The following is a 72089-nucleotide window of genomic DNA, read 5'->3' on the forward strand; positions in this document are numbered from 1 at the left end:
TGGATCTTATGACAGATTAATTTAAATGTTACAGAACATTTCCAGGGCTACAAAATTTGGATGATCAGTAAACCACAGCAGAGAGATACAAAAAACTCCAAGGTTACTGGTGATAATTATGCAGCTGTTCTTCTTCTTACCTTCTTGTCCATTCCACATGGGGGAATCTTCAAAAACAGTTAGGACAAAAGAGGAATGCATTTGGTGATAATCAGGATAGACTCTCTCGCTCAGTCTCACTCTCACTCTTGCTCTCTCTTGCTCTACATCTGTCTGTCTGTCTGTCTGTCTGTCTGTCTATCTATCTATCTATCTATCTATCTATCTAATTAATATGCCACCCATCTCACTATCCAGAGTAACTCTGGATGGCTTACAATGGCATAAAAGCATGAATAGCAGACCCTGGTGGGGTCCAGGATGAGGGCCTCTCTGCCATTACCCCACCCTATGGAATATCCTCCACCCCCCCAGAACTGAAGCAGGAACCCACTCTCCTGGCCTTACAGAAAGGAATGAAAACATGGTTTTGTGGTCTTTGTGGGGAGCCCATAGGAGCATGCAACCATGGGGCTGGTTAGCACTCTGAAAGCCTTCCCTTCGCCTGTCAATTAATTTTTAATAATTTTAATCACACGTGCCTCTTTTGTCAATTTTTAAAAAATTTATATATTGTTTTCATGTTTAATATTTTACTCTACAGTCCCAGAGTCCCTGTGTGAGGGATATGGATGATTCTAAAATGTGATAAATAATTATAAAAGCATAATAATTAAATGAAGATGAAAAACCAAGAGCACAAAGGTATTCTCTCTCTCTTACTCAGTCAACCAACTCCAGCACAGTGCACTCCCCACTGGGGACCCCAGCCGACAAATTAACACATTTTCCCACTGCTTCCTTCCTATTCTCACTGTGGCTGTGGCTTTTCTAAGTTTAAACATGTTATCCAAACAAAAAGTATCATTTCCCACTAGCAGTGACAGTACTCTAAGTACTACATGAAAAGGGTTCAAAGTGATACTTAAGGAACGGTAACCAGTCTGAATTTGGACAGTTCATTTAATCACAGACAAGCCACTAATTGTTGATAGAGAACCACCCATGAAAGTGGCAAGGAGATGGTGTGTCATTCACTGTTACAACTAGAATGGTTTAGCATACTGGAGAAGCTTCAGCTGTGGCATCAAAAAGAGCCTGGAGGTAAACAAAAAACCCAATCCTGATTTAAATATACAATAGCACTTTTATTGCAACAATTGTCTTACAAGTTAAAATGCGATTGGCAATTTTATGAGACTCAAAAGTTGTTCCCAACATAAGCAGGTCTTTATATATACACATTTGGTTATATGAATGTCTCACAAATTAAATCTAATTTTCCAATAAAAATGAATAATGTAAGGAAAAATATGAAAAGTGAAACACAGCAAACAAATTTTATCTACTAAATACTATATCCTGATTTTTTAAAACTGAAAAACAATGCCCTGTTTCAGTTCCAGAGTAAAAACTTTAAGATATGAGCAACAGTCAGCAAGAAAGCCCCACTGAGGGCTATCTTGCTAGCTACTACATTTGGAGCATCGTTACACAAATTCCAGTTGCAGCAATTGAATTTAAAGCTATTCAGTGATAAAATTTCTGAAACAAACTTGTTATTACAGGTAGAATGCTTCCAGCAGGAAGATATAATTCCACTACCTTAAAAAAAAGACAAGATTACAAATTAGATTGTATCCTACTTAATTTTTAAAAATATTTAAGAAAATAAGGTAGTCTGTTCAGTAATTTCATAGTTTTTTAATAAATTGTTAAATGGATATCCTACTTTTTTTGTATAAAATCACAAAAGAGTTTTTAAAAATTGTTTTAAAGATTTTGAATTGGCCTAAATCAGGGATAAGCAACCTTGGCTCTTTTATGACTCTTGGATTTCAACTCCCAGAATTCCTGAACCAGCATGGCTGACTCAGGAATTCTGGGAGTTGAAGTCCACGAGTCATAAAAGAGCCAAGGTTGCCTATCCCTGGCCTAAATCATTAATAAAAAAAATCAATCTTATTTCACTGGAGATTTTACCATATGGGTTCTATCACTCCTTTTTCCCAACATTTGACAACAGCTTTAGGCCAAATAAGACAGAAAAAACCCCTAAGAAACATTCAGTTTTTTTCCCACCAAAATAAAGGGGAAAAGTAAAATAAGCAATGATTTCTTAGCTACCCACTAACAATCTATAAGTCATAGTTTACATAATTAAGCATTTGGTTTAGTAAAACAAGTACTTACAAGTACAGATATAACTATATAGCATAATTCTAACAGTTTTAGAAAACAAAAAAGTTGAAAACAAAAAGTACCAGAAGAAGAGTAGCTATCGTCAGTTCAACTGAATTCATAAAATTGTGGGGGAGAGGGAAACTGCTTGAACACCGGGTTGGATTAGGAGACCTCCAAGGTCCGTTCTGTTGTTATTGTGCTACAGAGTAACTAAAAGCCTCTAATACAAGGGTGTCAAACTGCTGGCCCGCAGGTCAGATGCGTCATGGTGAAACCGCGCCAACCCCATTGCCAGCAATGGAAAAAAAGTCACGATACATCGCGACATGTCACATGGCATCAGGCTAGAAACAAGAGACTGTGAGTTCTAGTCCTACCTCAGGCACAAAGCCAGCTGTGTAATTTGGGGCCAATCATTCTTTTTCAGCCCTACAAAGGAGGCAATGGCAAACTACTTCCAAAAATCTTTGCCAGAAAACTGCAGGGATTTGTCCAGGCAGTCACCAGAAGTATATATATATATATTAAAAAAAAATCTCAGAGGCACACATGCAAACAGTTTGATTGTTAATCCCTCAAGGTGAAACTCTATATTTAAATTTTATCCTGACTTCATTTGTGCATATTAAGCTGCTCAGAATAATTGAAATCAATCTAAACACCATGTTAATAAATTTGTATATTTTGTCAGAAATTAAATATAAATTAGATAAAGTTATATACTCACCAGAATGTAGTATTATGCAAGTATCTTGGTCGGCTGTGCAGGTCATAGTTTTGTTACACGTAGCAGATTTACAATTGTAGCACTTTAAAGCACTTCCTAAATAATCAAGGAAGAAAAGAAACTAAACAAAATGTTCGTTTCTGAAACAGAATCCCTGTTAGAAAACAAATTATAAGTAGTCCTTTCTTACTATTTTTTTAGCCATTGTTCAAAGTTTTAACAATGTTAAAAAACAGCTTTGTGACCAATCCATGTATTTACAATTATCATATCATCATTCATAGTTTCACAACTAGCCCCTGACAAGAGGAGTTCAAGTTTCAAAAAATCTTGCCAAAGGCTTCCAGTTCTGGTTTACGGCACTGGCAGACGTGCGGTGAAATCGCTCTCCCCGCCGTCCAGTTTTCCTTCTCCAGGAGACCCTGGAAACGATCGAAAGTCGCCCTGGAGGAACTATCACTGTTGGGGAGGACTTCGCCAAATCGCAGAGGGGCAGCAGCCTCTCCGTTTGATCAGCGGCAACTCCTTAGGACCAAAGAAGAAAAGAGTGGCCATTAACATGGCCGCTCACTTAGTCGCACCAGCCGAAATCCCAAAGCACTAATAAGCCTGATGAGGCAACTGGAGGAGTTGGGTGAGACCTTACCTTTCCTTCTTTTTTCCCCAACTACTTTCCTGTAAAAATCCTTAAAATACCCTTTTGTCCCAGCTTAATTTCGCGGCTTCTGCAGGAACACAAAGCCAAGAAACAAACAAACAACAACAAAAAGAACAATAAGATCAAAAGACCACACACCTGGACTTGTAATATCTGGATACCTGGGCTCCCTAAAAGCTCTGTATTTCTATACAAACATATTGTTTTACTTTTTTGCTAAGCTGGAAAAAAAAGAGGAATATTCTTTTGTTTTTCCTCTCTTGAACCAGATACAAGCTCTATTCTGTATGTTACTGGGGACATCTTGTGGTGAAATGTAGTACAGCAAGTGAAAAAAAAAATTTTTTTCTGACTGGGAGACTCCTGAGACTAAAACTTGTCCTTGACAGCAATAAAAGATAAGAACTTGAAACAGCTGGGTGAATAAAATATCTCTTTACAGTGGAGGTTTTTAACTTTTATTAAAAACAGCCTCCACTAAAGGATTATTTGTAAACATTACAGAAATGGAGGAACACCACCCACAGCTTAATGTCAAACTTATATTCGAAAAAATCCTAGAGACCATTGAGCTAGTGAATTCTAGAATGAAAGACTTACATGCCACTTTAAAGCTACAAAACGCAACTTCAACCTCATTAGATGAATCTACATCCCAAAAAGCAATAGAAGGAACTAATAACAAAATGGATTTTAAAGAATGCCAGCTACAATCTACTCAGAACTCCGACACCCAAACTTTGACTTCACTTGAAGACTTTACAACTACAACAACAACAGAAACTCAACAAAGCAATGCTAAGATGGAATGTGCAGAGGACATACATACACAATATATTGAGATTCTAGACAACCTAGATGATCCCAAAACAACTACAACACTGAACATGACCTTTCATCTAAACCAGCCGAAACCAGAAGAAGAAGAAGACCAGTCTAAATGTATGATAAATGCATTAACTCAAATATGGAGACCTAAACCATTTGGCCAACAATTCAATAATTGTGAGGGGACTGCTTCCTTGATAGGCTGATAATTGGATGGTCTCCCCTGATTAAAATGATATATGCAGGAATGAAGGGAGAGCCACTTGATATCTAAAAGCTTTTTTTATGGAAGCCAGCTTGGCACAAAAGGAAGGCCAGAGTTAGACTTAAAATGGTTTTCTTTATGTGATATTTAATGGAAGAGCTTTAAATTCTACGTAATGAGATAAGGAGACTTTAAAAGATGTTATTTGATTTAATATTAGGATTTATATTTATAAGGGAAATAAATTAGTTATTTAAATAATTGTTTTGAATTATAAATGGAAGATGGATTTAGAGGATAAAGGTTATTTTATGAGTAAGCAATGATATTAGAATGAGAATTATAATATGACTGTGAAATAAACTAAGAATCTACTGGAATAAAAATAAGTGTATTTTAGACATGATATTATTTTGCATGAACTAAGGGAACCGTGGGTAATCTGAAACTTAAACATTATTGGACACTAAGCCAACAGGAATATTGTAATTGAAACCAAACAAAAGTCAAAAACAGGATCTGGAGACATATAATTTAAAAGTTGTTTATAAATGTTTTAAATGATTGAGTTATAACTAGCAATATATTAATTTGAATTTGGTATAATAACTAAGGGAAACAGAGAGGAAATTTTTGATGATGTAAACTGATATATGTATGGATAAGCATGTTATTGGACTATGTATTACCCAACCACCATGTTGCTTCCTTAAATATCTGAAGTCTTGTAAAAATGGAAAATTAATAAAACTTGTTTTTTAAAAAAATATTGCCAATGAAACTGCATAGACTTGTATATAGTTGCCAGGAGTCAAAACTGACTCAAAGACACACACAAAAAGAAAAACAACAAAAGAGTTCCCTTGAAACTGGATGTCTAGGATTGCCCCAACAATTTGCCTGGTTATAAAAGACAGTTTCATATAATTCCAATCAAGAATCTGTTATGGGAAGAATTCAGAGAAAGAAATATTTTGGGGCATATTAAAAAGGCAGAATATATTTCCCCAAAGGAATAATGGAGAAGATCTTTAAAATATCAGAAACTTCTCCACACACACATCCAGCCAGACAACTCAGCAGAAACCAGCTTTTAGAAATGCAGATGTAATAATCCATTCAGGAAGGTTGGAGCCTTCCAGCTAGAAACTGAAGAAATTAGGAAGACAAAGACTCTTAAAATCTAAATATCCCACTCAAATTGTAAGGACAGGAAACATAATAGGATTAACCTACCACGATCAGAATACCAGAAAAGCACACTCAGACTCAGGTCAAAGTACATGACACAGGAAATACAAAGCTGCAGACAGGAACAGGAAATACCTCAAGAGCACCAGAAGGTATAAAAACCCACTCCCTGCTACATGTGGTCACTCTTTTTTTTCCCAGAGCCATCTTTCTGTCTGGCTCTCCTCTTCAATAAACTACAACCTTCTTTCTAAAGCAGTCGCCATGTGGTTTATTCCCAGCTTGGACTGGACCCTGATGAGGATTTTTCCTTCAACACTATCATTCAGAGCAGTGGTTCTCAACCTGTGGGTCGGGACCCCATTTGGGGTCGAACGACCATTTCACGGGGGTCGCCAAACAACGCAGTCTGCCATTTTTTCCCCTTTTCCTTAGCTGTGCTACTCCCTTTTATTCTATTGGCTTTTGAAAGCCAATAGAATAGACTCTCTTGAATAGAGTCTAATTCTATTGGCTTTCAAAAGCCAATAGGAATTGTCCAGGCTGTCTCTGCTGAGCCCGCCAAAAGTCCCATTCTGCAAACGGTGCTACACCAGTTGAGTAGTCCTCGACTTACGACCGGTTGAGTAGCCCTCGACTTACGAGCGGTTGGGGGTCGCGGCATTAAAAAGGTTGAGAACCACTGATTCAGAGGGATATAATTTTTTCTATCATAAATTATATCATTTATATGATTCCAAAGCATCAAGCTAAAACTCAGCCAGCCCTTGGAATGATGAGCCACTTTCACCTCCCTCTTCTATTCTTCTGGTCCCTGCACTGTTATCATTCAGTTTCCATTTCCCGTTGGGTTCACTTTACTTACCTGAAGGGAGGAACAAAGCTAGAACAAAGGCAGCAATGACAGCAGTGAGCAAAAGGGATTTCATCTTCTTTGTGTCTCTAGTCAATCTATATATAAAAAAAAATTGATGTCCTATCAGATGTTCCAAAATAAACACAATAATCTAAACCAAGCAACAGGATTTGTATGCCAAGCCTCAATTTTCTATATTCCATGTCATTATGCCAGTCTTATATAAATATTTTATGAGTGTTAAGTAGGAATATATTTTTTTTCCGGGCAGGTGACAGAATATTCATGAAAGGTAACATCATTCAGACCGAAGTCAAGATCTGTTAAATTACTGGCCTCTGGCTGTGGAATTCTGGGAGTTGAAATCCACATGCCTTAAAATTGTCAAGTTTGGGAAACACTGCACTAAAATGAAATATCATTTCTACTAAACTTGAAAGCACTTTTAAATTGTATATCAAATAATTGGAATTTACCATAATACAAAGGAAATTAAACCCTCTACTCCATTTCACTGTTTCCTAAAGACACTCTTGCTGGAGAGCTCTCATTAGCTGTATTATTGAAATTGATTTTTCTGCACAATCACATGGGACTTTTGTCTCATAACACATCAGAATCTCAAATGAGTACAAGCATTTTGTGAGTCCAACAGTACAAATGTCAATGAAATTGCACAAACAGTCACATCATTCCTATTGGCAGTAAATAGCATAATGCAAAGTGCAAAAGAAGGAGTAAGAAAAAAAAAAAGAAACAAGAGAAAACAGCTAAAACTAGTTATCATCAACCCTATTAACTACCGGTATACATTTCCATACATTTCCATACATTTCTTTTTGCTACTACACCCATATATTGCTTCATACATTGCTCAAAACTTCTCACCTCTGTCTTGGTGGAAATACTAATTCCTTCCAGCCACAATATTGTCAATCCTCTTTATGCAAGTAGCTATCTAGTCTCTTCCAGTGATGGAGCACCCACAACTTCTGAAGGCAAGTCATTCCATGGCTAATTGTTCTCACTGTTAGAAAATTTCTCCTTAGTTCTAGGTTGCTTCTCTTCTTGATTAGTTTCCATCCATTGTTTCTTGTCTTACCTTTGGGTGCTTTGGAAAATAGGTTGACCTCTTCTTCCTTGTGGCAGCCCTTTTAATATTAGAACATTCATATTACCTCTAGTCCTTCTTTTCCCTAGACTAGGCATAGCCAATTCGAGCAACCTTTGCTCTTTATATGTTTTAGGCTCCAGTCCTCTTATCATCTTTGTTGCTCTTTTCTGCACTCTTTCCAGGGTCTCAATCTCTCTTTTACATCACGATGACCAAAAGTGGATGCAGTATTCCAAGTGTGGCCTTACCAAGGCATTATCAACTGGTATTAACACTTCAGGTGATCTTGATTCTATCTCTCTGTCAATGCAACCCAGAACTGTGTTGGCTTTTTTGGCAGCTGTAGCACTGCTGGCTCTTATTTAAGAGATTGCCCACTAGGATTCCAAGATCTCTCTGGCAGTTACTGCTATTTAGCTGTACTTGTGCATTTGGTTTTTCTTGCCTAAGTGTAAAACCTTACTTTTCTCTACATTGACTTTCATATTTTTAGATTGGGCCCAGTGTTCAAGTCTTTCAAGATCCACCTGGATCTTGGGCCTATCTTCTGGGGTGTTGGCTATTAATGCCCATTTAGTGTCATCTGCAAATTTGATGAGTTCCCCTTTCATTCCCTTATCTAAATCGTTGAATCGATGAAGCGTGTCAAATTGGAAGTGGTGAAAGGACTGAGAAAAGATTCTACCTCCACCTTGTCTGTATCTTTCCCCCTTCCTTAGCCATTCTTGTAATGTTTTAATGGCAATATTTATTATCTTAAGAATTGAAATCTAAAGTCATCTGATGAAGAGTTTAAATAAATACAAATTTTACTTTTGAGAAATCAAGGAAGAAAAGTGTATAAGCTGCATCTGATATCAGTTTTCTGGTTTTGCCCATAACTCATTCAATTTCGATTTTCCATTTTAAATATTTGCTATTAATTGAAAAGCATATTTTATTTGTATCCTGCCTTTATTATTTTTAAAAAATAACACAAGGCTGAGAACATACCTAAGACATTTTCCTCCTATTTTTCACTCAGCCACCCTATGAGGCAAATTGGGCTGAGAGTGAGTAGCCTAAAGTCATCCAGCCAGCTTTCCTGCTCAAAAATAAACTAGAAGTAACAGTCTCTGGGTTGTTAGCCTGTTGCCTTGACCAAACTGGCTAAATATATATATATATATATATATATATATATATATATATATATATATATATATATATATATATATATATATATATATATAGTGTGTGTGTGTGTGTGTGTGTGTGTGGTGGTGGTAGTGGTGGTGGTGGTGGTGGTGGTGGTGGTGGTGGTGGTGATAGGAATCCAAGATTCTTCTTTTGGCACCATCTTTGAGAGACCTTCTGGTGTAAATTAGGAGCCTTCAATCTTTATGTACCCTAAGGCTCCACCAAGTCTAAATCTGACACGGAGGGGCTATCTTTGTTCGTGGGAACTTGCCCGCTCCGGGCGACCAAGCGTCGTCCCGAAAAAGATGCGCTGCTCTAAAGAGCTGAATGCAGTTGTCAGGTTCGCCCCTCCATTAATATCCTTTTCGGAACCGAGTCCAAAATGCTTGTCCGCTTCTACCTTTCCGCGTAGCTTGAAGGCGGCCACCCGCTCCCCTAACTGACGGAAACGAGCTGGAATGAAAGAATGCTTACTCCGAGGAGAAAGATTTGGATTTCTGACCAAAATAAAGCAACAAAACAACCCTAATCCTATGAAAGCCGCTATATTTTATTTTATTTTATATTTTCTGTTTTATTTTCTGTTTTATTTGCCTCCTCCCTCCTTTGGCATTTCTTTTGTGCCTCTTGCTATCCAATCCGCCCTAAATCCAAGCTAAAACCGGAGAATCACTGCCTTCACACGACCTGCATGTGGGTGACTCTGGCTAGCACCCAGCGGGCGGATTTCAAGGGAGAATCTGAGAAACCAAATGAAAAGCAAACGCCGTGCAAGAGGCTTCATTTTCACCTGACAGAAAACAGCGAATACTTACAAGGGAGCCTTTAAACAGCCCAGATACTACCAGCTAAGACGATTCACCACCGCGTCACAAGGAAGACGAGGGAAAAAAAAAAAAAAAAAGACACAACTTCTCCAAAGTTCTCAGAGCGCGCCTGGCGCTTTCAATTCGGGGAAATTAATGTATATACCTGGGGAGAAGCGGAGCCAACCTATGCTACTTTTCATTGGCCAGTTACAGGTTTCCCGATCCCTAATTGGCTGCATGTTATCGAGATCGTTGGCTACCTAGAATAAAGAACTTGGCTTTCAGCTAAGATATTGAGCCCTATGCGGATATAAGTGAGATTGATTCCAAAGGCCGAGGTTAGTACGTAATGAGAGGAAGATTAGCGAGGAGAGTGGCATAGTTCAATACATTTTAACCCTTTTATTCCAGAGTACTTCTGTATGTCAGTTACAGTATAGGGATACAAAGGGGAGCCCAAGACGCTTGCTCGTTTGTGCGACCCTCTCGCAGGATACTTGGCGATCGCTAATTCATGATGACAGACGCGATATTGCCACTCGGGCCGCACCCCAGTACATAACTACGGTAAACTAGCTATTTAAGAGTAGCAGACTCCGGCTATATTTCGAAGGAGGCTTGTCTATGGGTGCTTCAGAGTCTGATCCGGAGCAGTATTAGAAAATCTAAAGAGAGGTGTGCCAATACACGAGCATTTTTCCCCCACGATACTTTTATTCTGCATACAAGATATGAGAATTAGACGTTAAAAATGTGAATTTCTAATGCTGCCTTAAGTAGGAACATTTTATAGAACAATAAATAACTATAAAAAATAAACGAATATAAAGAATAAATATAAATGGAACAAATAAATGGAAGATATGCTGCGTAAACCTTTCAAAGTATAAAAACTGTATTAAAGGAGAGTTTTTAAATTGCAAAAAAAAATATGTTCAGCATACTGTATTTCCATTTTCTGTCTTGGTTCCTCTTAATGCCTGGAAAACATAAACATCATTTAAAAGACCACATACAAACTGCGGGGGGAAAAAAGTGTGAACTTAATTAAACTTGACAAATAGCATATTTGGTATGAAAGAATTGGTACCATTCTACAAAACTGTAAGCAGTTATAACAATATTCCTTTTTCCCTTGGTGATTTGATAATTTTTAGCTTTTTACTGCCAATAAGCAAACGGCTTTTTAATTCTCTTGAATTGTGCCTGTTTTTACTTGGCACAATAATCCATGATTTAACCAGTGTTTTCCGAATTAATCCATTGGCAGAGTTGACCCAATGCCTTCTGAACCATAAGGTAACTAAACACATTGCAGCATATCAAGCTGTGCAAACAGAGCCAACAGGTATACCCTTTGGTATTTCATAGGTAAAGCTATTATTTTCTTATTCTTATAATTATTGTTTTATCATTGAGAATAATACAAAACAATGACACAAACAAAATGAAACAAAACAAAAGCATACATTCAACCCTAACAATAACAAAAAAAATAGTTTACAAAAGAAGAAGAAAAAGTGATCAATTAAATTTAACATGTAACATGTAATATTTAACATGCAGAATCTATCTTGTCTGGGTGCTGAAAGAAAAGAAAAAGCAGTAAATTCTCCTCCCCTTTTGCAAATATATATTTGTAAAATAAATATTTGCAAAAGGGGAGGAGAATTTATCCTCTTTCTTTTCTTTCAGCTCTCCTTTTACAAATATACATTTGTAAAGGGGAGCTGAAAGAAAAGAAAAAGCTGAAAATTCTCCTCCCCTTTTGCAAATATGTATTTGTAAAATGGAGGTAGTGACAGATTTTATTTTTCTGGGCTCCAAGATCACCTCAGATGGGGACTGCAGCCAAGAAATTAAAAGATGCTTGCTCCTGGGGAGGAAAGCTATGGCAAATCTAGACAGCATACTAAAAAGCAGAGACATCATCCTGCTAACAAAAGTGCGTATAGTCCAGGCCATGATTTTCCCAGTTGCAATGTATGGCTATGAAAGTTAGACCATAAGAAAGGCTGAGCGCCAAAGAATTGAGGCCTTTGAACTATGGTGCTGGAGAAGACTCCTGCGAGTCCCTTGGACTGCAAGGTGTTCAAACTGGAAGAGATCAACCCCGACTGCTGTTTAGAAGGCCAGATCCTGAAGTTGAAACTCAAATACTTTGGCCACCTAATGAGAAGGAAGGACTCACTGGAGAAGGGCCTAATGCTGGGAAAGATTGAGGGCAATAGAAGAAGGGGACAACAGAGAATGAGATGGCTGGATGGAATCACTGAAGCAGTAGGTGTGAACTTAAATGGACTCCAGAAGATGGCAGAGGACAGGAAGATCTGGAGGAATATTGTCCATGGGATTGCGATGGGTCGGACACGACTTCGCAATTAACAACAACAACAACAATTTGTAACATATACATTCCAAAGTGAAGGGTATATATATACCCTCCACCCTGGAGTGTGTGTGTGTGTGTGTGTGTGTGTGTGTGTGTGTGTGTGTGTGTGTGAAGAAAGAAAATAAAGCAGTCAACAGGTTGAGATAAACATTACACTAATCTTCAAATCCTTCTCTTAACCATTTGTTACTATATTTAGCACGTAAAAAGTCCCCATATGGTTTCCAGACTCTTATAAAGCTGTCTAATCTGTTATTTCTAATTAAAGCAGTTAATTTTGCCATCTCTGCTAGTTCAGTCAATTTCAAAACCCATTCTTTAACAGTCGGCATCTCTTTTTCTTTCCAGTGTTTATGTCAATGCAAGAACATCCGATGTTTCATATGTCGGAACTATAACAGTTTGGCAAATACAATCCTCGAAGCCATCCCCATGTGAAGGAATAGCCCCCCCAAAATTGTTTTTCAATTGACTTGTCCCTCATATCTAAAAGAAAAGCTTTACAAATTAATATTTGTTTCTTAAATATTTCTTGCATTCTCATTGTTACATTTATCCAGTATGTTTTCACATATTTGCAAAACCAGTACATATGATAAAATCAATCTGGATTTTTATTACATTTCCTGCACTTATTAGAAATCCCTTTATACATTTTTGCTGATCTATCTGTGGTTAAGTACTGATACATCATTTTGTAAAAGTTTTCTTTCAAACTACAATTTAATGCGAATTTTAGTCCATTTGTCCATACATTCATTTATCTAGCATTATATTATACTCAATTTTTTTTGCCCATTTTGCCCATTTTACTATACACTTTTTAATGTGTTCACCTTCTAGGTTCATCTTAAGTAAAATATTATATATTTTAGAAATCAAGTGGTCATCTCCAGAACATAAATTAACGTCCAATTCAAATTTAGTTCCTGTGAAAACAAAACTTTTTAAATCAAATTTAATTCTTTCAAAAATTCTGTAATAATTAATAATTATACCAATAATTAAACCAATCACAAGCAAATCCTTCATTTACTATTTGTTTTCTTGTCTTTATCTTAAATCCTTCTTTTACAGATATCAATAAGACTTGATATGTCATCCATTTACATTCTGAAATCATCTCCATTCTACGTAGCACTTCATGAGGTGATAGCCAAAGGGCACTTTATCAGTTAATCTTTTATACTTCCACCATACACATGCAATCAATTGCCTAATAATATGAATCTTAAAACTAGGGTTAACTTTTATTTGGAAACCCCAGGGGAGTAAAAGGACATGAGTGTGTGTGTGAGTGAAAGGGCTCTCCTCTCCCAGCTGCAGCTGGATCCTGCACCCTCCACATCATTCCTAGGCACACCCAAATCCATTATTACTCCCACAGGGCTACAGTATGACCAATGGGCTCTGGAAAGCAAGGGGGTTTGGCTGGAGCATAGGATCTTCTGCCAGGAGCAGGGCCTGGGTGAGTGAAGGACGGAAGAAGGAGACAACGCAGGATACTTGCCAGGATCCCTGTCAGAAGTCATTTTGAGCAAAGTCCATTCAGAAAGGAGGTGCCCATACTATTAAGGGAAGCTGCAGTCCTCCCAGACTCTCCTGGGTCTGAAAACTGCAAGACAGGTTCTAGAAGGAGGTGCCCATACTACTGCAGAGGTCCTCCCAGATCCCTTTATGGTCTGAAAACTGATAGATAGGGTGTTCTCTAGAAGGAGATGTCCTTATTCTGAGAGGGAATCAGACCTTTTTTTTTCACACTGAAAACTGACAGGCAGGATGGGAAGCTTGTAAAGAAGCTTGGCCACAATATTGAACCCTTTCATTGGAACAGTTACTGGAACTGGGTATGTCCAATTTAATGAAGAGAAGGACTAGGGGTGAGATGATAGCAGTGTTCCAATATCTCAGGGGCTGCCACAAAGAAGAGGGAGTCAAGCTATTCTCCAAAGTACCTGAAGTCAGGACAAGAAGCAACAGATGGAAACTAACCAAGGAGAGAACCAACCTAGAACTAAGGAGAAAGGGGGTTGGACTAGAAGACCTCCAACACTTGGATGGATTTGCCTAATGGTCAGTTCAAGTAGATCAAGTAGGTCAGTTTGCGTACCTTGCTAGAAAGTTTACTAAAGATGGGAAAACAAATGGAGACATTACCGTTCTCGCCTTCCATAAGGGCTAAAGACTTGGCTCTGCCAACTGGTTTGGAACCTCAACAGGGGAGTATCACAGTGGAGATGGCTGATAAATTAAGAGGAAAATCTCACCTCTTCCCCCCCACCATGCATCCTGCTCTTTCCCTTCCCGCCTTTTAACTGTAAGATTACTTCAGTTTGCAATTCTATTTGTATTGCTTTTTGAAATATTTATCTTCTATGGTTTTATTGCTTTTATTGATGTAAGCCATGCAGGGTTCCTTCAAAGCAAAATGGGCAGCCAACAAAATTAATTAACTAATTAATTAATTAATATTTTACCACTCAAATGCTACATACGTTATGGTCCCTCTACCTATTTTCCTCACCTGTGGAATAAATGAATCATGCAGTACTGCTGTAGTTTCATTACAACTAACTATTTTGGGATCAGGAAAGGAGTTAAGTGTCAGCACAGTTGTTCCCAAAAATGCCGAGGGGGGGGGGGAAATACCAGCGTAAAGACCGGCTCTGTTTGGAAGCTCTTCTGGACCTCACTAGCTGAAATTCCTTGACTGACAGGATCCACACCATGCCGCCTCTGCCAGCAAGGTTGGGGTGGGCCAGTCCCCTTGGGGTGAGACAGTACCTCAAGAAACCTGGGCCCATGCCAGGCAGAGTTTTAAAGAAGCCTCCAAACACAGCATTGCTCCCGATGGAACCGGGATGGATTCTTCCATTCTTCCAAGCCTACAGCATGCATTATATAGTCACCATATAAACTGAATAGGCAAAATAATGCAGCCCATCTCTCTCCTTTTCTCTTGATAAATCATCCAGAGTGATCAAATCCATTCTAATCTTTGCTTATTGGTTATTATAAAAAATTTATCAAAAGAATCAAATTCTTGGGTACACCCATTACTTTAAGAAACTTCCAGAGTTTTAAATGATCAATGCAATCCAGAACAGAAATAGAATTATTTTTAAAATTCTCTTAATGTTTCCATTATTCATCTAGTATTTGCTCAAATTTGATTTCTATCCTGAGATACACTGACTCTGTTTGTTTTCTTTTTATCTTTGACACATGCCAAATTAATGATCAGTCTTTATCCTTGATGTACTAATTTAATGATCATAAAAATGTTTAGCAAGTTGTTGCTTTGGTTGGAAACATGCAGAAGAGGCCTATCAGGGCCCCCTCAGAGGCCAGTTCGGAGAAAGAGGAGGAGGAGTTGGAGCTGGGACCCTCCGACAGAGAAGGCATGCCAGGATCTGAGGACAGTGCTGTCCCGGCCCCTCAGACATTGGGGGAGGTGGTCGACCAGATGGAAAACTGCCTGCCTGCTCAGACATGGGAGGATTGGCTGCTGACTGGCAGTGGTGCTGATAGGCAGCTGATCTCCTTTAATGAGGAACAGCTGCCTCCTCCACTCAATCCAAGGACAATGGAGCTAGGCAATCCTAGAGAAGGGCTGCAAGACTACTCAGGAGGAGATCGCCTCACCCCTCCTACAAGGAACACCTGGAGGGGAATAACTTGAGGACAAGCCATGGAGAGTTAGTCTTTGCCAGGAACAATTGTTTGCATTGGTTTACACTCCCCTGGCTTTGACTCATACCTGCTGCAGTTTGCCTTGCCTCATTTGGAAGATTGCTCCTTTGTCTTTTGTTTTGGACCTTGCCCTTCTCTTGTGGACTGCTTTTGGCCTTTGCTTCACTGCTTCTTTTCTGGGACCTGATTCTTGTCCTGAGGACTGCTGTCTTGTGCCTGGGCCCCACCTGGTGGATTGGACGTGGAAGCTTGGACCTTGCCCTGTGAGTGTGCTCCTACTCTGTGGCCTTTCTTTGCACTTATAGGGGCTGATGTTTGGAGGACTCAGGGTGGCTGCCTTCAGGGTAGTGTGAGGATGGAGCCTTACCGATTGTTGGAGGGCCATTAGCTGGAACATTTGTTAAGAGAAATAAAGAACTCTCTAAAGGCCTGCCTTGCCTTGACCACCTGGGTCATAACAAGGCCTTCATCCTGGCTCAAAAACATTAACTGTCAGAGGGACCCTGGAGTCCTAGTGGATGATCACTTGAATATGAGCCAGCAATGTGCAGCAACAGCCAAAAAAACTAATACAATCCTGGGTTGTATAAACAGAAGCATAGAATTGAGATAACATGAAGTATTAGTACCGCTTTATAAAACCCTAGTAAGACCACACCTGGATTACTGCAACCAGTTTTGGTCACCATACTACAAAAAAAGATGTTGAGACTTTGGAAAAAATTCAGAGAAGAGCAACTAAGATGATCAAAGGCTGGGAGACTAAAGCATATGAAGAATGGCTGCAGGATTTGGGTTTGGCTAATCTAAAGAAAAGAAGAAATAGGGGTGACATGATAGCAGTATTCCAGTATTTGAGGGACTACCACAAAGAAGAGGGGGTCAAATTGTTCTCCAAGGCACCAGAGGGCATGGTTGATCAAAGAGAGAAGCAACCTGAAATTAAGCAGAAACTCCCTGACAGTGAGGACAATTAACCAGTGGAAAGCTTGCCTTCAGACATTGTGGGCTCTCCATCACTGGAGATTTTTAAGAAGAGACTAGACAGTCACTTGCCAGAAATGGTATAGCTCCTCCTACTTGAGCAGAGGTCTGGACTAGAAGACCTCCATGGTCCCTTCCATCTCTATTCTATTCTGAATCCTGCAGTGGATAGACAATGGCTGGGATGGTGATGATGTTGTTGTTGTTGATGATGATAATGATGACGACGATTTATTTGGCTGAAAAAGTATTAACTCTTCTAATTTGGTTTGGCATGAAGAGTTTTGATAATTGATGTTAGCTATCAACAGATTTACATTTGGGACTTGTTTGTTGAGAATAAGATCAAACTATGTTTTATTTACAAATCAGAATTGTGACTCCTGCTGAATAATGTGTGACTTTTACTGGTTGTAAGAATTGTTTTAATTAAACAAATTTTCATACAAATAATTTGGTACCTCTGTACTTGGTTCCGGGAGACATGATGAATACCAAACAATTTTTTTCTCATAAAGAATAATGCAGCGAGTCACAAGGCAGTCAACACATTTTTCTGGTATTGTACATAATATTGATAGTGTCAGTTTATAGTATCTTTTCTAGCCAAAACATATCTCAATTGCATTTCCACTTAAAATCCATTTGTTCAATCAATATCCTGTTTTTCCCACTTTTTAAAATTTTTAATTTCCCCTCAATATTCAAAATATCTCTATCGCTTATAATTTCTCATAATAAATTATATTTGGGTAACCAAAGGCTTCTCTTCTTCAAACCCTTTTAGAATTTTCATATTTCCCATCTCATAACAAAATATAATATTCTAGTTACAAATCCTATCCTTTTATTTCTAACAGTTATCTATTTCTTAACCATATTCAAACATATGGTTAACATATGTTTAATAGTATAATATCCCATCTAACAGGTCAAAACCTCTATTTTCTTCAGTCTTACTCTAGCTTTCTTCCTTTGCCAAATAACTTTCCAAGTCACTACATTTGAATCATCAAGTAATTCTTCCTCTGTTTTTGTATATATTATTTGGAATGAGAAAGAGAATTCAGCATTTCTCCTAACAGCTTTATCTTCAATCAGCTCTTCTTCCTTATCCTCAAATGTTTTCTGAGATCTTGACAAGATATCTTTTCCATTTCTGGTGTTACCATTGCATCTTCTAATTTTTCATTTGTCTGTATCTGTCTGTTAATTCCTTCCTTTAGGTCCTCCATCTTTGAATCCGTTTCTTCTAATTTTCCTTCTGTTTTCTGGGTTATTAATTTCTTCTCTGTAGTCATTGTCTGGATTTGTAAATTTAGATTACAAAATAGTTCTTTTATCTCTTTTGCGTTATTTTTAGTCTCATCATGAAATAAAACAATTGTCTGTTGGATTGATTTCAACATAGAAAGAATTTCTTTCTAAGATTCATTAACATTTTCTTGTTGGTATATCAAGCTGGGAGCTTTGGAGAAAGATATTAAAGATGATTTTTTACCATTTAAGGCTAAGTATGGAACACTTTTTGTTTTTGTATCTAGTCTTTGTAGTCCCATAGGGTCCCCAACACAGATAAGCAGCCCAAGAGGTTTTTTCCCCCTTTTCCCAGCTGTAGTCTTCAAAAATGAAAGTTTCCAAGGACAATCAAAGTCTTATCTGAGTCTGGGCTTCAAGCCAAGTTGCTTTAATAATATATTGTAGTGCCATAGTTCTCCACTTGATGTCATTAACGCCATCTTCCAGCTTTTTAAATCCACACTTGTATTACAAACTTTTCAAGTCTCTTTTCTAAAAAAGCCTCAAAAATACTTTTAGTCCCCAAATTTCAAAGCTATAACCAAATTAATATGAGAGGACCTTGGTGCTCTCTGAGCTTGGTTGTATTCTTGCAGATGTTTTATTACTCAAACTAGGTAACATCCTCAATGCTAGTAAGGAGTGGGGTTTGCTCAGTTAATATTCTAGTGGCTTGCCCTCTCAGTGTTGACGTTACCTAGTTTGGGTAAATGAAACATCTGCAAGAAAACAACCAAGCTCAGAGAGCACCAAGATCCTCTCATACTAAGAATCCTGCTCATAAAGACTTTTTTGTCCAGCAGTTTATCTTCCATTGAAGAGGAAAAAAGAGAAGGGAAGGGTCCCAAATGAAGTTCAGCCATGAACAGGTCAACATTAGTCCATCGAGCAATAGCCTAATAGTCCACAAAGCAACTGAAAGTTGCTCAAACAAAATAACTCTACCAGACAAACTTAAATCCACACACAAGAGAGCTCACAAGCCAAGAAAAATCCAGAGTCTACAAGGTGTGAATCAATTCCAAACACTGTGCCAATCAAGAGTGAAGCAGGAAACACGCCCAAAAACACACAGCTAGAAAACAATGCCTCCGTCTGCTGTGATAAATAGTCAGATTTCCAATGCAGCCCATCAAGACAGACGGGGCTTTCACTTCTCGAGTAGTCTGAGTAGTTCAGAGTCATCAATCAATTCAACTCCTGACCTGCCAGGAATGGGCTCATCCTCCACTAAGTTGACATCTGAGAAGGAGTCTGGGGAATCATCCAAGGTAGACATCAGAAGAAGATACAATGTCACTAAGATAACCCCATGGAACTTGCGGCATATGAACCTCTGGGGCAGAACTTAAGGTATATATGTACTTCTGTATCTCTTTATTAAAAAGAATGCAAACATGTTACATATAAATAATTTAAATACAGTATGGGGAGCTGCACACTTTTCAGCATCTACAAGTCTGTGCCCCCTGTAATATAAGCTTCCCATTAATGTAATTTATTTTGTTAAATAGTATGTCTAGTATGCATAATATATAATGCACATTTAGAAATTATATTTTAAGTAAAAATATATCACAGCATACTAGGAAAAAAACTAAACAGAAGGCATGATCTTTTATTCCTAAAAGGTTATTGGTAATGAAGGATTAAAAAAACCAGAACGTGAGGTATGACCAAGGCAGAGTAGTGGGAAAATCACTTCCTTTGATCTGGACTCCATGTTCTTCTTGATGCTCAAGATGTCCTTGGCTTTCTTTGCAGCTTCATGACACTGTTAGTACATCCGAGCCCTTTCCACATGTCCTGCTCTTAAATCAGATTACCCCCATCCTGTATGTGTTTAATTTTTCTTACATTTATATTTCTCCCTTTTAAATATCAATCTATTTGTTTCCTCTGTTCTAGCCTAAGTCTTTTTGAATGTTTTCCCTGCTTCTCCCAAGTATGAGCCATCTCTTCTTTGAAGGTTTTTTTTTATTAAGTTTTACAAATTACAATATAAACCCCTCCCACCCAATCCCACCCCTCCCCCACTTCCCAGAGCTGATTACAGGGTAACAAATAAACAAACATAATCTAACTAACATTAACCAACTATACTATCAATCAAAACCATAACACACTTTAACTCCTTTTCAAAGCAAATATTAACAAATTAAAAACAAAAATAATATAATTAAAACTATTAATAATTATCTAAAATCTACTCATATGCAAAATAATACTTTTCAGTTTCATATTTCTTTTGAATGTAATCAATCCATCTTCTCCAAACCATAATATATTTTTCTTGTGATTGATCCTTCAAGTAGGTGGAGATTTTCGCCATTTCTGCTAAATTAGACAACTTAAGTATCCATTCTTCCAAGGTAGGCAGTGAGTTTTTCTTCCAATATTATCCCACCAATAGTCTTGCAGCTGTTATAAGATTCAACATCAAACTAATTTCTTTAACATCAAAATCTATAATAATACCCAACAAAAATAATTGCGGAGTAAACTTTATCTTTCTCTTAAAAATCTTTGAAGGGTTTTTGAATCTTTCAATCTCATCCCCAAGACAGGGCACATACAGGTAAAAAAACTTTCTAGAGTCTCAACATCTTTTTTACATCGTGGTGACCAAAACTGGATACAGTATTCCAAATGTGACCTTACCAAAGCATTTTAAAGTGGTATTAACACTTCACATGATCTTGATGCTATCCCTCTATTAATGCAGCCTACCACTGTGTTGGCTTTTTTGGCTGCTTCAGCACACTGCTGGCTCACATTTAAGTGATTGTCCACTAGGACGTCGAGATTCCTTTCACAGTTACTACTATTGAGCAAGATACCCCTGTGCATTTGGTTTTTCTTGCCTAAATGTAGAATCTTACTTTTTTCACCACTGAATTTCATTTTGTTAGATAGTGCCCAATGTTCAAGTCTGTCAAGATCCTTCTGTGTCTTCAAAATGTATATGAAAATTCCTGAGTGGCTTTCAACGATGGAAGCATTTGCTTATCCGAATCTGATTAATTATGATAAACTTGTTAGTTATAAAGACATTTTGGATAAGGACGGAAAACTCAAAGACAGGCAAGCCCTTCAATAAGAAGGTATTGACTTAACATGGTCCTATTTGCAAATTCAAACAAGATAAAAACAATGGGACTTTACAAAGAGCTGACTCCACTTGATAAAATACTTTTAAAAATAGATGAACATTTGATTAAGAAGCTTTATAAATACTTATTAAATTGGAAGATGGAAGAAGAACAAGTAAAAGAGACAATGATAGTATGGGCAAAGAACTTTGGATATTCTATAGAATTAGAAGACTGACAAAAACTGTGGAATAAAAATATCAAACTTACTAAAGCAGTAACATACAAAGAAAACTTATGATGGCAGATGACACCAGTTCGCTTAGCGAAAATGTTTAAAAATTTATCGAATACATGTTGGAAATGTAAGCAAAAACCAGGTACTTATTATCATGCCTGGTAGACTTGTTCTATTGCAAAAAAATATTGGTCTAAGATTCATAGATGGTTAGAAAAGATGATGAAAATCCAGATAGAATTTAAACCAGAACTGTTCCTGTTAGATATATTAAGACCTAATTACGGCAAAGAAAATGATTATTTAATATTACATGTATTGACAGCTGCAAGAATAGTATTCGCCCAATTTTGGAAAAATGAAAACCTACCATCAGACCAGATTATAATTTTGAAAATCCTAGATTGTGCAGAAATGGACAGATTAACATTAGAGATGAAGGAGAAAGAGGATTCAATCTTCTATAAAACCTGGGGAAAATTTTATTAGTGGGTTGAAACACGTTAGAATAAGAAGAAATTTTAGAGCTTTATTATATTAAGTATTAAGCTTGATGATTGGAAATAGTTTCTATGCTATTGACTATGTTAATTATTTAAAGGAATATTACTGTTTTACCAAAAGTCAGTTGTAACTATACCGATTTATTCTTATAAATGTCTTGTATAAACAATAATACTCAATATGAAGACCCGGATGACAGCTTGTTTGCTGAATCACGTATTTACTGTAGCTATCCACACCCTGTTCCCTTTATCCCAATTTTCCTGTACCCGCCCCGACCCCACCTGTTCCCTACCCATATAAAATCTAATAAAATATATATTTTTTTAAAAAAGATCCTTCTGTGTCTTAAGCCTTCTAGAGTGTTGGCTATTCTCAAATTTTGCACAATCAATGATACTGTTGCAAAAATCTTACCTGATGCAATCATTTGTTAAGATATCTGAATGTGTAGAATGTGTACAAAATTTGGATGACCAAATACCAAGATTACTAGTGATTATTGGCTGCTGAAATAATGCCTTCTTGTCCATTCCATATGTGGGCATCTTCAAAAACACCCACATAGTTATGTAGCCAAGTTAGGACAAAAGAAGAATGCATTTGACGAAAAATTAGGACAGACTATTTCTTTATTAAATATATACGCCACCCATCTCACTATTCAGAGTGACTCTAGATGGCTTACAATGGCATAAAAGCATAACTAGATATGTTGCAGTCCCTGCCAGTTAAAAAATTCTGACTGGTGGGGTCCAGGAAGAGAGTCATTGCATTTCCCCCCCCCCAAAAAAAAACCCTGAAATAGGCTCTGTCAACACTGCAAATATTGTATATTCTTGCTTTTGACAATATGCAGAATTGTCTGGTAATTATGGGGTTAATACAGAGCAGAATGGGGGTGGGAATAAAGCCTGGAAAAGAAAGAGGAAGAAAACATTTGACCTTCACACTAATTGGATAATGTGATATACAGGGCTAATTTAGGGAGGGAACATGCTGATAATTTAACTGCTCGGAGGAAGAGAACTTAGATCCTAGCATCCCTCCATTATGCATGTGCCGACATTTTGTAACAATCACTGACTTTTAGGAAAATAAATGCCTGGAAGTTCTTTGAAGTGTTTCATTAGCCGGAACCATAACACCCCCACTCTCCTGGCTTTCCAGAAAGGAATGAAAACATGGCTTTGTGGCCTTCATGGGGAGCCATAGGAGCATGCAGCTTAAAAGCTAGGGTTAGTACTCTGAAAGTCCCTTTACCTTTCAATTAATTTTTAACAGTTTTTAATCTTGCCTCTTTGTTAAATTTTTAACTTTATACTGTTTTCATATTTTAATATTTTACTATACACTGCCAGAGTCCCTGTGTGGGGTATATGGATGATTCTAAAATGTGATAAATAACTCTAAAAGCATAATAATTAAACGAAGGTAAAAAACCCCAAGAGTACAGAGGTACTCTTTGACTTTCAACCAACCCACCCCAGCACAGTGCACCCCCACACACACAGGGGCCCCCAGACAACAGGCAAATTAACACGTTTTTTCACTGCTTCCTATTTTCAGTTTTTAATACCAAGCTGTGGCTTTTCTAAGTTTAAGCATGTTGTCCAAACAAAAAGTATTTCCCATTAGTACTGACATTACTTTAAGAAGTACTAAATAAATAGGCCTCAAAGTGCTACTTCGGAATGGTAGCCAGTCTGAATTTGGACAGTTCATTTAATCACAGATAAGCAACTAAATGTTGATAAGGAACAACCAATGAAATTGGCAAGGAGATGTTGTGTCATTTACTGTTACAACTAGAATGGTATAGCACAGTGGTTGGCGAACCTATGGCACGGGTGCCAGAGTCGGCACTCAGAGCCCTCTCCATGGGCACGCGCGCCGTCACCCCAGTCCTAGGCCTTCAGCTGGGTTTTATAAAACCTTTTCACTTTAGGCCTCCGCCGCCGTGTACAAAAAAAAAGATTCAATCAATCAATTTCAATTTCTTGTGGGAAAAAAAGATCTTGCAAAGTTGGAATTGATTGTTTGAACTTTTTAGTCCCAGTCTGCTATTACCACCACAGCCACACCCACCCAATGGGCCACACCCACCTGGCACCCAACGATGCATAAGTGGCTTTTGGGTTGCAGTTTGGGCACTCGGTCTCTAAAACGTTTGCCATCACTGGTATAGCATACTGAAGAAGCTTCAATTGAGGCATCAAAAAGAGCCTGGAGGTAAAACAAAAAACAAACAAACAAAAAAAATCCATTCCAGGCTTAAATATACAATAGCACTTTTATTGCAACAATTGCTTACAAGTTAAAATGTAGTTGCGAGATTCAAAAGTTGTTCCCAACACAAGCAAGTCCACATTTGGCTAATATGAATGTCTTACAGATTGAATGTAAGTTTCCAATAGAAATTGAGTAATGTAAGAAAAAATATGAAAAGTGCAGATAGTGAACAAATTTTATCTACTTAATACTGTATCTTAATTTAATCTTCTCCAACACAGGAATACTTCTCAAAAGACATTAGTGTCATGTAGCTTTTTAAACTGGAAAAAATTGCCCCATTTCAGTTCCAGACTAAAAACTTTAAGATATGAGCAACAGTCAGCAAGAAAGCCCCACTGAGGGCTATCTTGCTAGCTACTACATTTGGAGCATCGTTACACAAATTCCATTGGCAGCACCTGTATCTGAAGTTTTTTGTTGAGAAATGATTTGAAATAAAGTCTACATTACAGTCGGAATACTTCCAGCACTGAGATGTATTTTTTACACCTGAAAAAGAAAAAAAAACATGAAGATTATAAAGTTAGATTCTATCCTACTTAATTAAAAAAAGGGATTTCTGTGTGTATAGGTAGAAAAGGTAGTCTGTTCAGTAATTTGTCTTTTTATCAATTGTTAAATTAAAACAACACCTTAAATGATATTATAAGACTATTTGTACCCCACTTTTCTATATAAAATCCCAAAATAGAGAGTTTTAAAAAGTTGCTTTAAAGATTTTGAATTGGCTCAAATTCTTAATTAAAAAAAATCAATCACAAAATGACATAATCCCATATTGTGGGGGAGAGGGAAATTGCTTGAGCAGGGGATAGGATTAGGCTCTTCCAACTCTGTTATTCTGCTATAGAGTAAGTAAAAGCCTCTAAGACAGACATATCAAACTCACGATGTTATGTGATGTCGCGCAATGTATCGGAGCTGTTTCCCCATTGCCGGCAATGGGGTGGGCACGGTTTCATTGTGACACCCCTGCTCTAAGATATCATTCGAAAATGAGCATCTGCATTATTCAAAACATAGGTCAGTTTGCTCACTTTTGAAATTTCAATTTGAAATTCAAGCCCCTAGAATTTCACATAAGCCTGCCTGCCCGACTCTTTTAGGGGTTTGCGGAGCTGCTGGTTCCTACTAGAAAAATGGCTTTTCCAAGGAAAGCAAGTGGGAGTACAACTCTGTTTAATCCACTATTAACTTTGCAAAACTATTCTCTGTTCTTTTAAGACTAAGGATTCTCAGTATCAGTTCTCCTCTACTTCCCTGCTTGCCTGGGTATTTATATGCATGCATGTGTGTCCCTTTTCCTTTTTTACTCGTTTTGCTTCTTTTATCTAATTAAAAATAAAAACAGGAAAAATAGTGTCTTATTTTGCTTCCAAAGCAAGACTTCTTGCAAATTATGCTGTGCACCAAATCATGCTATGCACCATGTTCCTTAATTTGTTTTTTTATAACCTAACAATTGAAAGATCAAAGTGGGGCCTCTTTACCACAACCCATCCTTATCACCAAAAAGCATTCTGCTTTAAGACTGCACAGGTAGCATATGCCAGCTTATCCTAAGGCATTAAATAAAACATATAGAGGGAAGCCATACAAAAGCCAAATCTAAAATACATTTTACATTTTAGTTTTCAGTCAAAATGAGGCCTGCTTGTAGAGGAGGATCTTTACCTGTATGAGATGGAAGGGACTGTATAAGTATAGTAATAGTAATAGTAGTAAAGTTGGAAGGGACCTTGGAGGTCATCTAGTCCAACTCCCTGCTCGGGCAGGAAACCCTACACCATTTCGGACAAATGGCTGTCCAGTCTCTTCTTAAAAACTTCCAGTGTTGGAGCATTTACTGCTTCTGGAGGCAAGCTGTTCCACTGATTAATTGTTCTCACTGTCAGGAAGTTTCTCCTTAGTTCTAGGTTGCTTCTCTCCTTGATTAGTTTCCACCCGTTGCTTCTTGTCCTGCCTTCAGGTGCTTTGGAAAATAGCTTAATTCCCTCTTCTTTATGGCAGCCCCTGAGATATTGGAATACTGCTATCATGTCCCCCCTTGTCCTTCTCTTCGTTAAACTAGACATACCCAATTCTCGCAACCGTTCCTTATATGTTTTAGCCTCAGTCCCCTAATCATCTTTGTTGCTCTTCTCTGTACTCTTTCTAGAGTCTCAACATCTTTTTTACATCGTGGTGACCAAAACTGGATGCAGTATTCCAAGTGTGGCCTTACCAAGGCATTGAAGAGTGGTATTAATACTTCACGTGATCTTGATTCTATCCCTCTGTTAATGCAGCCTAGCACTGTGTTGGCCTTTTTGGCAGCTGCAGCACACTGCTGGCTCATATTTAAGTGATTGTCTACTAGGACTCCGAGTCCCTCTCACAGTTACTACTATTGAGCATGGTGCCACCTATGCTGTACTTGTGCATTTGGTTTTTCTTGCCTAAATGTAGAACCTTGCTTTTTTCACCATTGAATTTCATTTTGTTAGTTAGTGCCCAGTGTTCAAGTCTGTCCAGATCCTTCTGTATCTGAAGCCTGTCTTCTGGAGTGTTGGCTATTCCTGCCAGCTTGGTGTCGTCTGCAAATTTGATGAGTTCCCCATCTATCCCTTCATCCAAATCGTTGATGAAGATGTTGAAGAGTACTGGGCCCAGAACAGAGCCCTGGGGCACCCCACTACACACTTCCCTCCATATAGATGCAGTTCCATTGAGGACCACTCGCTGAGTACGGCCGGTCAGCCAGCTACGGATCCATCTGGTGGTGGTTCTGTCTACCCCACATTTTTCTATCTTGTCAAGTAGTAGGTTGTGATCTACTTTATCAAATGCCTTACTGAAGTCCAAGTAAATTATGTCCACAGCATTCCTCTGATCCACTAATTTTGTCACTTGGTCAAAGAATGCAATAAGATTTGTCTGGCATGATCTATTTTTGACAAACCCATGTTGGCTTTTAGTAATGACTTTGTTTGCCTCTAGGTGTTCGTTGATTCGTTGTTTGATTATCTTTTCCAGGATCTTCCCAGGTATTGAGGTCAGGCTGATAGGTCTGTAATTTCCTGGATCCATTTTTTTTCCTTTTTTGAGGATGGGAACTACATCAGCTCTTTTCCAGTCCTCTGGTAGTTCCCCTGTGTTCCAGGATCTTTGAAAAATATAGTTCAGTGGCTCCGATATCACATCTGCCAGTTCCTTGAGAACTCTGGGGTGTAATCCGTCTGGTCCTGGCGATTTGAACTCATCTAGGCTGGACAGGTGCTCACTAACGATTTTCTTGCCTATCTTAACTTGTGTTTCTGTTTTGTTTTTTGTGGCACTATTTTTGATAGGTTGGTCTGTTTTTTCCCTTTGTGTAAAGACAGATGCAAAAAATGAGTTAAATAGTTCTGCTTTCTCCCTGTTGCTTGTCACCTTCTTGCCACTTCCACCCACTAATGGACCAATCATTTCCTTCACTTTTTTCTTGTTTTTTACATGTTGAAAGAAGCTTTTTTTGTTATTTTTGACTTTGGTCGCAAGCCTCAGTTCGTTTTGAGCCTTGGCTTTCTTCACTTCATCTTTGCAGGCTCGGGCTATTTGCTGATATTCTGACTTAGTTATGTTCCCCTCTTTCCACTTTCTATACTTGTCCTTTTTATTTTTCAATTTGTCAGAGAGTTCTTTATGCAGCCATGCTGGTTTCTTTTGAGAGCTGTTATTTTTCCTCTTTGTTGGTATTGTGCTAGACTGTGCTTTTATTATCTCATTTTTCAAAATTTCCCAAGCTTCTTGAGTTGTTTTCCCCTTGAGGATTCTCATCCATGGAATCCTTCCCAAGCCCTCTCTAAGTTTATTGAAATTAGCTCTCTTGAAGTCCAAGACTCTAGTTTGACTGTGTTCTATTGGTTGTGCTTCTATAATGTTGAATTCTAATATTGCATGATCACTTCCTCCCAGGGTTCCTATGGCTCCAACACCGTCTATCATTTCATCTCTGTTAGTGAGAATTAGATCCAAAATGGCTAATCCCCTAGTTCCATTCTCTACTTTTTGGGAGACAAAGTTGTCTGCTAGGTTTGCCAGGAACCTGTTTGATCTTCCACTTGGTGCGGAGTTTGTCTCCCAGTTGATGTCAGGGTAGTTAAAGTCCCCCATTACTATTGTGATGTGCTTCCTACATACCTTAGTTAGCTGACTAGCAAAAAGTTCATCTATTTCCTCTGTTTGGTTGGGTGGTCTGTAGTATACACCTATGGCAATGTCATTTTCCCCCCCTTTTATATTGACCCAAATGCATTCAAGACAGTTTTTATCATTGTTGTACTCTATTTCTGTGAAGATGTAGTTATTTCTTATATAGAGAGCAACTCCACCTCCTCTTTTATTTGGTCTGTTTCTTTTAAATAATAGAATTAGGTTTGGGGAAGACATTGGATATGTGATAATACCTTCACTGCAGACTTAACTGACCAGGCTGGGCACTTTGGCAGAACCAGCTGAGGGGAGAACTTGTGTAATAGAAAACAGCACTGATGTGTGGAAGAACAGTTCCTATGGTCTAAAGGGCTGGAGTTGGGATGGTGGAGAATGGAACAATTGAGGGCCCAATACATGCTGGAAATCACACATTTTATTTTTGTCCCAGGGCAGGATATTCTCTGCCCTTCATTAAGGACAGACTGCTCTTTGGCTTGCTGGTGCTATCAACCAGCTTGTAAATTCTGACAAGATGGGCAGAAGCAGTACTACTAGCCTAGCCACCTGAGTATCAGTCCTCCTATTTGTTTAGAGCCATCTGGGAGGAGATTTTCAAAATGCTGATTGTCATGTGTAAAAGCCCCATATGGCATATGACTAGTTATCTGTGGGACCGTCTCTTTCCTGTGGTTTCTGCCCATCCTGTAAGAACTGACAGAGTTGGCCTCCTGCAGATCCCATTGATTAAGCAATGCAATCAATCTTCAGAATTCTCTGTGGCACTGTCCTTCTGCAACATCCTCCCTGGAGATCTGTTTGATCTGCCATCTTACAAAGTTACCAGTACTTTTTAAAAGAGTGCTAAAAACATAGATCTTCCCCGTCCTAGAGGTAATGTGGTGGTGGGAGATATCTTTGTTTTTATCTCTGCAAGTGGGGGAGAGAGCCAGTTTAATCTAGTGATTAAGCAATGCCATCTTCTAGGATCCGGTCAGAATTCTCTGTGGCATAAAGCCAGCTGTGTGATTTAGGGCTAGTCATGCTCTCTCAGCCCTACAAAGGAGGCAATGGCAAACTATTTCCAAAAAAACCTTGCCCACAAAATTACAGGGATTTGTCCAGGTAGTCGCAAGAAGTCAAAAACAACTCAAAGGCATACGTGCAAACATTAGGGGGCTGGGGGGCAGTTGTTGTTCCCTCCAGGTGACACTATATATTGAAATTTTATTGCTGATAGCATTGTGTCCATATTAAGCTGCTCAGAATAATTAAAATCAGTCTAAAATCATATTAATAAATTTATTAGTATTAATATACTTACCATGATATACTATAACGCAAGTATCTTCTTCACCTTTGCAAGTTATGTTTCTGTCACAGTTAGCAATTGGACAATTGTAGCACACTAAAGCACTTCCTAAATAAACAAGGAAAAAAGAAACTAAACACAATGTTCCGTTCTGAAACAATGTTCCACTTTGTTTTCCTGTTGGAAAACAAATTATAAGTAATTCTTTTGTTTAGCAATTATTCAAAGTTTTAACAATATTAAAAAAAAACAAACAGCTTTGTGACCAATCCATGTATTTACAACTATTGTAACATCATTCACAGCTTCACAAGTGGCACAACTGAACAAGCAGAGTTCAGGTTTCCAAAAAATCTTGCCAAGGAAACTGCATGGACTTGTTCATATAGTTGCCAGGAGTCAAAACTGACTCAAAGACACACACAAAAAGAAAAACAACAAAAGAGTTCCTTTGAAACTGGATGTCTAGGATTGCCCCAACAATTTGCCTGGTTATAAAAGACAGTTTTATATAATTCCAGCCAGGAATCTGTCATTCAAAGGGATATAATTTTTTCTATCATTATTATATCATCCATATAATTCCAAAGCATCAAGCTAAAACTCAGTCAGCCCTTGGAATGATGAGCCACCTTCGCTTCTCTGTTCTATTCTTCTGGTCCCTGCACTGTTATCATTCGGTTAGCATTTACCATTGGGTTCACTTTACTTACCTGAATGGAGAAACAAAGCCAGAACAAAGGCAGTAATGACAGCACTGAGCAAAAGGGATTTCATCTTCTTTGTGTCTCCTATTCAACCTACATAATAAAAAAAATTGTTGTCCTATCAGATGTTCCAAAATAAATGCAATAATCTAAACTGAGCAACAGTATTTGTCTGCCAAGCCTCAACTTTCTATATCCATGTCATTATTCCAGCCTTATATAAAATTTTTATGAGTGCTAAACAGGAATATACTTTTTTTCTGGGCATGACAGAACATTCATGAAAGGCAACAGAATCAAGACTGAAGGTAAAGCCTGTTGAATTATTAGTCTCTGTCTAAAATGAAACATTATTTCTACTAAATTTGAAAGTATTTTTATGTTGTGTATCAAAAAAATGGAATTTATCACAATATGAAAAAAACTGTTAACACACTTCATATCACTGTTTCATAAAGACACTCTTGCTGAGATCTCTCATTAGCTGTATCATATAAATTGATTTTTCTGCATAATCACATGGGACTTTTGTCTCATAACAATCAGAATCCCAAATGAGTACAAGCATTTTGTGAGTCCAACAGTACAAATGCCAATTAAATTGCACAGTCGCATCACTCTTATTGGCGGTAAACAGCATGATGCAAAGTGCAAAAAAGAAAAAAGAAATGAGAGAAAACAGCTAAAATTAGTCATCAACCCTGTTAACGATATATTTCCATATGGTTTCATCCTTTTTGCTACCACGCCCATATATTGCTTCACACGCTGCTTTTTCTTAAAACTTCTCACCTGTTTTGTATTAATTCCTTCTAGCCATATTTTCAATTCTTTCTATGCACATCCTTAACATATTAACAGTAAATGCTTCATGTGGCAAGTTGCCAAATGCTACACTTTATTAAAACGTCATATGAAGGTAGTTAAAAGTACAGTATGTCTATGCTGCGGCACCAAATTTAGATTTAAGTATAAGCTAGGGCAGACATGTCAAACACAAGGCCCGGGGGCCAGATGCGGTCCGCAACGTGGTTTCATGTGGCCCGCAAAGCCATCCTGGAAACAGTGAGGGAACAGCCCCCTCTGCCTTGGCCCTGGCCCAGGCCGGCCGGGAGCCAATGTACAATTTTGTAGTGGCCATCTATGCTGAAACCATTCAGTCTTAGCTCCACAAGGCTGTCTGGAAACAGCAAGGGATTGCCCCCTGCCACATCAGCCCCGCCCCCTGGGTGCATGCTGGGGAGATGTCACCCTTTGTGAGGAATGAAGAAATGCACCATCGCCTGGAAGTGGCCAGCAAATAGCCTTCGCCTACTTCACATATCCGGCTTGATGGGCCCCGGGGGAGGGGTTTCAGCAGGCTCTTCCAGTAGATTATGCCTTGGCGCTCGCCCTGGTCCCACCCCCTTCTACCAGAGACCCTCAGATCTGTCCCACTCCTACCCACACCCCTACAGGCACCCTTGATGCGCATGATATAGAGCTGGCCACACCCACTCCAGCCATGCCCACCCAGTAGGCCACACCCACCCTGGCCACACCTAACCCTCCCCAGGACAACAGCAATGCTGATGCGGCCCTCAATGAAATTGAGTTTGATACCCCTGAGCTAGGGCCTCACAATTTTTTAATGTATGCTTTACTTGTTAAGTTTTAAAATGGCAATAACTGCATAGCATATCATTGGAGGAAATAATTTATTTTGTGAAAGTTCCCAAAAGGCCTTAAAACCTGGCTCTGTTAATTGGCCTGGAGCCAGGAGAGGGTATGTCATGCTGGAAGTGGTTATGGATTGAGAAAAGATTCTGCTTCCACACCTTGTCTGTATCTTTCCCCCTTTCTTAGCCATTTTTGTCCTTTTTAATGGTAATATTATCTTAAGATTTTAAATGTAAAATCATCTGATGGTGAGATGGCCGGGCATATAAATTTAATAAATAAGTAATTTCACTTCTGAGACATCTAGGAAGAAAATGTGTTAAATTGTATATGGGATCGGTTTTCCCATTTTGCAAACCAGTTCATTCAAGTCGGATTTTTCACTTTAAATGCTTGCTATTAATTTAAATTTTATCCTTTTTTTTTTCTCTAAATAAGTCTCAGTCTCAGTCTGTTGATTGAACATCCAGTTTCAAGCTTTAGGTAGCCCTGGGCGACCAGGCGTTGTCCCGAAAAAGACGCGCTGCTCTAAAGAGCTGAATGCAACCGCCAGGTTCGCGCATACATTAATATCCTTTTTGGAACCGAGTCCAAAATGCTTGTCCGCTTCTACCTTTCAGCGTCGGCTTGAAGGCGGCCACCCGCTCCCCTAACTTTCTACAGTACACTAAGCGAAGGAAACGAGCTGGAAAGAAAGGAAAAAAAATACCCCGAGGAGAGAGGTGGTTAAATTTGGATTTCTGAGCAAAACAAAGCAACTCGACACGCCAATTCAACGCAAGCCGCTAATTTTATCTTTTTTTTTTTTTTTTTTTTGGGGGGACGGGCTCCGCACTCGTTCGCCATTTCTTTTGGGCCTCCTGCTATCCAATCCCGCCCTAAACCCAAGCTAAAGACCGAGACTTGCTAGGTTCACTCTCCACGTTATGCCAACGACCAAGGGACCTGCATGTGGCGGACTCAAGCTAGTATCCGGCTAACTAGCGGGTTTAAAAGGAGAATTTGAGAAAGCCAACTAAAACGCACACGCCTCGCTAGAGACCTCATTTTCAAACGGGAAAAAAAAACAGCGAATACTTACAAGAGAACGCTTAAACAACACGGAGACTCCCAGACGAGAAGACGAATCACCAGGGCGTCACGAGAAAATGAGACCACCACCGCCGCTGCCAGACCACGCCTGGCGCTCTCAATTCGGGAAAGTAATGTATCTGACTCGGGCGAGGCGGGGCCAACCTATGTTAATTTTCATTGGCCAGTTACAGGTTTAGCATCCTTGATTGGCTGTATGTCATGGAGTTCGTTAGCTAGAGGGAATGCAGAATAATTTCTTGGCTTTTAGCTACCGTGCTGAGACCTATGGGGGAATATTTGTGAGATTAATCACAAAGACCGAGGAGAGTAGTACGTAATAATAGGAATATCAGGGGGAGGGGAACAGTATATTTCAATACATTTTAAGCATTTTATTCCAGAGTGCGTACGTATGACAGTTACAGTATAGCTTAACGGGAGCCTAAGATGCTTGCTCGTTTGCGCGACCCTCTCCTAAGGTACTTCGCAGTCGCCAATTCATGATGACGGAAGCTATCACATGATATGCAGTATTGCCCCACGGGCCTCGCCCAGGTACTTAAACTATGATTCAGCTGACTATTTAGAAGGGATTCAGAATAGACAGTAAACTCGGGCTACATTTCGAAGGAGATTTATCTAGATGTGCTTCAGAGTATGATCCGGAGCAGTATGAGAAGATCTAAACAGAGATGACACCACCATTTTTTTCCCCTTAATGCCAGAAATCTGAAACATTTTAAAGGACCATACAAACTGGGGGAAAGAAGTGTAAACTTAATTGAACTTGACAAATAGCATATTGTGATACGAAAGAATAGGTTCTATTATGCAAAACTAAGCAATTAGATTTATATTCTTTTTTCCCTTGGTAATTTGATAATTGTTAGCTTTCTACCACCAATAAGCAAACTGCATTTCAATTCTCTTGAATTGTGCCTACTTTTCATGGCACAATAATCCAATGCCTTGTATTAGGGTCTTGCATATGCAATCTTACTGAACACGTCCATGTGTCCTTGACTTGGTTTTGCAAACCTGTCATAAAGTTTTTGCTGACTGAAGTCCTTGCTTGAATAGACAAAATGTACTTCACTTAAGAAGAAGAAAAAAATTGTAAGTCTCAGATAATATGGGACAGAGGTTCCTTCTTATAGATTTTTCTCCAACAGTTTTAATATCTCTTTTTTATGGATCCCCCCCTCCCCCCATAGTTCAGATATCTCTAATTTGGTCTCCTTTCTAATTAACTTTTTTTCTTAAAAATATTTTGGTATTTCCCATGAGAAGCTTGAATTCTCACTCATGTTTTCAACTCCATGCTTTCAGCACCATTAAAAGAGGGATCTTATAGATCAGGTCCCACTGAATTTATATAAACATATTTTCCCCTCCCATAGGCCATTAGTCTGTGCCTCTGATGATTTCTCCTTTAGTTGTTGGGAAAAGCAGAGTGTAATCCAGGAAGGTTTTTGTTTTGTTCTGATTTCTTTGTTTGATAAGGTGAATACTGACCTGATGAAAGACTGCAAATCTTTTATGAAATTGACATTGCAATTAATAAGTAGAAATTTGGACTTTTTTTAATCCAGAGTGGGGAAAAGTATCTGCAGAACATATCGTTCTTTCTCTTTTATTGTCCCACATTTTAACAAGCACACATGTACTTTACTATTTTGTCTGATCCTCTTATCAGTATAATGAGATGGACAACTCTGTATGCATGCATTATCAGAAATAGCAAACAAAATCTTTATGTTCATTTTGTCTCCTTGCTATTTCAAATATAATGCTGCAAGAAGCAAAAAGGGAGCTGGATGAAAGCAAACTGTTTTGTGCTAGCCTTTGGAGCTACTATACCTTCCTCTCTAGTAGTGGGATATACATGTTAAAATTGATGGAGGTGAAGGGATTTTATTGTGCTTGTGATTTTAGTAGGTTTAAGTTTGACATTAGCATTTATTTTATATATAGTAACCATTTTATTTTGATACTTATAGTGTAATCATGTAATCATTGTTTTGTTATTTTGTAATCATTATTTTGTAGTTAATTGCTTGATCAGATGCTTTATATATATATTGGAAAAGTAAGGGCTTCATGCTTTAGGTACAGGTGATTGCTTACATGAAAAGAGCACGGTAAGGGGAGGGGGAAAAGGAGTTACGGATGGAGCCTGGGTTGCTGTGTATGAGTCATCATCTAGGAATTATTTTTTTTTGTGCCATCTTATGCGTAGTACCAAGACCTGGTCTTTTTGTTCTGAAAAGGTATAAAAGGTGGAAGACATATTTTCTGGTTGTTGCCTTCATCTCTCTACCAGCCACGAAGAGAGATAGGGTCACCCAACTCTATTTTGATCAAAATAAAAGTTGTTTGCTTGCTGGAGCCTCGGCGCAGGAGTTTCTTTGACTCTTTTAAATTCCTGACTAATGCTGGGGCAATTGTGAGGCTAAGTGGAAAACCTTACAGAGGGCCTCAAGAAATTGGAAATTAGTCTTTTATTTTCCTTTTTTCCATCCTTATCCCCCTTCCCTACTTCTGTCCACTACTTTTGTTCAGCTCATCCATTCCTACAGCCCTCCTGCTTTCTCCCAATCATTACTCAAAAGGTAACTCAGTTATATTCTATGAGGGTGAAATGCTATGGGGCAAATGTTGTGGGGGATATCCAATCTGATATTGACATATATTCCTCTTGTTTCAGGATAAAAATTTATCATGGGGCTGCAAAAGGCTTTAAGAAAAAGAGGAAATAGATTTGAACTTGTAAAATAAATTTAATGAACATACAAAAGCATAGTTAGAAATGAGTGTCTAGATCTAAAATGGCAGAAAGTCAAAATTGATGTCACTGAGGCTGTTTTGAATAGCATAAAAGTAATATTTCATAGGTTAGTACAGTTACCATGTTATCCTCTAATGAACCGTGATAATAGAAGAACCAGATAAGAATGTGAAGGAGAGGGGATGTGCAACATTCTTTTTAAATATATATATATATATATATATATATATATATATATATATATATATATATTTTTATTGGGGTTTTTTTTACACATCACCATCAATGTTTGGTAAATAGTGTGTTGTCTGGGTTTGTATTTACAAATAACAGTTTCTATAGTTCCATATTCCACATAGTAGCTTTCCTTGATTTTCTCTTCTTCCAATAATATTCTCTTTTATCAACCTTAAATTAGTACATTTCTTGATAATTTTAGAAGATAACAAATATCTACAAATATCCTCTACCTTATTATTAAGCTTCTTTTCTAATAAATCATCTAGATCACTTTGTCATATATCTTGTTTTCAGAGTTCTCATTTCAATTTATTTTCCCCACAGTATTCAAAAGAATACATTTTTATCTGTTAAAATTTTCCTAGAGTTACTTACACTTATATATTGAAGTCTTTTTCCTCATAACCAACACTTACATTTTTCATATCTTGAAACAGAAAGAACAAAGGACAGAAATAATATACTGTCAAAAAAAAACCCATATCCCTCTTGAACTAGAATATATTTATAATCAGTGTTTCATTTTCTAAGCATATTCAAGTCTTCAAAATCCATTATATTTAAGTATTTAGTATATTTTCCTCATATAAATCATCCCAAATATTTTTATATTTCTCATATCATAGACAAAAAATACTGTATACTGAGCAACTGTATACTGAGCAACTACAAAAAGTCTAGGGCCAATCTCCCCTAAGTTCCGGGGCAGTATGTAATTATTTACAAGAGTAGGCTACCAGACTGGGGAGATTTATGTGTTTTATATGCAAAACATAATAAAGTAATTAGCTCCAACTCTGTACATGTAGGCCTGGTTGTTCATGCCTGACAGATATAAAGGAAACAGTTTTTAAAGTAATAATATTGGCCTAATAATAGATTCCATAATTAATCAGGACACTGATAGAAGTCACATCCATTTCCAGTTAGTTGCAGCTTTCTCCTCAGGGAAAAGACACTGAAATTAAAAATCTTTCCACCATTTAAAAAAACTAGTGCTGGCTCTTTAAAGTATTTTCCTCTTTTACATGTTTAATATTATAAAATGTGCATAACCATACAGGATATAAATCCTAGAAATTGTAAAATAAAGTGCTATCCATTTTGGTACCTCTAATTGGGTTCAATCAATTCATATAATTGTCAACCAGCATAAGAATTATAGGACTGGAAGCCCAAAACACTTGAAAGACATTAGGTTGAGAATGGCTATGTTACAATTCCTAGATGTGTTTACTGACTTAGACCCATTCATTGTTCACCGGGATCAGAATATCGATATGCCAAGGATCGAGTGGGATCAAAAAGAGATAGACAAAGGAGAGAGGAATTGGATGCTAGTTACATTACTGAGAATTGAGAGAGTATGTGGAGATTTAAGGTCCACAACTATATTACGCATATAATGTAAAATATTTATGAACACAAAATCATTTCAAGTTTGAAAGTATAATATAATGACTAGATACACACAATATCCTATGAAATTTACTTACCACATTTTCATCCCTGTGAATCTGGCAGATTCTGCCCATGCAGTTAGTTTATGATATAGTGAATTATGCCACCTATGTTAAATATTATTACTATTTTTTAATCAGCAGAGTTGTGTAGTCACTGACAAACAGAATGATGTCTGCAAACATCTAGATTACAAGGTTAATTCTATGTATCTATAATCAGATGAAAGTCTGAAGTTCAATAAAGTTTATTGTAAAGTGTTAGGTAAGAGGATTATTTCCCTCATAGTGTTTACTGTGATATCTTTGTTAAATATGTAATAGCATACATTAAACATGTTTTGTACAAACAGGTGATACTTTTTTTCTTGCTGAATGAAATTTGACCTGTTATATTCCATTTTAAGTATTAAAAAAACAATAGATGGTTTGCTCACTGCAACAGGGTAAAATGTGATGGCTTATTTTGTTGCTGAAGTGATGGTATGAATTCAGCCAGGATAGTTGTGTAATTCTAAGCAATTTGGTTAAATAAGTATATACAGAGAGACAATACTTTTCTTTTTGGTTTCTCAGCAAGTTTCTCTATTTCCCAAAACTCAGGTTCATTGCATTCACATATGGTGCTAATCTGTTTAACAGTCTCCAATAGTTGGCAGTTAGAGTGTAGTACTGCAGGCCACTTTAGCTGACTGTGTTCAGCAGATCAGCGGTTCAAATCTCACCGGCTCAAGGTTGACTCGGCCTTCCATCCTTCCGGGGTAGGTAAAATGAGGACCCAGATTGTTGGGGGCAATGTAAATATATATATACATTGCTTACTGGTGTATACCGCTTAGAGAGTGCTTGCACTTAAAGCGGTATATAAGTCTCATAAATAAATAAATAAAATTCTGTCTTATCTTGGGTTTCTTTGTCAGTTCTGAGTCCTTATACAGACCTTACTATTTCCTTCATTTAATTAGTGGGAAAAAGTGAACGATGTTTGCCCATCAACTTTGCTTCCTTGGCCCTTATTAGTTTCCACTGAAATAAGTTACAATAATGTTATAAGCTTGTTGTTGTTGTTGTTGTTATTAATTGCGAAGTCGTGTCCGACCCATCGCAACCCCATGGACAACGTTCCTCCAGGTCTTCCTGTCCTCTACCATCTTCTGGAGTCCATTTAAATTATATAAGCTACTAATCTTAAAATACGAAACCATGGGATTTATACATACCAAAGCAAAGCCAGGGTTCTCTCAGGAATCTTTCTACATATAGGGTAAGTAGAACATATTGCACATAGTTGTTTCAATACTTTTTAAGATACCAATAGTTCTATATACGTGGGAAAATTTGCAAAAGAATGTTAACAATTGTCCATACACAATATACTTTTAAAATGGCATACTGTGCCTAACATAGGAAGGACTGTGTTAAGTAATACTTTTCAGAGTTTCTCTATTGAATAAAGTCTTCACAGAAAACAATGCAATGAAAAAGAGAGAATACCTTTTTAAATTAAGCTCCGTCAATATTAGGTTCTGCGACTAAATGCAGAAATATGGAATAGGACATACGTTTTAAAGCAGCAGTTACTGAGTATACTGCATAAAGTGCCACACATATATGAGTTTTATATAGAGTGGTTATCTTAACACCTGTATAATAGGTAAAGATTGCTATAGCATGTTAAAACAGATAGAAGGTCAAATCTGTCAATGTAGGACTATAAACAGTGAGATCTTACAACCATTCTCTTGGTAACCTCTTAAACTTGTTTATGATGAGCTTGCATTAAAAGTGAGCTGTGAAATATAGTATTCGTGTTTACTGAAAAACATGCAGCTGTAGAGAATGATAAAGGAAAAGAATATGAATCTGCTTTCTTACAAAAAATAGAAATACGATAAATAAGCACTTTCACTGCCATGGATTAACCAGAAATTAAATATTAAGGAGAAGGCTCAATTGTCAAAGACAATCAACATGCACTGAGTGAGAGTACTTTCTTACAAAATTGGTTTTCCATTTTTATATTTTTTCCCCATTGCTTTCCTGGCTTAGCTTTAACACTCTTGTAGTTACACAGACATTGCTTCTTCAAATAGCTTTAGCTGTTCCAGTAAAAGTGCTTGCGTATCTGGTTAGAACTGGGATATGCAAAGAACATATTATTTTGAATCTCCTTATTACCGGGACATCATCCAAACCACAATTGCTGCTGAGATACCAAAGGGAGTGGTACTGACGAGGAGACTTGGACTCTTATTGCAGAAATCTCTTTGGCAGCAAAGGTGTCTAAAACTGTCAACACTAAACTCCTCGGCTATAACATCTTTGCCACATTTTGACATTTTCCAGCACCTGTACGTTCTCAAATTCACTGTAAACAAAATCAAAACATAAATTGAGATCAATTTTGCTTCTGATGAAATACAAGCAAGAGATACATTTTAAATGACCACACAAAAAAAAATCAGCTGCTTTGTCACTTAAAAAAAATATAGCACAGGACATTGTTTAAAATAACAAATATTCCTTGATTTATATCATCTTATACACATGAGTATTCAGAGACTAGCACCCTCCTAGAGAACCTCAGAGAAGTCCTTAAATGTTTTTCAGAAGGGCTGTAATCCAGTAGAGGTTGCTGTAGGAGCAAGAGGTCAGAGGCAATTTTCACTGCCACTTACACCATTTTCCTTACTGTTCTGGAAGGTTTCAAAATGCTCTACGCAGATGTTTAGGGGAAAAGAAAAGGGTCAGTAATAACTTTTTCTTTCCCTCAACCTTTCTCCTGTAGAGGCATCTTACAAAGATCTCTGCTGCACTGGAACTATCCAAAATAACTTAAGGGTTATTTTACATCAGTGGTTCTCAACCTTTTTAATGCCGCGACCTCCCAACCGGTCGTAAGTCGAGGACTACTCAACCGGTCATAAGTCGAGGACTACTCAACTGGTGCAGCACCATTTGCACAATGGGACTTTTGGCATTGTGCAATTCCTATTGGCTTTTGAAAGCCAATAGAATTAGACTCTATTCAAGAGAGTCTATTCTATTGGCTTTCAAAAGCCAATAGAATAAAAGGGAGTAGCACAGCTAAGGAAAAGGAGAAAAAAAATGACGGACTGCGTTGTTTGGCAACCCCTGTGAAATGGTCGTTCGACCCCAAATGGGGTCCCGACCCACAGGTTGAGAACCACTGCTTTACATAATATCTTTCAGTTTTGAAGCACAAATATAAAAGTTACTGTCTCTGCTGCTCAAGATTAGAAACTGCAGAGTTAACGTTAGTGCTTGGCTATAAACCTTGACTAGTCGCAAGAAGGGTGTTTTAATTTTGTTACGCATAGGTTGAGATATTCGTGAAGAAGATGCTGTATGGACTATTGGCATGTAGAAAGCATGCGTTATAGGGCTGAGAAAGCATGCTTCAAAGAGGATTCAGACAGACTTCAGACCTTAAATGGGCATAAGGCTTCACTAATATTCATTCAAGCAGCTTGTCTTCTGTGCAAGTTTGAAAACAAGTTACAGCTCCTTGAAGGATTATATTATGGATCAACTATGGTTTTTTCCCCAAATCTTCCAATTCCTTTCTTGCCAATTAGGGCACAAAGTACAAGAGAAGCCTTTCTCCTCTTGTTCTTTGTTCCCTGATTGATAAGGAAGCTTTGATTACTGCCCCTATGATCCAGTTGAAATAAAAGCTGTGTTATCAGTCTGTGTATTAGTGATTGTTTTCAGGTACCTCTCCCAATGGAAAAAAGTGACTATGACACCTATGTCATGCACAATGATTTTACATAATTTGTTCTTTTTCTGTTTCTCATGGCTGCTTGCAGGTGCTCTTTCGGTAGAATTTCACTCTTTTATTAAGTTCATATGTACTTTTGTAATAGTAACAATTGTAGGTATTACATTTCTTTAAGGACTCAAGCTGTCACATCCAGATCTTAGAAAGCAGTTTTCTGGAGATAAAAGCAGAATTGGGCCCTAAGGAATGATACTGATGAAGCAGTCAGTTGTACTCATAATCCAAAACTTTGTACAGCCCTTTTTAATTTCTGAGCCCACCCTGGTTGAAAAAATCAAGGAGTAAGGTTCAGATTTGGGAGATGGATGACTTCAAAAATAGGAAATTCAGATAAAAGAAGACTGTAATTTTCAGGAAACCAAGATGGAGAAGATCCAAGAATCAGAGCATTGTTATCAAACCAGGTTAGGTTTGCAAATGCTTCTTTATCACTTTTTGTAGGCGTCTGACTGATCTAGCTAACAATAATTTTATTAACATTATTGGAGGACAAACAATCTATGACAGAAAAAAATCAGAAGTCTAGTAGCACTTTTTCCAGCTAATAGATTTTACTAAAAGGCATAAGTTGTCATTAACCACTGCAGCGTACAAAAAACTTTTATGAATGCCTTTTAATAAATATGTGTTAAGTCAGAAAAAGTGCTGCCAGATTCCAATAATTTTGATAAAAATCCTAATGAGACAATAAGCTTGATAGGGCACAAGGGAAGTGTCTAGATGTTGATTAAGCAATTTAAACAGTTTTCAAGATTGCACTGTTTAGGATAAATTCCAGGTTCTGCAAATTTCTCATTCTACTGACTATCTTCAGCAATCATGAGTGTTACAATTTATGATCGTTCTTGAAAAAGCATTGTATTATAATATTTTAGTTTTAGAATTTTCCCATTAGCAATTGTTTCAAACAGGCCTCCAAGTATCATCTTCCCTTTTTTTCAGTGTGACATACTAAGATTTGATAATGAATTCTTTTCCTGATTGGTCAAAATATCATTTCATTACCCAACTATTTTTTTTTTAGTTTAAAAGCTTAAAAATAATGGTTGGAATCTGACAAAAAAACTTTTACAGCAGCAACTTCATACTCACTAATTTAGGAAGAAATCATAACTAACTCAGTGGAGCTTAAATTCTCAGAAAATAAACATTGTTGTGATGAACTTAGTAGCCCCTCCTACTGACTTGTTAACATGGGATTCACTGAATAGCTAAACTATATTACCCATAAGCCATCTCTTATGGAGAGAGCGCTTAACCCTATAAATGCCAAACATTCTTTAATTTTTTTTTATTTTTTAAACCAACAAAACAAAACAAAACATAACACACATACACACACAGTGTATACTCCTCCCTTTTTTAAAAGCGATTTCATAATGGTAATCTTCTATTATTTACATTTCCCCCCCCCTTATTCCTCTTTAGAATATTTGTCCTTGTTGCCCCGTTGTTTCTTATTTGCATTTTTCTTCCTTTGTACTATACTTCATACTAAGAATAATACATATTATTATTATTACTATACATTATTATACACACATTTTCCACTTTTGACCTTTCCACATTTATTCTCCTCTATTATTTCTAGTCTCCAACCAGTCATACCACTTGTTCCATATTAGATAGTACTCTGTGTCTTCCTTTTTTTAAATCTCTTTTGTTGATTTGTCCATCTCAGCTTAGTCCAGGATTAATGCCAAACATTCTAACATACAGTTCTCATCTAACTGGCTGATCCAGAACAAACATACTTGCACCAGAACATACTTGTTCCAAAGTTCAGTTTATTCATGCAAAGTATACATACCCATTCTAATTTGCAAGCAAGCATCATCTTCCTCAGAACAGGTTAGGTTGGTTCTACAGAGAAAAGGACTTTGTTCACAGATATAACATCGAAGTGCATAGCCTGAAACATAAACAGTATTTTTTTATCTGCCAGGTTTATGTAATACACCATTCAATTATCTCACATCTATTATTATTTCAGTAACTTAACAGACTGTTGTTATCTAATCAATATTCTTTATGTACATATATGCATATGAGGACTAGCAGAATATTTACTTAAAGCTGCTGAATATTTGTATCTAAACTGAGATTTGTCTGAATAAATTTTCAGTTTAGTTTCGTAGGCACAATTATCTCAAGATTTAGTTACAAGGTTTTAGCAAGAGACAGATTGTGAAATAAATAATAATAATATACAGAGCTTGGCCCCATCTAACTCTCTTGACATTTGTACATTGTAAAGTAGACATTTGATTAAAATGTTTATGTATGAAAAACCAAATATGGGAAAGAACATGAATTACTTTCTTGGCCATCCAGAACTTCACATACCATACTAAGGCAGGATCTAAGACAACTCAGCACGGCCAGCTTGGTGCGGCCAGCTTGCCATCACCAAGTCATCACAGGACAACTCAACATGGACAACTTGTCATGGGGACCACTTGCCACAGGTAGCTGGAGGGAGAACCGGGCAAGCAGCCAGATGAGCAGAATGTAGAGCCAGTGGTAGCCAGGGGTTCCCACCAGAGGGGGAACAGGCCAGGCAGGTGAGTGAGTGGGTGGCAGAACTCAGAGTGACAGCAGCAGCGTCCAGGGGCTTCCCATTTTCATGCCGCTGCTGCTGCACCAACCTCCAAGCCATTCAGAGTATGGGCCATTTGGTGGCGGCAGTGGGTGGGGCTGGCAGTGTGGAGGTGGCAGAGGCTGGGCATGTCCCATTTTAATACCCATTGCCACAGGCCATTCAGTGGCAGCAGTGTTTGGGCTGTTTGATGATGGCAGTGGGGTATGTGAAAATAGGACACGATAGCCTCTACCATATCCCTATCACCTGTCCCATCCTCCGCTGCCAAATGGCCCATGACAGCTACAGTGTGTGTGCAAAAATGGGAAACACCTGGCCTCCACCACCTCCCTGCCCACCGCCACTGCCACTGAAAGCCCGAACATTGCCAGCATTGACCAGCCCAGATTCTGAAGGGATTGGAGCTTAGTACAGCGGCGGTGGCGAAAATGGAAAGCACGTGGCCCCACTGTTGCTCTGTACTCTGCCCAGTCGCTCATTTGCCCACCCACCTGGCTCTCCCTCCAGTGGGAAGCCCCTGGCCACTGTGCTCTGCACTCTGCCAATCCCCTCACCTGCCCACCCGCCTGGCTCTCCCTCTGGCTGTTTGCAGAAAGTTGTCCCAAAAGGGACTTGGCCATGTTGAATTGTCCTGCAGCAATTTGCCGATGGTGAAGAGGCATCTTGGCAATGGTGAGGTGGCTGCGCTGAGTTGTCCCATTCTGACTGAGGTATGCCTATCACATCCTGCTTATAGCAAAATGAAGAATCAACATTTTCTATCTGCCTGGCATGTGTGCAGAAATTATTCATGGTGGAATCAATAGCAATAGCATTTAGACTTATATACCACTTCACAGTATTTTACATCTCTCTCTAAGCAGTTTATAAAGTCAGTATATTGCCTCCAACAATCTGGGTCCTCATTTTACTGACCTCGGAAGGATGGAAGGATGAGTCAACCTTGAGCCGGTGAGAATCAAACTGCTGAACTACTGGCAATTGGCAGTCAGCAGAATTAGCTTGCAATACTGCATTCTAACCACTGCACCATCCTGGCTCTTAATATTGGTTAGCTAGCATTTCTATAGCATCTCATTTCAATCCTGTTTAGTTAAATGCATCCTATATATATTATTTAGAAGACATAGTATAGCACTTACATACCGTAACAAAATCTCTACAGACTTTTATCCAGAAAGCATGTTAATGGACTACAATGGAGTAAATGCTCTTGGATATGTATGATTCTATTGACAGAGAGTATTGTTGTCTACTGCTTTCCTACATCCCAATGTGGTTTAGTCCATTCTCTTTACTAAAAATGCAGAAATATCACAATACTTACCAGAAGTGCAGGATATGGTTAGAATAATGAATGCTGCTAGGAGAATGTAGTTCATTTTGTCCATGTCTAGAAGTAGAATCATACATGAGATCATGAATAGAGAAGGTAGCTCAAAAAGGTAAAAGAAAATCTGATCTGTCTATCCAAGTAAATGAAGCCTATGAAAATCAAAATCTTAAAAGCCAGTGACAAGAAGGAAGATTGCCCCCCCCCATACCTCCCAGATGAGTTTTTTAAAAAGAGGAGGCAGGCAGCTTCTTTTTGGCTTTGTTCCTACCTGAGTTCTTTCCAGAACTAGTGGAAAATCAAGAAAGATAGGAGCCTAGTTCATAAAATCTGGGTTGCAGATCAGAGAAATAATACAGCAAATTAGAGACAAATAGAGCTAGATGCAGGGTAGATTTGATTTGATTTAATAGATAGTGACCTAAAGGTGTGCACATGTGTCATTGGAATGTCTGACTGATTTCAGCCTGAGCTTCAAAATAAACTATTGCCTTCCTTTTTCTTTGTCCTTTTGTTTCTATCTCCTCCCTTCTAGTTCTTTATTATTTTCATAATAAAATGTCTTTCTTGCCCAGTTAATGCTGATAGAAGACAGATTGCCACTTGACTGGAGAGGCGTGTCCCTTGAATAAAGTGGGCAGCGGCAGCATTCATGACTAGGCATTTTCCAAGAATGCATTAAGATTGCGCCTGAAAGGTTTAGAATTCACAGGAGCCAGAGGAACTAAAACATTGCACTCCCGTGCATTATATAGCAAAGCAATGTGCTTTATGAAAGGAATTTCTTCATGCACTGTTTTTGCCCATTAAAATCTACCCCCAGAAACCAGACAACTAAAGTTGTCTCTCTAGTATTTTTCCACAGTGGATTGAAAGTTGTTTTGGCTTCAGCCTAGGTTAGGAGCAGCAGTCTATTCAAGAAAGATCTGAATCTGCAGAAAGACAAGAATGAATGATCAAACACACAGAGACACGCATACACCACAATTAAACATGAATGGAAGAAACAGCCCAACAAATATTCTGCATGAATGGAAATAGATGTAGTTTAGGTGAAAACTAAGAAAAAAGGACGCTGAAGGATTTGCCATACTGTAGCTCCCACTTCTGTGTTTCAGAGCCAATACCAAGTGTTGCAATAACCTAGCATCCTGATTGTGTGGAAGATGGGATGTAAACAACAATATATTAGCTTGTAAGGTAATATCAACAATGGAAATCTACTTTGCACAGAGTAGCATAAACATGCTAAAACTGATTGATGAAGTCATTATTAGTATTAGGAAATCCTATCAGTGGTATGAGTATACCTATTCTCCAATCAAACTAATCTAATTAATCAACTTCTCTTTCACATTGATCTGCTTGCACAGTGATTACATGCATGGAAAAATTATTGTACCTTGCAACAAAATGTGTTGTGTATGAGATTCAGATAGTTAATTGCTGACAGCTTCAGTAATATATCTCATTGTCTCTTCATTCTGCTAACGGAGTAGAGGAATTAACAAAGGTGAAATATTTAGGAAACAATTTAAACTAGCTAGAATAAGCTAAGGGGTTTCTGAATGCAGGAGGAGTGCACTTCTTCTGCTGGAAAGAAAGATTTGCTACTGAGACACTGTTTACATTATCACAGGTATTCAAGTTTATTTGTGAATACTTCACAAATAGAGATTTCCCACCAGCAATGTTCTGAGTGGGAGAAAAGAATACATTGACTGCTGTTGAGAATTTTCATGGCCTTAAGCCAATCTGTTTCCTCTTGTTAATTGTTATGGGGAGGAGTTGGATATTCAGTGCATCAAGTCTGAATGGTATAAAAGTTATGGCTCCACCATAGAACTTTCATCCATTGCCAGAAAAATAGAGGTGTCTCTATTAAAATTCTATCCACTAATATATTGTAATAAACTAAGAAATGTTTAGAAATAATGGTTATAAACTAAGGCAAACATGGTGTAGATCTTATTCTGGTAAAAAGACTGACGAAAGAAACACTGACCTCATCTGGTCACAAACATCTGATGCCCAGATGTTTGTGCATTCCTTCTGCACTATTATTTAGCTGTTTAATTACGAGGGATTCCTTTCTCACCTTTTATCAGTCAGCAGAAAACTTTGATAGTAGAGCTGTACATGTATATAATACATGTTAAATAAATTGAAATCCTTTTATTACTTTTAACTGGTCATGTTCCAGTTTGTCAATAGCTTTCCAAAAGAGCTGTATGCAAAATTTCATTCTGTTAGGGATGGTAGTAGTGGGGACTTCATTACTCTGCTAACAAGTAAGGAAAAATAAAACAGAACAAGTAGGAATATAAACGTTTTTTTAATGTATGTTGAGTTAAGTGACTGATTACAAGACAGAGCATCCTCTATCTAGCAGTGAAGTTCTGAAGAGAGAACATATTAATTTTTGTATTCCTGGCTAGAAATAATTTCAGCCCGTAATACAAAGAATTATTCAAACCATTTAGGAAGGCAGACCAATGCCAAGAGGCAAGACCTCCTTCAGAAGAGGACTTCGTGAAAGCCTACTGTCCTTCAGTAGTACATAGAGGGCAAACATTCAGTGCTCCTCTAGGCCAAAACAAGAGAAGAGTCTCTTTGAGACGTCCTTATGCTGAAGAATGAAAAGGTGGAACATTGGTTTAGATTTAATAATATACAAAAGGACAGAATTTGCTCTATACTGTGTTATTATTCCTCACTGGGTCTTGTAATATGGATCTTATTTTGTTTTTCACTTTTCTCATCATATGATGATGACAATGGTTTGATTGTAGGATTGTTGCATTTTTGTCTTTTAATTTAATTAATAAAATCACGAATATTTTACATGCATTTGGAAGGGTCTCCAAATGCAGCAAGACTGCACATTACGTTCAAAGCCTGCTCCCCAAAACCAGCCCCAATTAAAGAGCCACCGGTCAAACAGAATACTAAATGCCTTTGAAGGGCATCCGGCTCATCAGAAAACCAGAAAACCGGGAGGATCAGCATCTAAAATGTTCTAACCGTATGCTCTCGCCTTCCACAAAGAAACAAAGACTGAAGACCAAAAAGAAAGAAAGAAAGAAAGAAAAAAAGAAAGAAAGAAAGAAAGGAAAGAAAGAAAGATGAGAGAGAGGGAGGGAGGGAGGGAGAGGGAGAAAGAGAGAGAGGGAGAGAGGGAGAAAAGAGAGAGGGAGGGAGGGAGGGAGGGGACAGAGGCATTACTATCCAAACGACGCAGATAAACCCGCAGCTAAAGACACAAGAGCCCCGTTTTTACTAACGTAAAAAGCCCCTATGGACCGGACCTTGCCTGTGAGCTTTGAGCCCGGCAAATGCAGCTCCGAAGCATCACAACCAGCCCGGCGCCTCTAAAATTGGCCTGCTTCCCCCTCTTGAACATCTTCCTTCCACCTCCACCTGCAGCAGCAAGCGCCTCTCTCAATACTGCTCTCGGGATGCCCCTTCCCACATGCGCCCGGGCTTAGAAAGAGGTTGTCGGGAAGCTCCTTTCGAGCCCGAACGAATCGAGGGCTCGCAAGCCTGGACCCCGCTAGCCCTCGCTCACCCGGACTGCTGCTTCAAAGGCGCGCCGAGCTGCTGAGCCGCAATCCTCCCCCTGCGACCGCCGCTAAATCCTTAAATCTGAGCGGCTCCCTTCCCTTCTGGGGCATCAGCAGGCTCCGCCTTCGGCTCCCTACTGCCGGTCTGCGGCAAAGCAACTGTCAGCCTCATCTCGGCGGCCAAAAAGAGAAGTTACTTTTTTTGTCAGTAAGCAAACAAACACATAAAATAGGGGGATGAGGAGAGCGATCTGGCGTTGGCCTTCCGTCTGCTGATAGTTAGGGAAGCTCCTTGTCAGTCTCAGCATTATCTTCTGGCAATATTTTCAATAAGAAGGGAGACTCCACATTTATCAGTGGTTGGACTGTTTCTGCAACCAGCAAAACAATATTCCACCCACATCTAATGTACCCCAAACACTGTCACTGTTGGTAATTGGGGAACATCAACACCCTGAAAATTACATTGATGGAGGAATGCGTTTCTGAATTCAGTGAGATCTCTGATGTTTTGGGGACATTTTTATTATGTACAGTACTTACTTAGCTTACTTAGAAGCTGTGCCATCTAAATAGGGCAAGGCAGCAAAGGACACAACCACTATTCAAGTGTGAATCCATAATATAAGATCTAAAGAAAAAGAAAGCAAGATATACAAGAGGCACCAGGAGGAACTAGAATCTGAACCATAAGGCGAGAAGGAGCCATCCTCTCTTCCCAGAGTGAGAGTGTCATAAAACTGAGTTCAAGGCACTCAAAATAGAATTTTCCAATAGTTTTTTTATTCTTGTGTTATTCAGGGAAAAAGCAAGGCAAATGTGCAATTAAGCATAATTAATTCATTTATATTTGCACATGTACTTGTTTAATTTCAAAGTTACCTTACTACAATAAGCTGTGCTGACTAGGCTATCAAGAAACTATGCTTAGCAAGGCTACTCAAGTATTATTGCCCAACTAGGCTACACAACTAGGCTGGGAAGCAGACTCGGGGCGTCTTCTGCTCCAACATGAGTCGTCTTGTTCATTCTGGTCTGGTTCATTTCACTCTTCTCTTTATACCCAACTTGTTTACTCAAAATTCATATATATGGTACATCTTGCCCCACCCAGTCAGGTCAGGAACTTCACATTCTTACTTTCTGTTCCATGATTCCAGGAAAAATGCATTCCTTACGTCCACTAATATTCCATCTGGAATCTTCAATAAAACATTCATACACACATTCAGAATCTTTCTTACATATCCCAGCAACATTTGTTTCCTAGTGAGTTCATGAAAAAGTTAACTATGGTTGTATTGCAGGCCCTCTATATTCATAATTGATATTATATTTGTGATATATTCATAACATACAACATAAAATATGTAACAAGAAGGACCAGGGACTTCTTTACCTTTTGTAACCTTTCTCTCTTTTCCTCACTTTTTTCCTTGTTTTGCTTTTCTAGGGATGAAAATACACAATTGCTACATTTTTGTTTTGATTGATGCCATGAGAAATGTCCCATTTTTCAGCATCTTAGTTGGGTGTTTAGGATTAGCTTTAAAAACCTCTAGTAGCCTTGAACCTCGGTTTGCAGTAGCAGTCAGCTAGATTCCTCTGAGAGGGTCTTAAAAGATGGAGACTCTCAAGTCAAGCTCAGTGCCTGGCGACCATGCACTCCATGTAACTTACTTGGCAACAATATCCAAGTGATTTCCCATTGCTGACTTTTGGACTTTCCCCAACTTTGTCTAGATTACAGCCCTGCCAACTATATCCAAATATTAACTAGTCTGAGCTTATGTTACATTTTTGGAATCAGCCAAGACTACTGAGATAGGGCCAACTGCAGGGGCCATGCATAATGTCAATATCACACTACCCTTAATCTTTGTTCAGTGAGTCTAAGGAGGTCCATTTACACCAGGGGTGTCAAACTGCTGGCCCATGGGCCGGTTGCATCATACGGAGGCTGCGCTCATCCCAGCTCCGGCAATGCAAAAAAAGTCATGATACATCGCAACACATCACATGATGCGGTGAGTTTGACACCTGTGATTTACACTCTTGCACAGTGAATTCATTACGTCAGGAAACACCAAGGGTTTTATGTTGTCTGAGATGAAGGACAATATGGCACTCCTCCAGTCTCATGCCTGGCAGTTAACTGCATTATACATCTAACGGGATGAAGCTAATTGGAGAGCCTGGGAAGGCTATGTAACAACGTAAGGCAACAGTGTGTTGTCACACCATATCCTCGAGTCATACCTTTTGCTTGGGGCAACTGTTTAGTCTGAAGTGGCAAGTTTGACATCCGTATATAAATGGAAGTATCACATTGTGTTTTAGTGTGTGCCTTCGAGTCAGTATTAACTCCTGCAGACTGCCTGGACAAGTCCCTGCATTTTTCTTGGTAAGATTTTTCAAAAGTGCTTTGCTGTATTGCTGTAATTTGTATCCTATAATCATAGCAACAATTGCTAATTTATCTGTAGGTCCAGTTCCGAGTTCTGGTTGTTGCCCTTATAACCCTGTGTGGCTTGGTTTCCAACTATCTCTCATTGAGATTTCTCAACCTGTACATTCCTGCAGGAAACTTTCCATCCCATGAGAGATTAAGGAATACCACTGGCCTTTTCTGTAGTTGTCCCCATGCTGTAGGATACCATGTCCCCTGAAATAGGGAATGTCCAAATCTCATTTTTCACAGATCATTTAAGATCTAGTGTTCTGCTGAGGATTTGGGGCCTAGTCATAGGCAGGCTGCCTTTTAAATAGTTTGTTCCTGTTTTCATTATACAGATATTCTCATTTTTTGTAACTCCTTGAGCTGCCTAGAAACGGAAAAAAACTCATGTAATAAATTAATAAATTAATTAATAAATTAATCAAGCAATGTCAAGCATAAAGCTCCAATGTAAGAAGCACATAACCAAATAAAATGTAGTATATTTAATAATGCTATTTTGCATCAGAAGAGAATATTGAGTTGGATGCAATACAATGGCACCTTGTAAGGCAATGTATGACTTTAAGTATTCCTAACTCATAGTCTTAATATTTTTACATATACTAGCAATAATAGTACAAGCCCAGTAAGACTAAAAGTGTCTTGTACACAAATGAAGCATTAGACTAGAAGTTATAGGAGAGCATCATAGAAAATATCCTGCTGTAATAACCCCAAACCCTGTACATATAAACCATTTTTTTTTTTTTTGGTATTCTCTGATTTCATTTTTCAGTGCAAAAGGAAACTGTAATACAAGTCTTACAACAGGCTTAACAGAGTTTTTAAAAACCATGAAGTATAAAATTGCATGTTATATGTAATTTTAAGGGGAAAAAACCCAAATCTTGGCTCTATAACTATGCATGACATAGTCCTATTCATTTTACATAATTACTACTGTACAAAAACATTAAGTCTTTGGCTATTTAGGGTACAAACAATTTTTTTCCTCCAATTTCCCCAACACATTTTACCTCAAACTTTTAGATTCGTTGTCTTGAGATTTAATTTTCACTTCAGTAAATAGAAAAATGATTAACTCGGTACAAAAAATATATAAAGAAATTACTGTAATTACTGTGTGATTTTTATCTCATACATTCTTATTTGATTATTCTTTTAAGGTGAATGATAACCTTTATCCTTTTATGCTATATTTCTTTTCCAGTTTATTAGGGAAGCCAATTTTTTCCTATTCCCAAATAAAAATAGGCAGTGTTCATACAGTAATTCTTGTAATTCCATGGTATGGCAATTTACTACTTTCATCTACATCAACTCTGAACCTGGGATCTATACAGGTTTCCCAGTATTAAGGGTTTAACATTCAATCCTATTATATGTTTGTGCAAAAGCTTTATTCAAATCAATGGGACTAAGTTCCAGGTAAATATAAATACTTATTTCAACTATTTCACTTTTCCAAAATCTTTACAATAACTCTTGATGCAGATTCTTAGCTATGACTATTTTTCAAATGGTGTTTTTAGAAACTATAAAAATCCATTTATCATTCAGAAAACACAAAAGGTTTATCTTTAAATCAAAGTTCTAGTCATTTATCACAATAGATAAATGGTATATTAAGGGTGGATGCTATTTATATATTTGTATTACATAATAAATGAGAAAATGCAATAGGCAATTTGCATTTCATAATCTGGTGCAGCTCATCCAAAGTGAAGGGCTGTAGAACATTTATTATATTATCAGACAAAGAATGCAGGATTAAAAACCTGACAATTTTTTTTCTAATTAATTTAGTTTCCTGTTGTATTTAACAATACAACAATACCTAATTCAACCTAAAGATCATAAACACTTTAAATATTTCATTCACTTATGTCAGAGGTAACAAAACAAAACTGTCGCAAAAAGGACATGCATATTACTACTATTTTATTTGCCATTACAGTTTTATATATATATATAAAAGAAAACCAAGCACCATTCAACATTTAAATAACTTTTATATATACAGTTTTAAAGTACTCCCAAATGTAAAGTTTTTCAAAATAATAAAGGTTCCCATGCTACTGCATTTCCATCTTTACCTCATCTTCAAAACAAAGGAAAAATAAAGGAAAATCTTGTTTCTATACCTGATCAGGTACAAGCCAGAAGCAGTATCAGCATTCATATCAGTTACTCCACAGTCAAGTATTTAATATATACATTCAGACATACACGCATGTGTTTGTATATTTATATATGCATATGTGTGTGTATCCATACACATATACCCATCAATCCGCAGAACCCCAAACATCATTTTGAAAGTCTGATCAGGTCTGACGTGGACAACGCCCAGAAGGAATCGGAATGCCTAAAATTCTATGTCTATCTTCATATTCATCAGTATCTGTTGAGTCTTCCTCCTCATCCATGGTACAATCATTGTGATTGGTTTCCTAAACACAGGAAAGGCAACATAATTTAAATTTTTAGTTTCTTCAGTTTAAAGAACCACCCTAGGATTGATAATAATAACAATAATTATTATTAGTTTTGGTGCCTTCAAGTCAGTGTTGACTCCTGGCAACTACCTGTACTAGTTCCTTCAGTTTTCTTGGAAAGATTTTTCAGAAGTTGCTTGCTATTGCTTCTTTCTTAGGGCTGAGAGTGAGTAACTGGTCAAGATTCCCCAGCTGGCTTGGTGCCTAAGGCGAAATTAGAACTCACAGTCTCCCAGTTTCTAACCTGGTGCCTTCAATCATGACACCGAACTGACCCTCTAATGTTTATATTACCATCTCCATAAAACACAATAACAGAAAAATAAAGAAGTTAATATATATAATATCTCATTTTTGCTTTTTGTGACGTCCATATACTTTTATCTTGTTTTCCCAATGGGCAGGCTAAATATTTGACTAAATTCTCACTACTGCCATATTCTACATATCAAATAATAATCTAAACAGAACATTTTAATAGATATCCCAAACAAACTGTAATTTACAAAACTGTTGAATATACTGAAAAATCACTACTCAGTTATGTACAATATTTAATTGTCAATTAGGTAAAGTGCTTAAATAATTGGGACTGAACATTCTGTTGCCATGCAGGTAAACAGAAAGCAAAAATGAATTCTTGACAAAATAGTATATGAATCTGAATCAAAATTTAATATTCTGTTTCCTAATCAGCTAATTCAAGTTTTGTCGACGGTCCAATGAGTAAAATATTCATCCACATCATTTTTTATTAAAATAGTGTCTATGATCTTTTATTCTTTATTGGAATGTTTTTAAATATTTTATGAACTCTGCCTTAATAATTTGCAGAGAATAATGTTAATCAGTTTTTTTAACAAATCTGCTTCTTTTTTATTTCCACCATTATTAGAGTATCTAAATTAATACAATATAAGTTTCCGTCACTAGAAATGCAGTCCAAAACAATTCTGTCAAAAACACATTTCATTTTCAGCTACTTATGTAAGTATCATTGAAATTATATATTAATCCTTTATCTAAAATTCATCTTGCTGGATTATAAATACTTTTAAATGAAATTACACAGCCCTGGATTTTTGCAATAATTGTTAATAGATTCTCCATTCTGCATGTTCAACACATATTTACCATCTGAAAGCAAATTAGATTGTTGAATATCCAATTTAAAGTAAACTAGATTATGACTAATTGATTCTGAAAGCTATGAATTGAACCCAACTATGACCATCCTATGATGGAACAGGGAAGCTGGAGGTAAGTTTGATGAAAGCAACAAGAACTCTGTTCATATAGGATGTTGCCTTGTTTGGTCATTTTTATGCAAAAAGAATACTATTTTAAAAATACAAGTCTACTAGTATTTAGGGACTAGATATAAAAATTATTGTCTAAACCAAGTTGCTTCAACTTACCATACGTGCTATGGATACTTTGAATGTTGGGCAAACCATGTGAAACCTAGGAATGGTAACATTAAAAAATCTATCTTTGTAGTATAGACAATGGAATGTATAATATCCTTCCATGTATCCTGATGTAGTAGCAAATGTAGTACAACTAGTATACTCATAGACTCGACCAGGACTAATTATTGGAAATTCTCCTGCAGAAATAAAATGATTAGAGAACTTTAGAATCAAGTATACATAAAGTAAGGCCAAATTATATGTTAGGAGTAAATAAATTATTTAAAAATATGATTCAATAGCTTGTAACAAATAGTGGCTTGAAACAAATGTCATGCATTTCTTACGGATCTCCTAGTTGATATATGACAATCAGAATACTGAAATTTAAATTTAATCTGAACATGGATGTACACGTCTTGGGAAATAAATTCTAGACTGAGATACCACAGCAGCTTGTGTTTTTTTTCTTTAAACTAAACAGCCAATTTAATCAAACATCTTTATTATTTTGAGCAAATTAAGCAATCATTTCTTCATTTAGTCAACATTTTGAAACAATATCCCTTACCTACTACTCCAGGACCCTGAACCTCCTCCACATCACCTTTGGCATTTGTTATTCTCCAATACCGGCTATCTAATTGACAAGCCTTCTCTGGAAGTGCATCTTTGGACATCTCAATTCTAATAAATTAGACAAAACACTTCTTTTAGAAATGTGTCATTTACACAACAGCATAGCAGCATTGTCCAGAAATATTAATTTTTGATTCTTGTGGAAATATTTTTGTAAAGGAAGCAGAACGTATGCTATCTACATATCAGCTTATGAATGTAATGTAATGTGAGAAACATAGGCATTTTAAGAAGAAAAAACAATTTTTTAAAAAGAGAAAGTAAACAGCAGACATTTTGCTTTTCATACACAGTATACAGCATCTCGTATTCCACAGTGATACAATAAAAACGGCTGAACATTTCTTAAAAAAAATATCACCTAAGAAAAATATATTTAAAAAATAGCCAGAAGATATGTATTCCATCATGAGCATTCTGTGATAAAATGGCTACGATTTATGTAGAACTGTATTATATAACCACATATTATATGAGGCAATAAGAAGAATTTTCCTATGTAGATACAATATTTTGATTGTATTGGAGATGCAAGTAAAGTTTAAGAAAAAGTACACTAAGGAAACCAACCTGACACTTGTGGACACAACATGTGATTATTGCAGGAAAAAAATACTGAACCAGAATGGTTTTCAGACAAACCTCTGTATTCTACACTGCAAAACAAACCCAAAACTTAGTTTGGATTCTCAAGCGGTTCTTTTAGAAATCAACATTTGCACATTTTTTTTTCAATTATTCTTAAAAACATTTTAAATATATAAAAATGTTTTTAGTAACTAAACATGTAGTAACACACTGATCTGGCTGTGAAAGTTGAACCATAAGAAAGGCTGAGCGCCAAAGAATTGAGGCCTTTGAACTATGGTGCTGGAGAAGACTCCTGCGAGTCCCTTGGACTGCAAGGCGTTCAAACCGGTCAGTCCTAGAAGAGATCAACCCCGACTGCTCTTTAGAAGGCCAGATCCTGAAGTTGAAACTCAAATACTTTGGCCACCTAATGAGAAGGAAGGACTCACTGGAGAAGGGCCTAATGCTGGGAAAGATTGAGGGCAATAGAAGAAAGGGACGACAGAGAATGAGATGGCTGGATGGAGTCACTGAAGCAGTAGATGTGAACTTAAATGGACTCCAGAAGATGGTAGAGGACAGGAAGGCCTGGAGGAACGTTGTCCATGGGGTCGCGATGGGTTGGACACGGCTTCGCAATTAACCACAACAACAACAACACACTGATGAATCCAATAACACGATTGTACTAATTTTACCTGATTCTGTAAGTGAAGAAGTAATGAGGTGGATGCACAGAGCTGAGTTCAGGTAGGAAAGATGTGGAAACTGAAACAGTAATATCTCCAGTTTTGGCTACACAATCTTTTTCATGAACATATCTAGCAAATGAAAAAGTAAAATGTTCTTATCCGACATGTAAAGGAATAAATACTGAAAGATTAAAGCCAACATTATCTGTTTTAAATAGTGCATTTTATACTTTATTCAAACCTGTATTAAAACATCTGCTATTTCTACCGTATTCACATCTAAATGTTGTAATGGGTATTTCCTCACATCTGCTTTCCATCATTACAAATTCTTATAAATATCATGAAGTTATTAGTTAAAACTAGAACTGGAAATCCACGTTTCCAAGAGCAGCTACATCGGCCATTTAGAGAGCTGAAACGGTAGCTACTCTAGAATCACTTCAACTGTACAGCATGCTTTCTTGTCTGTACAATTTTGAAAACCCTGCATAATCAGTGTGGCTCCCAACTTAATGAGGAAGAGCAATCACAGCAATGACTTATAACAAAAATGATAACATAGTAATTATTGTCAACATTACATTCTTCCATTTCTAATGCTGATAATTCAATCTCCAAAGGCCTTCTAGAAAGCCACGTTTTAACAAATATCCAGAAAGTGATGATACGTAGAGCCATTCCCATCCTATTCTTGCTGGGATGGGAGGGCAGGTAAGGGCAGGTAAGGGCAAGTTATTTCAGAGAAAAGAAGCTTCTACCAAGAATGACTGCCTGTAATAACCTTAGCATAACTTTTGTTTAGCACAAAACAATACAAGTCATCCTCAACAGTTCATTTGGCATCCGTCCAAAGTTACAACGCCACTGAAAAAAGGGACTTATGATCATTTTTCAGAGTTATGACTATTGCAGCATCTTCATGGTCATGTGATTTACATTCAGATGCTTGACAACTGACTTATACTTATGATGGCCGCAGTGTCCCAGGGTCATGTGATCCTCTTTTGCAACCTTCTGACAAGCAAAGTCAATGGGGAAACCAGATTCACTTAACAACCGGATTACTGCAGTGATTCCATTAACAAATATGACAAGTCATAAAATGGGGCAAAACGTAATTAACAAATTTCTCACTGATCAATAAATTTTGGGCCCACTTGTGGGTGAAAGTCGAGGACTACATATACAACAGGAAAACATTTTTTTAACAGAAAAAATTCCTGCCTTTTTTTGTATTACGGACAAATGATAAATGGGTTTTTCATTGAAAATATTATATTATTTAAAGAAGATTAGAATCATTTTCTACGATGTAGTAAAACGAATTTCTCTCAATAGTTTTGTATATGTTATTAACACTTTTCAGAAAACGATGAAGCTTTGTTTCTGTAATCTGTAGTACAAAAACTTTGCTTTCTCCTTTACATATATTATACCTAAATACTGTCAATATTTACAAGTTTCGGTTGTTTTTTCTTAATTACAATAAAATATAATATTGTATACTGCATTGTAGCAGTATTTTACTGTAAACTAAAACTATAAATACCTGAAAATCTGGTCTCGGATGATTGGATAGCCACCTGTTATTACATTATTAACGTAGGAAGTAAACCACTCCAAATAGGAATTACCTAAATGTTGAAGAACGAAAAACAAGTTTACAAGGGGGGAAAAAAAGGATCAACAGATTAGATCTTCAATAGAATCTAATCTCAGATCTACCTTGGAATAAATATATTGTCTCATTTGATGGACAACAAGCCAACTATAAATAAGCTAGGTATCTGATTAAACTGATACAATATTAATAATTTGTGAACCTAAACATCAGAATGACACAGTAAAGACTGAATAGCTCACTCTTTATATAAAACAGTAAAAGACATCACTGGAGCAGAAAGATGGATTGGAAATCAGTTTTCAAAGACTAATTGTCTGTAATCACCCAGACAAAGTTTTAGAGTAGGGAATACATGCTGAGAATAGTGGATCCATATAATTTATTTCCTGACACTGTGCTTAAATAGCTGCCAATCAACTTTCTCCAATCAGATGAGTTTCAGTTATGCTAGAATATAATCTCATCTGTAGCTGATCCAATAGTTGACTCACTTTATTTACTAGGAGGAAAGCTGCTGTAACGACACATAGTAATAAATCAGACATGTTGAGCATCTGTTGAGAATAAGCATGTTGCTCATCATCCTAATTAGTGTCTTCCCTTTATTCCTCTTGAAAATGTTTCTCCATTAGAGTTCCAAAATATATTTACCTGTGATAAACATATCAATTGCAGATGGATTACGGGCCATTTGATCCTTCAAATAAAATGAAAAAGGTTATTTCGATCCTAAAATAAATATTTTTAAAAGGCAAGACTTATACTACATAAACAGCAGATTTCTGTCACGTTTTTATGGAGTTTTAGTTCTGTACTCTCTCTTTTTAAAAAAAGTGTGTTGTGAAAATAGATTGTTTGCTACTAGTATTTGTAATAATTTAGCAAACTAAATTGGAAAATTTAATTTTGTTATTTATCAAAAAATAGTTTGAACAATAAAATACATGAATTAAACCCTTGAAATTCATAACTTTTAAAATATCACTATTCTAATTTGAAGCAAATTAAGATATCCTGCTAGGATGCAGCCTATTACACTGACATTTCAATCCTAAAACAAGCATAGTCATATTTTAATTTAGAATATGCTACTGAGTTGTACTATTACTGTATATGTAACTTTACATCCAAGATTTATAGTTTAAAATACTGATGCAAAAATCAATTAATTACAAAGGAGAAAAAATTAAGACCTTAGTATTTTATAGATGGAAACGTTTTATTATAATATATTGGGGAAATGAAAGTTCTGGTTTCAGGAATTCTGAAAGAGGGATTTCTCCTTTTAGGGGAACTAAAAACAGGATGTACTGGCAAGCAAACCAGATGTGATTTTCACAGTGTAAAAAGAAGTTACTGGAAATTTATCTTGAATAAATTCAAAACATAAGAACATGATAAATGAATATTCTTCTACCATTCAGCAAAATCCTTTGTTATCAAGTATTTACAAATTATCTGATGCGAAAATGACCGAACTGGTTATTATATCTTAGCATAATAAAGAGGTGGTACTTTGATTTTTATTGTACTGCCAAGCAATAAATTACTATAGATAAATCTTTATGCCAATATTTATAAAATCAGCAGAACATTATCATCTACAATTTTTTCAGGTTATTCATATAGCCAAACATTTCCAAAAGTGTAAATGTTCTTAATATACTAAATAAAAACTATAGCTATAATTTGCCAGTCTATTCCTAATCACCATGCAATATTTTATTTCTGATCATTTTCTACTCAGTTCTCATCTAGTAGCTCCTCTGACTGTTGATCTTGATGCAAAAGATTTTTCTCAACAGCTTAATTAATTTTCACTTTTCTGACAGTCGTTAGAGCCCTTGCTATCCTCTCAAACCTGTTTCTTCTCCACTAGTTACAACTTCTAAACATTCATGTGATTTTTTGCCACTGATGGAAGGGGGGGGGGGGTGAATCAGATGAAAAAACAGCTGACTTTAAATATTCTACACAAAGAGTCAAATTACACCCATGGTCATGTATCAATTCCATGAAGTATGTGAGCAGCATTATTGCTGTCTAAAAATCTATTTACAAATATTTCTTACTGGACATTGGTAGAAGATTTCATACTTATTGCGACCCTCCACGCTTTCCAGAGCCATATATTGACTCAATCCAGTGTGAATGCAAAAGGTTAAAGGAAGGCATTGCTTCAGTCCTAGTCGCTGCTGAAAACCCCCAGCTGCCGTGTCAATGTCCAATAAATCTTCAGAACGATAGTGATTGGAGAGTGCCATGCTTCCCATCAACCTTTGTATTAAAAAACAAGTTTTAGAATACGCTTATAAGAACATGAACATTTTTTTTTAATTATTGTGCATAAAATTAATCCCAAAGAGCAATTACAATGAATCTTAATCTCTCACCCTGGGACAACCAGCTTCTGTCCATTATGGATTCGAAATGAACACCGATAATCATCAGGTAATTGGCAACCAATCTGTGCCTCCACTGCATCCAAATCATCTTCCTGAACACTGTCTGCCATATTAAGAAGTTACAAGTTTTCATTCATGACTTCACACAATATAAACAAGCAACAATCTAAGACCCAATACTAAACAGCCCAGCAAGTCCCATGGAAGTCAGCAACTCCGATAATTGTGTTAGGTTCATCTTCAGAATGTAAAAGGGGCCTTGTAAAGCACTTTGTAAGCTGTGGAGGCACAAGTGGAAGTTTCTAAGTCTATCTCTGTGTTCATGTGCATGCAGCACTGCAACGTCCCTTCACACTGAAATACTTGCATTAATGATTTCAGGAGAAGTGCTTCATTTGTGCTCCTGAACTCTTCAGAGCATCTCTTTGGGATGCTTTGCACATTCCTATAAACCAGAAGTGATTAAATTTTTTTACTTGCAAAATAACTACAGGTAGTTCTTGGGCTACAATGGCAATCATGACTGGGATTTCTATCACTATGTGATGTAATAAATACAATGTCACATGACCACATAGCTTAACAGCAGCAATCTTGGCAGTCCTGGCTCCTGTTGTAATTTATTATAATTATGATGCTCAGTATAATTGTTACTGAGTTTCTTATATATAAAATGGCAAAATTAAGTTCAAAATTTGGAAAGAAAAATCAAAGCTTTCCAAAATATCAAGTATATTAACAATACCTTTCAAAGAACTAATCATCCGAGGACAGTGCTGCAATAAATATTTTTCCAAATCATCCCAGGCTTTTTTAATTGCAGCATAATATTGAATATATCTTCCCAAATCAGCATACAGATCTATGAAAATTGCTTTCCAGCTCTTAGTTCTTCGAGATTTCTCAGCACTAAAAAAAATCAAACATATACATACATTTTAAAAGCAACAAGTGGTAATACAAATGCTACATTTATACATTATATACACTGACACCATAGATAAGATCAGAACAGCTATTTCAAAATTGACATTTCATTAATCTGAGCCTAAAATAGTTATTTCTTGCTAAACGTGTTGAACTCAAAACTTTCTATACTCCATTAAGTAAAGCAAGATAGTTTACAACAGACATATCAAATTTGCGACATCACGTGACGTCGCGCAACGTATCGGAACTTTTTCCCCACTGCCGACAACGGGGTGGGCACAGTTTCATTGTGACACATCCGGCCCACGGGATGGCAGTTTGACACCCCTGGTTTACAAAGATAGTGAGATCAGTCCAGATCTATTGACTACAGAAACACCTGGTCTACCCTAGCAAATTTAAGCTATTCTAGTACACCTGCAGAAGAACCAATTAATGTTTTAAAAATTATTCCCGAAGAATACATTTGATGTCAAATTGATATTTAGAAGCATTTCAAGTTAACTGACAATGAACAAAACCCCAATTCTTAATTCAATATTTTAAAATCTCACATTCTCTCCACGTGCATATTTATCTTCTTACAACTCATACTGAGCTTAAGGAATTAACATATTAATATATCAAATAGAGGAAAAACTCTATGTAATCTACAAATGACTACTTAGTACATAAGTATAGATATAAATGTATAAAAGATATCTATAAATGCTCATGTTTAAAATAATCATAGCAAATAACTCCGATGGTTATACCTAGAGGCAATTTCAAAGCCTTTTTTTTCCATATTACAGTCATTAACTTGGATTGGATGAAAATTATAAGCCATTTTTATTTTATGAAAAATCAAGCATTATCCACACTTACTCAGACAGAAGCCAGTATTTCTTACAATGCCTCTTCCATAATGGATCGTGGACTGAAAGTTGATTTAATCTACGACTTACAAAACAGCAACTACAACACAGAGATATCAGATTAAATTTAATACTAATGCTAAGGTAGTTTTTATTATACAGAAGAGAATGAAACTGAAAACCTCCCAGATTAGAAATTAAAATTAACATGTTTTATGCAGATTTTTAATACTCAATTTTTAAAAGATCACATGTAAAATTATTTAGATGCAGAGGTTCTAGATATGTATTTGTTTACTAAGTTTCTTTTTCTGAAACTTTCAGGATTCAATATTTAAAGAAATTGCCAGCACTGATTGGAAAGATGGAATTAATGACAAGGAAACATGAAAATAATTAAAAAAGAAAAATATAGATATATAGCAATATATTACTTCCTTAATTTTCAATGCAAACATATTACCCTTAGTGAATTTTCATTTATAATTTGGAATCTAAAAATGTTAAACTCAACATTTTATATAAATTTTTGTCAGCACATTGAATGCTACACCCTCAAGGAACAATCTGTTTAGTGGTGACATTAATAGTTAGAAATAATGAACCACCATTGCAGGTCTTACTAGGCTGTGACTCTGCTGGTTTTTTCTGAAAACCATTAAGAGCTATTTTCTGGCATGGGGGGTTGAAACGATTGGAGAATCTATGGCAGACATGTCAAACTCGCAACGTCCGTGATATCATGCAACGTATTGGAGCTTTTTCACCATTGCCGGCAATGGGATGGATGTGGTTTTCCGATGACGCGTCCAGCCCAGAGGCCGGCAGTTTGACACTCCTGATCTATGGTGTTCTTATTGACTGGTTTCCTCAGTTGCCACTTTTATGGTCTTTTATTTTGTTCTTATTTTATTTCTTATGGTTTTCTGTTTCTAAAGTTGGATGGACATCCAGAGTCATATTTTATAGTTCTTCCATTCACAAGTGTTTCAAAACATGTTACTTTCTCTTACAGTTTTAGAATAAGATTATCTATTATAGCTAAGTGTGGACACAGGACTGCAATGTATAGTCAAATTATGACAGGTATTGCTGCCAGATTAGCTCACAGCAACTAATCAAAAGTTTAAAAAAGAGACTGACAAAACAAAATCTGCTGAAATGAAATGTCAAAACATTTATCCTATAATTTTAATCAGATTTTCATTATACAATTCACTATTAAGTTATTTAGTGGCCAAGCTCACCACTGAGGGACCCCACTTTCAATTTTGCTTGATGTTGCTTTCCCTACATAAACACTAGATACTAACTGAAAGATAACTAATTTTTATTTTCTTTTTTTATTCACTATTTTAGCTGTCTTAATAGGGTCAGACTGTGATAGGAATATGGCAGAAAATGCCTAGTTAAATTGCTTTTGGGGGGGGGGATTTCAATAGAGGTTCTTTCCCTATTATTTTGGAGAAGGGAAGCAATCTCACATAAGAATATTTGAAAGGTTAAGTACTGTAGCTCCTTCTTTCTCCAGTCTACTGTAGGAACTGCTATGTTTTCCATTAAAAAAAGGTGATTCATTTTAAATCATCAACAGAAAATTACATCAGGACACTGGCACTAAACCCATTCTGAATTAAGTCCAGCAATTTCAACTACATCCTACAGTGGAATGCTGAGTCCCCACACTAATAAATCTACTAATTGTGTTTCTCTTTCGCAGCAAAGCCTTAAATACCGTATCACAAGGGCAGGCCCGTTTTAACACAGTGAATAATGCAAGCACCTGTTGATACATGCAAGCTTGATGAAAGAAACCTGTCCATCAGCAAAGGGAGGTGCTTGGTTCTTCGATGCCCTGGCAAGGAAAGCCTTAAGCTCTGCAAGCTCAGCCCACATAACATCGGAAATAAATGCTTCCCCAAACATCGAGGCCTCTGCCCAGCTTCCTGCCCCATGGAAAAACCATTTGCCCCAGTTCGCTTGACCTTAAGGAAACATCCCCCTTCTTTCATCACCAATCCCCATTTCCAGTTTGCCCAGAGACCCTCGGGACACCCTTCCCTCCATAAACCAAGCCTTCCAATTCCCATCCATGGGGGAGGGGGGAGGTGACGAAGCCCCCCAGCTCGCTTCTTCTCCACCTCCGCCTCCCCTAAGAGAGCACCACTGCCCTTCGCCTCCCTTCTTTTCCAATGGCTGGCGCTGCAGGAGAAAGTAAGGGGCGGTCAGTCATGCCACGGGCTCGGCCTTAGCTCCCCGTTCCCGGCGATGCCCCACCTCATCAGGTCCTTATAATCCAGAAAGCTTAGGACGAGTAAGAGTGGGTCAGTGGGCAACTGCTCCAGGCTGATGGTCATCAAGTCCTGCTCGGCGACAGCCGCCATCTTGCCGCTTGCCCTGCTGGCTCTTTGCTCCCGGCCGGAGGCTCCGCCCTTACTTCGCTCGGATTGAGCCACGTTGAAGGAAGCCCGCCCACCTCCTATTACCTGCCCGCGGGAGGCGCGTGCTTCTTTCCCTCCTCACGCGGGTTTGTTATCAAAACAAGCGAAGGGGGAAATGAGGGAGCTGCGCGGTGGAAGGTCTTAATGGTCTGAGGGGAGGGAAGCTGCAACTCGCCGGGCCGCGTTTAGTAAGTGCGGTGCCGAGAGGCCCTGGCCTATCTGAAAGAGCGCCTCGGTGCCCCTTGGTACCTTATCAGGGAGGAGCAGTTTGCGTGCCATTTTTATCTTACTAAGCCTTGTGTCCCTTTTTTTATGGGCGGCGCCCAGACTGAAATTGAGTCTGAGTTTGTCCTTCGCGTTAACCTCTGTTTGGTATGACCTCTACAAAAGCTTTCCGCTTTCAAATATTCGACACTAAGCCGTAAGTAGGTAGGTCTTGATGTCGTCCTAAAAGCATAAACTGTAGTTTAGAGAGCACAGTGGTCAAGATTCACACGCTGAAATGAAGTGTATGAGCGGAATCCTGAAACCGGTTTTTAGCTGGCAACATTTGTGGCACAGCTTTTGATCGCTTAACTGCTTACCCAAGACAGCAATTTCTATCTTTTAATACAAATTCAAGTATGTTAGCAAGGACTGTGTAATTATATAGCCAGGTGACCATTTCGTTTATTGCATAGGTCTGAACTTGGGTAACATAAAATACAGAACTGAAACTGGACTTACAACCATTCATTTAGTGACCAAAATTATAACAGTCCTGAAAACAGTGATTTATGACTGTTTTCACAGGTATGCTCATTGCAGCATCCCCATGGTCACATGATCAAAATTCAGATGCTTGGCAACTGGTTCATATTTATGACAATTGCAGTGTCTCAGGGTATGTGATCACCTTTTGCGACCTCCTGACAAGCAAAGTCAATGGGGAAGCCAGATTCACTTAACAACATGTTCCTTAACAACTGCAGTGATTCACTTAACTGTGACAAGAAAGGTATAAAATGGGGCAAAACTCACTTAACAACTGTCTTGTTTAGCAACAGGAATTTTGGGCTTAATCGTGCTGATAAGGACTGTCTGTACTTGCCTATTTTATCTGGGATCAGAATGAGCACTGATAAAATAAGTATGTACCTTTCATATATATCATTGTACACATTCTCTTTACAGATATTATTTCAACCATTCTAGTATTTTTTTAAAAGTCCTTATTCAAGATCTTGTCTTGTGAGTGAGATTTCAGTATCACAAAGTTTAAGAGCCTTTGTAATATAGTCACTATATAAGTTTAAAGATACCCATCCTTTCCTTATTTCTTGTTTATTTATTTTATTTATTTATTTATGAGACTTATATACCGCTTTAAGCACTCTCTAAGCGGTGTACACCAGTAAGCAATGTATATATATATTTACATTGCCCCCAACAATCTGGGTCCTCATTTGATTCCAAATGACAGTTTCTTCAAATTCGACTCTTATAAAACCTTCTTTTTCATGGTAAGGTTCCTCAGCTGCACTGAGCAAGCATTAGCAGTAAATGTTTTTTGGTATAATATTGTTTTAAACTATCTCTTGCATTATTGAATTCAGCCAGCCCAGTTGGATATCAAGCATTCTTTTGATGTTGCATATAATAGAGTTCCCCAACCTTTCTGGCTTTGCAGATCGATGGGGAGGGGGTGGGGGAAGAAGGGTTTGTTCTTTGCGCATAGCTCCATTTGTGCAAGTGGCATGCACACGAAGCCACTGCTCACGGATATAGAGCACACGTGCACCTGCTCGACTGCTGCTCGCGCAAATGGCGACGCATGTGTGTGCGCACTCACCCACTGTTTCCAGTCTGATTGCAAACAGCTCAGAGCTGTGACCCAAAGGTTGGGGACCCCTGGCATATAACTTCTCTTGCACTTTATCATAGAATTCCTCAATATCTTCTTCCGTTAATTCTATTGTGCAGCATACATTTATACAGATAGATCTTGATTAGCAGGGTTAATGAATTCCATGAAATGTTCTCATTATATGCATGAACCATTGAAAGTGATTTCTATGAAAATAGGGTAATTGGCTGCAGCTCAACGGAAATAGGCAATTAAAAATTTAAATATAAAGTTTATTTAGGTTTATTAATGAAATATTATATAACAGCAAAAAAGGAAAAACCGACCTGTTTTTTTTTCTTCTTGTCTTTTGGTGTACTTAAGATGTTCAAGAGGACTTTAGTTGATTTATATGGTACAGTAGTGCCCTGTAATTATAATAGGCTGTTGGTTGTTTCTGAAATGTTTTGATTTATAGTCTTATTATTTTCATAGCTTTTGTTGATTGTGGTATTGTGGTTTGAATGGTCAGACATTTTTTTTGATAAAGTATCCGTTTTGTTGGAAGCTGTGGTATAAGCAGCATGTTTCCTTTTTCTGGTATTCTTGGTTATTGCAGTGCAGTTGTACTCATCTGAATAATGTTCTCCCTCTGCTCCTCTTCTAGGAGGCTGGGTTGTTACTTTGGTAGTGGAACACTTGGTTAATCTGTTGGGTTGTTTTCTAACACAGGGCTTTTCAATCAGTGGTACGGGTACCACCTGTGGTACATTGGCACCTGGCAGGTGGTAAGCAACCATCCTAGAAAAGTGATAGCGGGGAAGGGGAATGAGCTGAACCGGTGGCAGCACCACACAAGCCTGAGTGAGAGATGGCTGGAGCTGCAGGGCTGTCAGAGCTCAGTGGAAGCGCCAGGATCAGTGCCAGGCTCCAGCTGGAGCTCGGCGCTGATCCTGGCACTTCTGCTGAGCCCAGAAGAAGCGCCGATCAGCTGGAATGTTGCAGCATCTCCAGGGTCTTGTGCTTTACATTCAGATGCTTGGCATCTGATTCATATTTATGACGGTCACAGTGTCCCAGGGTCATGTGAAGTGACCAAAACCTGTTGCAACTACCCAGCAGATGGGGGGAATAAAAACCAAACACCCCACCCCATCCCCGCTGCCAATCCTCAACAAAAATGCTCACAACAATGAAAACCTCAGACAGGAGGAAGAGTGCTACCGGGTGGGCAGGCAGGTGTCTTGCTAGGCTGTGGTTTGGGGGGTACTTTTTTCAGTGCCATTGTAACTTCGAACAGTCACTAAGTGAACTGTTGTAAGTTGAGGATTACCTGCACTTCATCACTTTTTTCCTTTTTTGGGGGGGGGGTCATCAAGTTTTTGACACCTTGCTAGGCAACTGGTGGTACTCGGATGTTGCCATATCCTAAAAGTGGTACAATGGGTGAAAAGCTCGAAAAGCTCTGTTCTAACAGACTTGCATTTCTAATTTGCTGTCATTTTCCTTGATGATGATGATATCTAGGAAGGGTAATATGTTGTCGGTTTTTTCATATATCTTCTCTAGTTCCTTTTTTGTTATTATGAAGGTGTCATGTACACACCAGATACATACTTTTGTTTGTATGTGTGAGAGAGTTATATGTTAGATGTACATAAAAACCAGATCTAATACTTGGTCATCTATATGTGTCAGACTGCAATCACCTGAAACAAGCTTTTGGTTGTCATGGTGGCCATAAATTCATGAGGAAGTCTAACTTTTCCAGAAAGACAAAGTTGAAATCCCTCAGAACTAAAATCTGTCCAGTAGCAACCCTCTGACAAAGTCAAGCAACTCAGGAAGAAATGATGCTGTGCAAATCTTTAAAGACTTGAAATAATATGAAGTTATTTGTTAGCAATGTGCATGCAGTTCTGGGAAAAGGCACTGCTACTTTTAATGCAAAATTTTGATTAATATAAGGTACAGGTATTAGATGAAGCATATCATGGTTGTCAGTTGTATATACTGGATAACAATTTAAGATCTTGGTGTTTATTTCTTCTTATATGAAAAAGAATCTGTAGATACCCTTTTGACGATCCCTCTATTAATGGAAACTCATGTATTTGTTATTGGGGAGAAGGACATATTCCCTAGGTTATGGAATTCCCTTCCAAGGAAGTGTGCTTGGTTTTCACTGTTAGAAAAATGGAAAAAAAGTAATGTTCTCAAAAATTTTAATGGTTGAATTGATATACTCAATTATATATAAAATAATTTAATTTTGTCTTAGTTCTAGTTATATTGTTTTATATTGTTTTGTCTTTTTTCCCTTTTATTGCCATAAGCCAATAAGTTTCAAAAAGCCGGAAAAATGGGATATAAATTTAATAATAAATAGGAGAACTCATTGAAATGTTTTATTGATGGTCTCAAAGACAGAAAAGGAGTGAGTGACAGACTTGCTTACATATCTCCTTTGACTCCCACCATTCATGGCATTCAGATGCAAGAAAACCCATAATTTCAGGGACTAAGGCTATCAAAGGGACAAACTATAGAGTAATTTTTAATTTGCATCTTTCTAAGGCTCTTCATCATGGCCACATTGAGCTTTTTGTGCAATTTGTGAAACATACACCAATGATTTGTGCTGTACTTTTTGAGAAGGAAAAGCAAATTACACTTTGCTTAAATTTTCAAAAGCAAGGTTTTATAGGATAAATTCATATCTGCTGCTAATATATTTGAACACATGCATGGAACACAAAGCTACAAGTAGTTACTCTATTGTTATATAATACAATAAATCTTACCTAACATTTATGGTGGATTTTTTTGAAATGGATTATTAGATGAGAACTAGAAGAAGCCATTGTTGTTTGTGGGCTCTCCTCCCTGCAGAACCCTTCTGAAACTTGTTGCCATTTTATGAATTTAATGTGCTGGAAAGGAACGCTATTATACCCAAGGAGAGTTCCATATTATTCAGATTAATAATGAAGATGCCATAAATGAAACAAATTAATAAAAAAAACTTCAATGCTTGCTGAGAAAAAAGAGCTCTAGTGGGAAATTCTGGAGAATGATAGCTATAGAGTTACAAGTAAAGCTCAATTGTTAAATCATATCTGTTATATCATTTCCTCTCAGTTATTTTTCAACTTTTGTGATTTATATCAGGCACTGCTAAAGTACTTCTACCTTATCTCTAGAATCATAACTACAAACTTGTTTTGGAGGTTGAGGCGAATTGGACACTTTCACAATGTTGATTTTTGAACTGGAACCACAAGTTGGAGGCTATCCTGTGTGGAGAGACTTAAGTTCAAATGCAACTTTTGCTATGAGATCTCATTCTCTCTTGGCCCAATCTACTTTACAGGATTACTGTTGTGAGGGTAAAGGCAATGGTGTTCCAAATGTACAGTCAAGCAATTGGCGGAAATTGGGCTCAAATATGATTGTGGTTCTTCTCTCAAAGTCAGTAACAGGGATCAAATTATTCTTCCTTCTTTACTGTAGGGGCATGTACCTGTTAAGGCAGATATCCCCAGCCTAATGTCCCTCAGATAAATCCCAGATCCATCAACCCTAGCAAGCATATCCAAGATCCTGCTGTGGACAATAGCAGTTATAGTTTAAAGTTTCAGGTATGGAAATTTGAACTAAGAGATTGCATATCACATCCTGAAAAAGCAAACTGTATGTTTCAGTAGTTGGTCTGGACTGAATGTATGGAACTTATTTGGGCAATAAAACTGAAGGCTTTATAAAGGTCTCAGATTATTTTTTAACATTAATAGGCAGTAACATTCAGCAAGAAGTTAAGTGTAACTTTATTTAAAATTGATTCAGTTTTATCTAATTAAAATCAAATGGAATTTTATATGCTTTGAAACATCTGAAATTATAAAGTGCCGAGCCTTAAGGGTCCTTTCAAAATGACAGAAGAACAACATAACTTAAAGAAAGAAAATGTTTGAGTTCCGGTTCGTGGCATCTCTAGTCGCACAGGGAGACTTGCCTCCTCGTCAGCTAGCTTTCCTTCCGCCGGCAGACCCTTATGCAGGTCCAAAGTCGCCCTGGAGGATGCAAGTTCTGTCGAGGAGGCTCTGCTCGGGTGCTGAGGAGCGGCGGCTCCTTTAGCAATCCGAGCTATCTGAGGGCTGACGGAGAATATCGGCCAGTAAAATGGCCGATCACCCTGCTGGTTCAAACCGCAAGTCAAAGAACATCTAAGCTGTAAGAACCCCTGTGGTGAATCCGGGTGAGACCTTTCTTTGTTATTCTCTCTGTTCTATTTTGTATTTGATACCTGAAAGAGCCTTGTTGGAATTACTTCCCTGGCTTGAAAAGGCAGCTTCTACATTTTTGGGGAAGAAAGGCATTTTATAAAAATAAAACAAAATTTTAAAGACTATATTTACTTTTATATTTTTGGGGGTTTCTTTTCCTTTCCTCTTTTTTTAAGAACTGTACTATCATCCTATCCTGGAAGATTATTTCTTTTTCACATTATACTTTAAAAGATAGAAAAGGAGAAATGGTGTTTGGAAAAGACCTTTTTTAACCTACTGAGGACATCTAGTGGTAAAAAGTTAATACTGCAACTTCTGGTTACTTGATTTGAAGATAGTGACCTTCAAAACACCTTTGAAGAGGAAAGATAAGCTGGGGA

At 37.5% G+C, this 72089-nt stretch overlaps 4 protein-coding genes and 1 long non-coding RNA gene across 5 annotated transcripts in view; 1 reads left to right on the forward strand and 4 right to left on the reverse strand.

Annotated features, from left to right (window-relative positions):
* Positions 1 to 1495: 1495 nt before the first annotated feature.
* LOC120314119 (CD59 glycoprotein-like) lies at positions 1496 to 24350 on the reverse strand. The gene is made up of 4 exons (XM_039356881.1): positions 24159 to 24350; positions 6758 to 6843; positions 3011 to 3106; positions 1496 to 1704 (listed from the first exon to the last, which is right to left on the reverse strand). The coding sequence occupies exons 1-4, from the start codon at positions 24317 to 24319 to the stop codon at positions 1496 to 1498; spliced, it is 552 nt and encodes a 183-aa protein (XP_039212815.1). The 5' UTR covers positions 24320 to 24350.
* Positions 24332 to 33433, reverse strand: LOC120314099 (CD59 glycoprotein-like). The gene is made up of 4 exons (XM_039356841.1): positions 33280 to 33433; positions 30546 to 30632; positions 29845 to 29940; positions 24332 to 24836 (listed from the first exon to the last, which is right to left on the reverse strand). The coding sequence occupies exons 2-4, from the start codon at positions 30607 to 30609 to the stop codon at positions 24628 to 24630; spliced, it is 369 nt and encodes a 122-aa protein (XP_039212775.1). The 5' UTR covers positions 30610 to 30632; positions 33280 to 33433; the 3' UTR covers positions 24332 to 24627.
* A 3356-nt stretch (positions 33434 to 36789) lies between these two features.
* LOC120314100 (CD59 glycoprotein-like) lies at positions 36790 to 49254 on the reverse strand. The gene is made up of 4 exons (XM_039356842.1): positions 49069 to 49254; positions 45495 to 45560; positions 43376 to 43477; positions 36790 to 40128 (listed from the first exon to the last, which is right to left on the reverse strand). Exons 2-4 carry the CDS (start codon positions 45556 to 45558, stop codon positions 39935 to 39937), a joined length of 360 nt encoding a protein of 119 aa, XP_039212776.1. The 5' UTR covers positions 45559 to 45560; positions 49069 to 49254; the 3' UTR covers positions 36790 to 39934.
* A 4191-nt stretch (positions 49255 to 53445) lies between these two features.
* On the reverse strand, positions 53446 to 65570 carry FBXO3 (F-box protein 3). The gene is made up of 11 exons (XM_039356838.1): positions 65432 to 65570; positions 63165 to 63254; positions 62113 to 62276; positions 61356 to 61470; positions 61035 to 61239; positions 59614 to 59659; positions 58888 to 58972; positions 57342 to 57464; positions 56006 to 56121; positions 55441 to 55631; positions 53446 to 53977 (listed from the first exon to the last, which is right to left on the reverse strand). The coding sequence occupies exons 1-11, from the start codon at positions 65536 to 65538 to the stop codon at positions 53852 to 53854; spliced, it is 1368 nt and encodes a 455-aa protein (XP_039212772.1). The 5' UTR covers positions 65539 to 65570; the 3' UTR covers positions 53446 to 53851.
* A 353-nt stretch (positions 65571 to 65923) lies between these two features.
* The window catches only part of LOC120314101, a 13662-nt gene continuing 7496 nt past the window's right edge, over positions 65924 to 72089 (forward strand). Inside the window, exon 1 of the long non-coding RNA XR_005558339.1 lies at positions 65924 to 66024. This is a non-coding gene — a long non-coding RNA (uncharacterized LOC120314101). The remainder of the gene's footprint in view (positions 66025 to 72089) is intronic.

Source organism: Crotalus tigris, unplaced genomic scaffold (genome assembly GCF_016545835.1).
Source record: "Crotalus tigris isolate CLP2741 ecotype Arizona unplaced genomic scaffold, ASM1654583v1 scf7180000018831.1652172, whole genome shotgun sequence".
Classification (NCBI taxonomy): domain Eukaryota; kingdom Metazoa; phylum Chordata; class Lepidosauria; order Squamata; family Viperidae; genus Crotalus; species Crotalus tigris.

Coding starts and splice junctions, on each gene's coding strand:
- LOC120314119 (XM_039356881.1), bottom strand. CDS start 24,319: ATGGATTTTTTTTGTTTGTTTGTTTTTTGTTTTACCTCCAGGCTCTTT. Junction 3,107..6,757: donor AGCTTTGTTCCTCCCTTCAG/GTAAGTAAAGTG, acceptor TTGATTATTTAG/GAAGTGCTTTAAAGTGCTAC. Junction 1,705..3,010: donor TTGCATAATACTACATTCTG/GTGAGTATATAA, acceptor CTTTTTTTTAAG/GTAGTGGAATTATATCTTCC.
- LOC120314099 (XM_039356841.1), bottom strand. CDS start 30,609: ATGAAATCCCTTTTGCTCAGTGCTGTCATTACTGCCTTTGTTCTGGCT. Junction 29,941..30,545: donor GGCTTTGTTTCTCCATTCAG/GTAAGTAAAGTG, acceptor TTGTTTATTTAG/GAAGTGCTTTAGTGTGCTAC. Junction 24,837..29,844: donor TTGCGTTATAGTATATCATG/GTAAGTATATTA, acceptor TTTCTTTTTCAG/GTGTAAAAAATACATCTCAG.
- LOC120314100 (XM_039356842.1), bottom strand. CDS start 45,558: ATGGACAAAATGAACTACATTCTCCTAGCAGCATTCATTATTCTAACC. Junction 43,478..45,494: donor AACCATATCCTGCACTTCTG/GTAAGTATTGTG, acceptor TTTATGTTTCAG/GCTATGCACTTCGATGTTAT. Junction 40,129..43,375: donor TTGCTTGCAAATTAGAATGG/GTATGTATACTT, acceptor TTTTGTTTACAG/TGAATTTGAGAACGTACAGG.
- FBXO3 (XM_039356838.1), bottom strand. CDS start 65,538: ATGGCGGCTGTCGCCGAGCAGGACTTGATGACCATCAGCCTGGAGCAG. Junction 58,973..59,613: donor AATTGATATGTTTATCACAG/GTAAATATATTT, acceptor TTCAACATTTAG/GTAATTCCTATTTGGAGTGG. Junction 56,122..57,341: donor TTCTTCACTTACAGAATCAG/GTAAAATTAGTA, acceptor CTAATTTATTAG/AATTGAGATGTCCAAAGATG.